General features: G+C 34.1%; 1 protein-coding gene across 1 annotated transcript; it reads right to left on the reverse strand.

Annotated features, from left to right (window-relative positions):
- Positions 1-6,943: 6,943 nt before the first annotated feature.
- On the reverse strand, positions 6,944-9,631 carry LOC149536024 (uncharacterized). Its single transcript, XM_089803491.1, has 2 exons — positions 8,761-9,631; positions 6,944-8,140 (listed from the first exon to the last, which is right to left on the reverse strand). Exons 1-2 carry the CDS (start codon positions 9,595-9,597, stop codon positions 7,157-7,159), a joined length of 1,821 nt encoding a protein of 606 aa, XP_089659617.1. The 5' UTR covers positions 9,598-9,631; the 3' UTR covers positions 6,944-7,156.
- Positions 9,632-72,089: the final 62,458 nt, after the last annotated feature.

The following is a 72,089-nucleotide window of genomic DNA, read 5'->3' on the forward strand; positions in this document are numbered from 1 at the left end:
TAATAAATTCTAAATAATAATATTAGTTAAATTAATAAATACTATATTAAAAATGTCTCATGATTAATTAAAGTGAGAAAGAAAATTAATTTAATAAAGATATTTTAGTTTAAATTGCATAAAGTTGTTGCATGAAAATTGTATATAGAAAATTCAATATTTAATTATATTTAATTAATTGAAAAATTAATTAAATAAAAAATTAAATTTAAAAGATTAAATTAAAGTTCTAATTTTAGCATATTTATATTTATTTAATTTAATAATTATTGTTTAAGAGTTTTATTTTAATAATAAACTCTAAATAATATTATTAGTTGAGTAATAGATTTTATTTGACTAAAAAGAAAATATGTGAATATTTGATTAATTAAAAACTAATTAAATTTATGCTTTAAATAGAAAGGTCTAAATTTAGAAAATTGGTTAAAGAAATATTAGAATACGATGTTATTTAATTAATTAGAAATTAATTAAATATGTACTTTAGTTTAAAATATTTATTTGAGTCTAATTTAAGAAGTTGAATAAAAATAGAATTAAAATATTAAAAGATTAAAGATTTAATATTATTTTATTAATTTAAATAATACACTATGCTTTAAAGAGTGCTTACATTATTTAATAAGTGGAGGAAAAGAAAATATAAAAGAATATATTAATTAAAAAGTTCTTTAAATGTGCATGAAAGAATTAATTTTAAAAGATTTGATTAAAGTTCTATTTTAGGCATATTTATATTTATTTAATTTAATAATATATTTAAGATTTTTTGTTTAATAAACTCTAAATAATATTATTAGTTAAATTAATAAATATTATATTAAAAATGTCGCATGATTTAATAAGGGAGAGAAAGCTTTAATTTAATAAAGTTTATTTTAATTAAATTGCATAAAGTGTGTGCATGGAAATTAAAATATAGTAATTAAAGAGATAGGGTTTTCACATGATTGCATGATCAAAGCCTTGATTTGGGGGAAAAACTCTTCATTAAGGAAATTAGAGCTCATTTCTAGATACATAGGTTTGGAGGAGCCAATTTTCAAAAAGAGGGTTTTCGAAGGAAAAGGAAGATTCTTGTGTGTTTGTGCATTCATTGTTTTAGCATCGGATCCATATAGGATCTTGTGGGTTTGTGTAGTAGTTGCTCATTCTTCGAATTCCTATCTTCTTCATGTCTGTTGTGTTTTTGTTTTTAGAAGTTCTCTGGGTTGAAACTCTTGTTTGAGAAAATTGATTTCCATTATAGAATTGTTTGTGATTTAACCTAAAAACCTTTAGTAAATATTGAACTTTACGGTTTTCAAAACCTAATGAATTATGAAATTCACTTTTGTATGTGCTTTATGTGACATGTGATTTACTGAATTTGGGGTTTTTGGGTTTGTCTTAGCTTTGGGCAGTCATGATGTTTATTAGAGGCTTGGGGGTTTCTTCAGTGATGTCATGATGATGTTTGTATATGATCTTTTATACTCAACCATGGTAATGTGTCTTGTATGCTCTATGAGGTGTTTTGATCTATTGATTGTTATTACTTTCTAGTGTTCCTATGTGAAATTGAGGTGAATGGTGTGACCCATATGATATAACCTTTGAGTCTTCCATCAATTGTTTTTGGATTGCTTTACAGTCGCTTGTATAGGATTTAGGTGTTGGTATGATCTGTCCTTGGTGATGTCATGTTATGACATGGATTGGTTTATGTATACTTGATTTTGGGATCAGTCCTGTTAAGATGATCATTTTGGTGGAATCTCTGATTATGATCAATGATTTTTAGTACTCGGCAGTTGCTTGTTTAAGAACTGATGTATGGTATGTGGTCTTTTGTGATCTTTTGATTTTACTAAGCTTATGGTAGGTTATCTATATGTAACGTCGGGAAGTGGCTTGCAATGGAGGTCAAGGCCCAAAGTAGTTACTAGGGTAACCCATTGTAAGTTGTTTTGTAAGTGAAAACACTATACTAAATGGGAATAAAATGAATCTAATAAGAATCTTTGTATGTTCTTACCCATGCCTTGAGTGCTAGTACAGACTAGGATGGGAGTAGAGAGAACACCTGGTTGCGACCATACATCATTAGTATGTCTTTTCAGTACGAAAGGATACTAGTGTCGCATATAGTCACTAGGGGTTGAGGTCAAGTTAGACTACCAGGGTAACTCTAGCATTGATTCTTGTGATGGCACTTGGCCACTTGCATAGTAGATTCCCTACATGTCTGTGTTTGCCTCTAGGTCTACATGCCAATTTAGCTTGGAACCTTTGAGTTAGATTACTTTTAGGGTTTCCTTGGCTTAGATATTACTTTGGATTTTGTGATTGATATCCTGATTGGGACTTGAAAGCATCTCCTCAACGTGATGGGAGTGGGCCATTTAGGTTCCACAAGGTTGGATGGTAGTGCTTTTTCTTATACCATTGAGATTTGACCATCAGATGTCGCTACTGGATGTGTTTGTGCAGATGTTCCTTTCTATTTTCTTTTGTATTTCTACCAGGGATGGTTATACTTAGTGTATTATATTTGATTTCATAAATGTTACAAGATGATGTAATTTATTTCATGATGTATATTATTTCAGCCTTTCATACCCTTTGACCTATATAGTGGATGATTGTACATTCTGTTTATTGCCAAGTGGCATCATAAATAATTGTATATTATTTAAATGGTTTCATACTGGTGTATTATTATTTGATGTAGATTTATTATATATTAGATTTAGTATTAATTAAACTTAAATGTGATTTAACGTCATGAGACCCTTAAGAATTGTAATCTGTTTTATGGTATGTGTTTATGTGAATGTTAATTGCTTCCTTTATGTTATAATTTTTTTTGTTAAGTTATTATCTTTAACTTTATAAAAAAAAAAAAATTGACAAACTTAGTAAAACTTTAGGTTAACTTCTTTTGGGTCACATGGCAAGGCGTTACAATCATACTAAATATGAAATTTACAAATTCTAATTGTTCTCTAAATAAAATTAAAAAAAGTCAACTAACTTTAGATAAATATAGCAATTATATTTTATATGAAACTAAATATATTATAAATGTGCGACTTTTAATTAGACTCCTAATATTATTAAAAATATTTCAATTAGAGCTATCACTTGTACTTTTTTCTTTGCTATCTCTTTCTCGAGTAGGGTTTTCCCATGTGGTTTTCCCTGTTTCTCCATTTCATAGATATTAGGTTGTGATTGGGTACCTCGTCAAGCCTTGTTTTCAAGACCCAAGTTTGCTTTCAGCATTGCATTGTGGTTTCCTTACTTTTTCTGCATTGTTGCTCATCATAAGGGGGGTGTTAGAGTTAAAGGTTAATTTAATTTAATTTAATTTATTAAATTATCTTTACTCCCTTCTTAAGATATTCCTTTATGCACTTGCATTTTTATTTAATTAGTAATTATTTAATGTCATTTACCTCTTACATTTTTCCTTTTAGGTTTTCAATCTCCTTCAGGATTGATCGATTGTAAGTTTATTCATCTTGTTTTACACAAGTAAACACAATCTTCTTGTTTATTGAGCAAACTCTTCTCTCTACCTTTATTACTTCCTTGTAACATGTTATTTGTATGTAGGATATCTAGGGATCTATAGATTTGTTCATCATCAAATTCTAGACATTCTTCCTAACGAATACTAGTTGTCCTTTTATATAATCACTATTAATGTGATATGTCAAATTGCAGTCTTATTAATAATCATTACTTAAGTTTAATAAAGATTGTTGCACTAATAATATTCATTGTCTGGAAAATTAATGTGATATTATTAATATATTATTGCACAATGATTGTTATTCAATCAAGAGTATGATTCTTTCTTTGGTCAATTCATTTGTATTATCTATAGCCAATATTTTTTGGAGTATGATGAAAGTCGATTAGAAATGTATCAATGTATAAATATTTAATATGATCAATATTATATTAACTAATTAATTGCATTAAGATTAATATTGATTTTATTGATTTCCTTAATTGAAAAAAAAATTATTCATTAAATAAGGAATAAATGATTAAACATCAGTTTATATGCATTGATCATACTTCAATATAGGGTTATGATATTGTCACATGTTCCTCACATTGTTATTGAAATGGTCACCTATTACAGATCCGTTAATGAGAAACTGAAAAGTGAAGATGAGAAGTTGGAGAGTGTTGAAGGGTTACCACAACATATGTAGGAGGGGGAGGTGATAGACTTGGAGTAATTGAAAGTTGAGCTGGGAGGTAACATGAAAAATATTGTATGGAAGATCAAAGAAGATGAGGATTTAGCCCTACAAGTTTAGATGATCATCAATATGATATACTCTTAGGAGGATATGATGAAGAGGTTGATCGTGACATGTGCAACTTACAAGGATCTCATTTATGTAGAGGCGCATTTGGGACAAGTTAATTGGTTCTTAAGGGATAATTAGATCTTAGTTTTCTTAGTGGTTTGATTAGTTTGATATTAGTTGTGTCATTATTTTTTGAAAAGGTGTGATTTTGGAGTATCTTCATACATATATGAAGACCTATTTATGTAATACAACAAAAAGACTCTTATTTTATTAAAAAATTATATTTTTTGTTTCCTGTAAATTATATTTCAACATGAAGACTTTTCACCATTCATATAAATTATTAAGTTCTTTCAATTTGCAATGGTGGATTTGATCATTTCTTTTTAATCAATCCTTTGATATTTTACTACTAATAAAATCAAGTTGTTTTAGTCCTTGTGTGTGGAACATATTTGAATTATTCTGCAATTTGATCATGAGATTTAATTAACACTATTATCTCTATCTTTTTTGCTTCATTAAGATTGGGATAAATTCAATAGGTCTGAGTACGAAATAGTAAATTAATCATAAGCATCAAGAGAAATTCATTGATAGGAATATTGATTCCCATCTCACATAAGTTGTACATAGGGTTAAGAAGAAATTGTCTCTAAAACTCAATTGAAGAAGGCACTGGTCTATCATCTATTAAATTCATCATTTGATAATCTATAATAAAAAAACAAGAATAGTTTTTTATTTCTACAAGCAATCAATTTATAAAACATCCTTTAATAATCTCATATATATGTTCAATAATTAATAAATAAGTTCAATCATTCGAAATTTTTTGGCAATTGAAGGATAAGTCAGTTGTTTATAAATTGTCAAATACACAATTTGATCTTACTCAAAACCTCATTGCTACCTTGAGAGGTCATCCATAATCTATAATATGATCATATCTTCTATAAAAATCCTTTAGCCAATAAATTAGGTGTACGAATAAGTACACCTATCTTGGTCTTGTGGACCTAAAGAGTAAGGGAAGATCATAATCGATCATTCTCATTTGTTCTTCAATTGGAAAGTCTAAGCATTGAGTTAAGCAATCTCATATGATTTCTAACCTATTGATTTGGGAACTAACAAAGACTTCATTGGAAAACATGCATATTTTTTTTTATCTTAGTTGAAAGAATAAGTAACTCTTCATGAAAGGGACGTTCTCCACTTTCTTAAATGGTCAAATTTGTCTATATTGAATTTTTTTTTTATTAACATTCATGGTTTTATCTTTTAGCAACATAGCTTTAGATACCCCTATAGTCAAAGTTACCTACATAGAAACATTGAAAAATATGATTCCTTTTTGAAGGTTTGGTAAGTGTCCTCTTTAAGCCTCTAAAACTTTTTAAGTCTCAGTTGAGAAACACAACTAACAAATAATATTCCTTATCCAAATTATATAGCGCAAGTAAATGTTTCTTTCCAAAAAATAAATTCTAAGTTACTCCAATTAATCAAACCATAAAAACACAGGATCCACATTTCCTTCACATTAACATTTTAAAAAGTTGTCTACACTTTGTCAAAAATCTCAATATTGAGAGAACTGATTTTATATAATTATGTCTACAACATGAATAGTCACTTAAAATAAACATATTTTGGTTCCAAAATCTTAGACTAAATACCTATAAAATTATTTTTCCATTGTTTATCTTCTATATTTACACTCACAAAATTGGCAATGAAATCAATAAGCAGTATTTAAAGTTTTATATGTCACTTTAACAAAGAGGAGTGCCATCAATCTATTTAAATTCTTTAAAACTATTACTATTTTATACAAAACTAAGCATGAATTAAAACTTTAAATAAAACATATCATAGTAAATAATAATAAATATGCAAATTCTAATTACTCTCCTAATAATATTAAAAATCAACCAACCAACTTTGAATCGATATATAAATTATATTAAATTAAATATATTATAAATGCATGGCTTTTAATTGGATTTTCAATATTATTAAAAATATGTCAATTAGAAACATTAGATTTTCACAATCCATCTTTTTTTTATTGGATTGTGTAAGTAAATTTAATCTATATTTTATATAAAATTATGTATACTTAACAAATATACTATAAAAATCTAAGCATGAACACATCTATTATTTAATTAAAACTTTAGATAAAATTTATCATACTAAATAACAAATTTACAAATTCTAATTGTTCTCTCAATAAAATAAAATAAAGCCAACTAACTTTAGATAAATATAGCAATTATATTTTATATGAAACTAAATAAATTTAATAAATATATTATAAATATGTGACTTTAAATTAGACTCCTAATATTATTATAAACGTTTCAATTAGAACTATTAGATTTCCACAATCTATCACTAAAATTATCTTATTTTTATAAGCCTAATAAATATATTTAAAATACATAACTTTAAATTTATCTAATATTATTAAAAATACTATTTATACAATCAAATTCAAAAACTTTTTAACGTAGATTGTAGAAACCTAATTAACTTTTTTTTAAGACTCGTTATAAATATATTATAAATATATTAGAACTTTTAATTGAACTAATATTAGAACAAATTCAAGTAGATTGTAGAAACGTGATAGTTTTTATTAAAAATATTTCAATCAAAAATATTTATTGTGTCTAGAAACATCTCGAGCACGACATTTTATTCTCAATATTAGAGTACGTCGTACCGCAATGGAATCCACAAGGAGGAAATTCCAGAGAAAATGCAAACACCTACTCTACTCAAATTAAGGGACTAAAGAGCGATCATTTGTAGAGGAATCGAGCGGCTCAGAAGGGCCAGGAAGTGCAGACCCTGCGATCTTGCACGGCATAAATGAAAGGATTATCACAGTCCGTATAAATCCCATGGTCCTCAGCCGTTGCCAGAAAACGGGAAAGCGTGTCTTCGCTCAAAGTCGCATTTCTCGACAAAATGAAGAGTTCCTTCACGGGAGGCCCATCTTTGGTCTCGACACAGGAATAAATCAAGGCAGCGTCGTAACGGGTACCGTTCACGTCGTCCGACGTGGCATCCGTTCCGTTATGAGCCTCCACGTCGAGGACCCAGTAAGGCACCTTTAGACCGCGTTCAGCCAGCACGAACTTGGCGGCGGCGTCGGGGTTCTGGACGGCGACGGCACGGCCCTCGGAAACGGGGTACTGGAGCGGGTTCCAATTGTAGGGCGGCGCCACGCGGTCGTAGGCACGTGCGGAGGTCGTAACGGCGGAGATCTGCGCAGTTATGTCGACGAGGTGTTGTTGAACCCTCTGGAGGCCGGCGTAGACCGTCAGGATGCCGTCTGCGAGGGCGACGGAGAGAGGGATGCTCTCGGGCCTCAGGAACTCCGCGTCGCGTAAAAGCTCCGTCTTCACGTTGGGCGCCACCTCGGATATGCGGAGGTTGAGGACGGAGATGTAGTCCTTGATGGAGCTCGAGAGCTCCATTAGGGAGTCCACGTTGACGTCTTGGTGGCCCAGGCCTTGGCTTATGTTGCCGTTTAGGTATGCCAGGCGTGTCATGTCTCGCGCTAGGCGGTTTGTCACGGCTGTGATGTTGCGGGCCAGGGACTTGAGGAGTCGATATGAGGACAGCAGGTTGGCTAGCTCGTGGCGTGATGACATCACGCTGTCGTTGCGGATTGTGTGTATTGTGGCTGATAGATTGCTGAGGGCGTATGTGAAGAAGTCGTGTGGAGCCACGATCTTGCATATGGCGTGGGCGTCCTTGCATACGCCTTGCGCCGCTATGGATAGTTTGGACACTGCGGCTGCCTGGAGGACATCATCATAAATTGAGTCAAATTCATTGATCTATGTTTCATGAGCAGTGAGTGTTTCATAAGAATTCGTCTATTGTAAGAATGAAAACTACAGGTATATTACTCATGCTAATACTAATCCAACTCAAATACACTTATTCATAGAGTTTAGTACAAGATCAAACTATGCAACTTTTAAACTAAATCAAAGTCTTCTAGGTCATCCATGCTAAATACTACTACAACTTAAAATACACTTCATCCTAGAATTTTTCTCCTATCAAGCTAATGTAGCTTGTATCCTAAATTAGAATCTTCTACATTACTCATCCCAATACTACTCCGCGCCAAATATACTTAATTGCATAATTTGCACTACTCAATAGAATTTATCCCACCCACTGTAATACTACTCCAACTCCAACATGCTTAACCCTGAAATTTGAATTGATTACATAATTTCTCTCACATGTTCTATATACTACTCCAACTCGAACATGCTCAATCGTATAATTTGAATTGATTACAGCATATATCTCAAACCCTTATTATACTGCTCGAACTCAAATGCACTCCAAAATTGAGCTTAACTATATAATTTCGACCTTAACTTTTAGGCTAAATTGAACTTACCTGAAGAGGTCTGAGCACGGGCTGGCCACGGTTGAGCAACGCAAATACCGCACCATAGTCGTCGTGGCTAGAAACGAGAAGATTATGAAGAACATGGTCACAGACGAGGCCCGCCTCGTACTGAAATTTGTACTGCGCTGTGGCTGCAATCTCATACCATCTTCCCATATAGCCCTCCACATCAAAATGCTCTCTGGTGTGAGGCACTGGGCAAGACTTTGAATGTACTGCCCGAGAACAAAAATTGTGGTGCCTCGAATGGTTCCTCGCAGGGACAGGGACAGGGACAGGGGCAACAGGGGCAGGGACGGCAGGAGGGGCAGCAGGGATGACAGGGGCAGGGGTAACAGGAGGGGCAGCAGGGATGACAGGAGCAGGGACAACAGGAGGGATGATAGGGGCGGGAACAACAGGAGGGGCAGCAGGGATGACAGGGGCAGGAACAACAGGAGGGATGACAGGGGTGGGAACGACAGGAGGGGCAGTAGGGACAACAGGAGTCACTGTAGGGGCAGAGGCAGGGGCAGGGGCAGGTTTGTGATGATGGTGATTGTGTTTTGGGGACGATTCAGGGCCAGGGATAGGGACAGGGACAGGAACAGGGAAGGGAAAAGGAATTGGGAAGGGGAGTTTAGGGTGATGGAAGTGATCGGAATGAAATGGATCAGTTTCAGGGGAAGGAGAAGGAGAAGGAACAGGGGCTTCCGCGGCCTCTTCCATTGCTTCTTCCCACTGAGATGGGAAATTCAAAGAAATATCTTCGCTGAGAGTGGCGGCCGCCTGCCCCACCAAAATTGCCAATGTGAGTAAGATCGCATACTTTGCAGAGAACTCCATTGCTGCTCGATTGATTGTTGATGGTTGCTGTGATGCTTGTGTTCTGCTGTGGAAGCATTTATAAATGAGTACGGGCCCATTTTTTTAATGGGGAGATTGGTGACCTAAAACCCCGCAACGCGAATTCTGCCTGCAAGTGCGAATTCATTAAACGCTCATTCAGTTTGTGTGAGGGATGGGTTTAATAACCACATGTTCATCAAACTTGTGATTGCTCCTTTTTAACTATATTTTGCGAGGAATGATCATCTGTCTCGCTCTAACGCTCTTGTTTAGATTTTTAGTAGTGGTGTAGATGTTATTAATATTCGGGCATCCTTTTCTTGTGAGGACGGGTTTGGCACAGGCCGCTAAATGTTAATGTTGTGACTAAAATTTTATATGTTAATATATTTTCTACTGGGGTCTTTTAGAAAAAGAAAAAGAAGATTTTGAAAAATTCTGTGGTTTGTCAATGGAATTTTTGGTTTAATGATAAAGTTGAAAGGTTCTTAATGAGCATATTAAGAATCAAGTCTTATTGAGTGCAAGGTTCTCACATCAAAATAAGGAATAGGGTCAAGGTCGTGTCTTAGTAGAATTTGGAAGAATGATTACTCGTCATTTCTTGGCTATTGGCACAAGAGGTTCAACCTATGGCTTGTGCTCCCATATCAAGTGGTGTGCATGAGTTTAATGGGTAGGTCATTAACACATGATGTTGTTTGTGTAAAGAGGTCTCTTTAGAGAAGTGATAACTTTGAAACGACTATGCATCCACTTAAATGAATTCAAACATGGTTGTAATAAAATCTCTAAATCATAAAGATAATTAGGTTTCATTACTACTTGGCTCATGTTATGTGCAATACAGAGAGAGGGAGAAAGAGCAAGACATACAAATAGAAAAGAGGGAGAGATGAAAGGAAAGAGTGAGAGAAAGTAGTGTAAGGAAATAGAGGTAGAGAGGAAAATTGAAAAAAAGATATAAGTGAAGATGGATATATGCACACAGAGAGAGAGAGAGAGAGAGAGAGAGAGAGAGATTGCTATCAAGATTTAACTATGTAGTTTTTGAGTTAACATGGGTCAACGAGTTTGACTCAAAAACTAGATAGTTAAATCCTAATAGCAATATCACAATTTCAGTACTTCTGGGAAAAATGTCTTTCTTATCCATTGAAAAGCTCAAGGGGCTTTCTAATGAATGGTTCATAAGGCACAACACTCGCTTGCAAATAGGGTTGTAAGAAAAGTGGGTTTAACCATGCGAGGAACTTCATTATTAAGTGCACTCAAGATAAAGTAGTATTGGGATGGGTGACCTCCCAAGAAGTCTCGGTGCTTCCCCTCTGTGAGCATCACCTAGGTCCAATGACTGCTAAGTGTTAGGGTCATTCCCATGAGAGATGGGTTCGTGTGAGCCACTACTCATGAAACATGTTGTAATGTTTATCATTTTAACTAGACTTAAAACAAGTACCTAATTCTAAGATTTATAACTTGAACAATTAAATGGAAGGAAATAAAGCAGTTAGAAAAATAACACATATTAACTATATTTCCAAAGTAAACATCTATTACAAACCAATTCATGTGATCATAATTGAATTAACTTTTTAATTGAAATAACTAACAAATCCGATGTCTACAACAACTAAAAAGGAAATAAAAAACACTTCAAATTATTCTATGACTATACATTAAGTAAAATAAATGTATTTGCAAGTAAGGATCCAAGACACATACGGAAACTAACTGAAAATATCTAAAGGTGTTGTTTAAGCATCAACATCTAGTAAGAGGAGAAGCATTAACATAGGCTTAACCTCCCAACTTTGGACCTTATAAATCCCCACACAATATTTTAACAAGAAAGGCCCTCCCTACCCCGAGTTAGGTTTGGGGTACTATAGTCGAGCCATTAGAGCATAACAATGTTTAGAATGTCTACTCAGTATTTAGTGAGTATTCTTGATTTATTGGCACCATCGACATCTTGTGATCAAATTAGGCAAGCATGCCTCTAATCAACCTTGGCCAAGGATTTAGATGGGTTTCTAATACCTAATCACCATCGCTCGACTTGACAATAGGGTACATATTGGACAATCATGAGCTGACTTGGATGTTTTTAGAAATCATCATAAAGTTTTCGAATGTTTATACATAGGAGTTTTAATTTTTTGTTACTTCTCCCTTGCAAGAATCATCTCCTCTCCACCCTCTTACATTGGCTTCACCAGCCAGGGTGAGTCCTTGGAGACTATAATTTCATACTGATATATTATCTCATGGTGAGCTTGGAATTTTATCCATTAGCAAATATACCGTGAGCACTATCATGTGCAATGATATATTCTATTTTGATTATCACGTCTGTATTACTAAACTCTCCTAAGAAAATACTCAAAATTCAGAGAAAAGAAGATGAACATGCAAAATTAAAATCAGGTCTCTCTACATATCGAGCCTCATAGATGGTCGATTAGAAAGGTTGTAGAAATGTCAACAAAAGAAGACCATAGTATAATCATAGTGAAATGGACTTAGAACATAACCTAGTCAAAATTTAATAATGCCAAAGAGGAGTTGATGTTGTCTAAGTTGTACGAATCTGATGGCTGATCTTTGAGAATGTAACAAGGCAAACCAAGAGGAAGAGAGAAATAGATTTATGTTTGATAAAAATCATGTATCGTTTGATGCAAGATGCTCAAATAAAAACATCATCTCTAGCCAAGCAAGCAGTAGGCCTTAAGCACTCATTTTGTTTTCAAGATGACAGTTTCAAAAAGATCTTCAGTTTCACAAGGTTGCCAAATCTAAAAGGTGGTGCCAAGTGTAGATGGCCGCCTCTTGTGAAAAGATTACATGTTATAAATTATTATTCAATTTTACATGATCATGAAAATTACAATCTCAACTATTCATTACAATGACTATAAAGTTATTTTAATTAGGTCAAATTTTTGGGATGTAACATGTGTCAAAAAGTTTGACTCAGAAACTACATTGTTATATCCTAATAACAATGCCATAATTTGACTTGTTATGGAGAATATCTCCTTATCAACATATTATAGATGTTGAAAGGGAGTGATATATAGATAGAGATATGAGGAGATATAGAAAGTGTGGGAAAGGAAAAGAGTGATAGATAGAGAGATAAATAGACAAAAGTGTATATATCACAACTACATGGTCCCAACAAATTCTCCTAAAAACCTAAGAACAAAAGACTTCCAATTATTGAGAGAGGAGTTATTAGATTGCATTGAGCCTATGAATATTCTATTTAGATCTATACTTGTATGTCAATTCTTCCATAATAATCAAATTATAAACTATCAACTCAAAATTATTTGACCACGTCAACATTGGATGCATTCTTGCTAAATTTGTCAATTCTATTTATCCTAATGCCTCTTTAATTGAAAGGTTATATATATATATATATATATATATATATATATATATATATATATATATATATATATATATATATATATATATATATATATATATATATATATATATATATATATATGTATAGGGTGTAGATTCATCCAAAGAAGATTATTACTATAGTGGAAGAGAATGACTACTTAGGTGGATTCATCCAAGTATAAGGTGTTACTTCCTATAAGATACTAGATTCTCCCAAGGATAACAAACTTATGATGGAAAAAGGATCAAAGGAAACAAAAAAGAAGACAAGATATAAGACAAATTAGACTAACTAGAGATAGATATTGGATGATCATATAAAGATGCATAAAATTTCTTGCATGCTTATGTTTGGTAACATGAGAGAGGAAATTAGTATAGACTTGTATCACAAGAACTAATGTCATCTACCAATAGTTGGATAGATGTAGGGCCCATTTACCATTGCACCAAAAGCCATGACTGTTAGTGAACATGGAACACCACATAATTAAAACACCTCTCAAAGAAGTGAATCCATGTAGTATCAAGGACATCCACAATACATAATCCAATATCCTGCAAAAACAACTCTCATAACAAGTCTCCAATAGTCTCCCAAATTCTCCACAACCAACAAAGGAAAGAGATAAATAAATAACCATGTCATCTCTCACATGACATACATGAGCACAAACTAGTGATCACAATCTCCAACCAATCTCAAATCCAATGTAGGCAAAACTGAACATCCTAGAAGATAACCAAGACCAGAGAAACCATGCAAATCATAACCTGTATCATGTCCTTCTACACACACCTCTAGATGTAAACTGTGCAAGTATGATCTCCTCCATAAAACCCCAACAAGAAGCCTCAACAACACCCAAACCATACCATATATCTAATCATGGATGTAAGCCTCTCACAAGAAGATCAAACTCAATAAACCCATTCCTAAACCAAGGAATAACCATTCCTAATCCAAGGAAAATGCCCAATATAAAACCATCTCCCAAACTCAACTAGCATAACAACATATGCACATGGAGATAACCAATGCTAAACCATCTCTCAAATGAACTCTCCAGAACTAACTCATGTACCATAGCTCAAGATCCATATCCATGAAAGACAAGCATAAATATAATGCAACTAAGAGAAAAAAATGGGCTATACCTCTCAAGTAGCAAATCGCCGAGTAGACCAAGAGTGGGGAATGAGAATGCTCATCAAGATACCCAAGTCTCCAACCAAGACTCATCTAAGAACAATCTCCTCTCAAGTCCATATCAGGTGACTGCCCCTCGGACTTCTTGCTGAAACCATCAATCGTCCCAACAAATACTTCTCTAATCCAAGAGAAATCAGCGTCACCACCGTCTCTAAGTATCCATGAGCACCTGTAACCAATCAATCCATGCCAACTCCAAATGCAACATAGCAATATCATGAAGTATCTAGCTTATGATCAGTGTACTCAATACCAAGAAACTAAACCAAGATCAATGTCAAAGTTCCAACCATGGCCTTAGGAACATAAACATGACAACATGATCTTACCATCTCAACTAAAGAGATAACATGCTCCACATGAACACACCAAAACTTGTCACAACTCTAAACGCGTATCAAGAGTATACCATGACATAATAATGAAACCATCCTTATACCAAGGATAACATGCCAAATAAAAGCATAAACTACACCTTTGCCAAGAACCCTGTGAGTCTTCAAGATGCAACCATCTCCACACACCATGAAGAAAACCATCTCCATATACCAGGAAGAACCATCTCCACACACCATGAAGATAACTAAGAACTCCATAAGTCCTCAAGATCTAACCAGCTTCACACACCATGAAGATAACAAGTGCACCATGCAAATGTCAAAGACGCTTCTGCAGCAACAGGATCTAAGACAAACCTCCAACATCTGCCAACACTCAATAAATATATCAATGCCAACAACTCCCACTCAACTGTGGTACCAAGTCACCTATGGCATCATAAAATCCATCTCCTACTTTAAGATCCAAACCAAACCAGGAACTAATCTTGCACTGTCACCCCATCACTGTCACAAGCTCCCACTGAACCATGTATCCAAGCTATCCATGACATCATGATGAAAACCCATCCTCTAACCATGAGAATCAACCAAGGCATCAAACTATCAAAGAACTCAAAGTGCACATCATGAGCTCCTCAAAATAAACCAAATAACCATGATCCTCAACCAAGAAGATATACCACCATAACCAAATCAGAAAATCCAAGCTAATGAACATTAAGGATGTACCTATATAACCACTCATGTCATGCCAAAATCCATGACACCATGATCACATCCATGAATTGAGCATCTGGCTCTCAATATGTCCAACCTATCAGCATAAAATAGTCAACCACAATCCTCCACCATGACTGTACCTGGTAACAACATCTCATCCCTTCTACATGAAGATAAAATTATGTGACTTAGGGCATAGACAACCCAAATCCAAGCCACCAATATGAATATGCATCAATAATGAAAGATCAATGGGCAAAGACAACCCATAACCAAGCTATAAATGCAGTCTGTAAGTATAGACCGCTTACAACACTGCACAACTTGTAGACCCAACAAGTCATCATGCATATCCAAACAAAACATTGATAACCATATCATCATGAGACTAATCTAAATATGAACTGAGTATACAATGACATCAAAATTTAAATCTCCAATGTCATAAACTCACAATGTTACCATAGTCAAAATATATCTATAAATTGTTCAGATCAATATTTCAACAAATAAATCATGCCAAACCTGCACCAAATCTGAACCAATGTGTAGAGCTCTCCAAGAGCTTGTCGTTGACTACTCGAAGTCCAAAATCCAACTCCGTATGCCCAAGTTATGCCCTAATCCGTGCTCAAAATAAAGAACATCTGACTTTAGGGCTCTTAAAACCTAAAAAAATTTCAAAACCATAGAACCAAACCTACACCATCTTGTAGTGCTCTGAATTAGCTTTCCAACGCCTATAAGAACTCTGAAATTCGATATTCTGAGAGAAAGTTATGGCCATTTTACTATAACAGTCTTTTTACCATTTTCAGTACGATTTTTTTTTTTTTTTTTTTCAGTGACGAAAATTCCGACGGGATTAAATTTGACGACCATCATGGGCTAAAACCAAAAAACTCTTTCATTTCCTCTGAACATGGCCAAACTAGGGCATATTATATATCAAATTTTATGGAAATGTCGACCCGGATCCAATGGTGAGGTCTGTTTTTACCCAGGAGGTAATTTCTGCATGCTACCCCCCAAAACCCTCATTTAAATGAAACATCTGAAAAAATCCTTTTTGTCCAACAATTTCACATGCCCAAATCTTTTAACATCCCATCATAATAGCAAACCCAAAACCCTCAAATCTGCAATAAATCATTCATATATCTTGCCCTTTTCTTTTATCCTCTCATGCATTCCCATGGATTCAATCTAGGATTACAAAGAATAAAACCATAGCTTTGATACCACTTGTAGGGCCCATTTACCGTTGCACCAAAAGCCATGACTGTTAGTGAACATGGAACACCACATAATTAACCACCTATGGGCAGGGGAGCGTGTCGCATCACCCAACAATAGATACAGACCACAACCCACAAGGGTGAGAGACCTCACATAGATGGTAAACAAATGGTGATGCTTTGATAAGCTCCATCTTAGCACACAAATATACATCATGAGTAACTTTTCTTGAAACAATACACATCTCATGCATCATACTCATTCACAATAGAAAAGCTCCAATGCTAGGATGTACAAATAATTAGATTAGTCCTCTAAATACCACAAGGTTACACTAGGAACATTTATGAACACTATATTATCACAACTATGGGTTGGGAAAAGTAGTCAAAACAACCCCACACCCTTAATTTGGTATCACCCAAACATCATATATGTTGTGCGACATGATATGTCTAGATTTGGGTACAACTTGTTCTCTCCCCCTTTGTATTCCTGCACTCGTATTGTAAACATAACAAGACCCCAAAAAATGTAAGGGAAGAGAATATATTAATAGATGTTACCAAACACAACATAAAAGTTATCAATTCTTTAGAAATCAAATGTGTCACTTCTTGTTTGGAATAAATATTTTCTTTGATTGTGAACCTATAGAAGATAGTGTTAGTAATTTATGATATTTTTCTTTGATAACCTATTTCAAGTTTTAAAATAAATGGAACACATGCCTATATGGTGAGTATTAACCTAGAGGAATTGGATCACCTACTCTAATAATAGAGGGTGTAAGGATACATCTTCAACACTTTGTGGGATGATGTCGAGGGAAAAGTCTTTAGTATTTTTTTATATATATAAGCAAGAAGATAAAGGAATTTTTTAAGAAACTTCATTTATAATAGATTAATTATGTACCTCACACAATCATTGATTTATGTAATGAATTTTCCTTGAAATATAAAATATCCAGCTCTCTAAAATATGGATTCACCTAATTTCTGACAATACACATTTGTCTAAGCACAAAGGATATTCACCTCTATTGTTGTCACTTTTCCCAATCTTGTCAACATATTTTCATTTAGCATATTCATCTAAAAAAGGTTGGATTCACCTATGTTATTCTCACCTTTTTGGAACATATTTCCCCAAGTTCAAGGCATTTATCCAAGGTTGAGTGCATTCACCTTTATTTTGCATTTTCTCCCTCCTATAACAAATTTGATTGAGTATTCTCATAGTTTACCTTCTATAGATTTGGTTATTTAGATTATGATAATTTTTGTTGAAATTTTTCCTTAATATTAATTGTATCATCCTAAAAATTTCATAATTGGATTCTCTATTATGTCCCATTTTGAATATTTTGAGATTCAATGTTCGATATGCTTGATCTTGGCAACCATGTTACTCTTTTCCCATATATTTTCCATCATCCCAACATGCAATTTAAATTTGTATTGCATCTCTTAGGGACATGAGATTTATGTACAATGTTTCCTATATATTAGATACAAGAGATGAAGAGTGTGTGCAAGAGTTGTATAGCTATTTAGTTACCTCCAAATATTTAGTTGGTGATTCTATTGATAGAATTTTGCTCTACAATTATGTTGCAATTATAAGGAAGTTAAGCAGTGAAAGAACTTCCTATAGTAATCTTTAAGAGAAGGTAATGTAAAAATATTTTTGAAATATTTAAAATAGTTATATAAAGCTAACATAAATAATATTTAAAAGAATGCATACCACAACACGATGATTTACATGGCGAAAACCCTTTTAGAAGAAAAATCCCTACTCTTGAAAAGTCACCAAATATATTATTCATGAATCAATAATAAACTTGCAATAAACTTGCAAACAAAGTTTCTCTCAAGAGTATCACCAACAAGGATATTCAAGTAACTAAATAGCCATAAGACTCTTACACACACACACACACACAAACTCCATCTCATACATCTAATATATATGATATAATTTTCAAGAAACCACCAAATATTATTACAAAACCATGGGCTAAAACACTTTTAAAGAACTTCCTACCTTAGCTTTGATCAAATGTTCTATGTGTTGGAATACGAACACCACTAAGAAGGGGATGAATTGATGATTACTTAAAACAATTCTTCCCAAAAATTTACAATTATAACATATAGTTATGAATTATCTATAAGATACATAAAAAGAACAAATTATGCTATGTTTACAGTGGAAAACTCCTTAGATTAAAAATTATTTGTATCTGAGACTTTATTAGTCTCTTGGGAAAATCTTTTAGAGCTACAACTCTAGGAAGCATCAACGTCCTATTTTATAAACACTGATTTCAAGGAACACCAATCTCTTCTATCTAAAGCACCAACTACTAAAAATTAAGAAGTGTTGAATTTTATCATGAAAAAAATAAATTACGTGTTAGAGGATCATCTCTATTACAATGCAAACCAAGAAACAAAAATTTAACTCCAAGTTGAAGACACTTTGCGAAATAGACTTTCTCTTCTTATTTACAACTTAATTTTTTTTGTATCAACAAATATAAATGTTCAAGACATCCTTTACCTCCTTTACCTATGATCTTTATCAAAACAAGAAACTCATAATCTGATCTAAAATCTTCAATTCAATAGTATGATCATGAACTTTAAATAGTAGAAGTTAACCAACATATGTCTGAAAAATAGACAACGAATTTCCTCAATAACAAAAAGTATCCAATGTGTATCCAATGCTTTATCTAAGGTACTTAAGTATCCAACTATTGTATTGTTCAAAATCTAATTAGAAGTATATGAAATTCTCCTCATATACTTTTGATTATATCCTATAATTATCAACCATTCACATATTCAAATTTGAAATGAAAGCAAATGCAAGTGTATACCTCCTTGTCTCGTCGACAACCTGCAATTTCTTTGGTCTACAACGAATATCACAAATCTTTTGCACATTTCGTCGAAACCGCCTGTACAAAGTTCAATATGGATGCGTCCCCTTCTTATTAAAAAAGGTGGTAACTATTTAAGATAGGCGAAAAGCTTCTGGATGAGAGCAGGTAAACATCTGTAGAAATAATCACAATCCTTATTATTTCATTCCACTTTTGCCTAGGTTTGCAAAGGAACTCTCTGGTATGAGGAGTTCGAGCAACTAAGTGGAACATGCCAATAAAGGACACTAGTTCTTTAAATTTATAATTTAGTATTTGATAATATGTAATGAATTCGTGAGTGTGTAATAATCGTAATTGGTTTAATTCCGGAATGAAGCCAGACAGTTATGAACACCAAGTGAAGTGATGGTATTTTTTCTTATGTAGATTAAGTTTGTACAAAATAATATATAATATCTATTTGAGTGTGCAATAATGGATAATGGTGATCGGTTTAATTTGTAAATGAAGTAAATTGGTCATTAACATGAAGTGAAAGTGTTCTTTTATATTGTGGACATAGATTTTAATATGTAGTCTAATGAATATAATGATTAATAAAATGATATAATAAGAAAATGAATGGTACCTCATGAATGAAGGTTAATAAGTGCAAATAAAAAATGAAAGCAGTCCGATGAAATGTAAAATGTTAGTGACAAATGGGGACTCTTCTAAATGAATGACATGTAATGAAAGACAATGCAACTTAATGTCAAATGAATTATAGTAACTATATACAAGATTAAATGAAAATGCAACTTTACAATGAGATTCTAAATGAATTGTATCAAACTATAGCTTGTAGGAACAAATAACTAACATATGATATTGTGATATTTAGTTGTGTTCATATAGGAGAGCACATCTTAGTTTGATATTGCAAAAGGAGTTATGTATCATGTGTTATAAGAGCACAAATGGAAAAGTTCCTTTGCATGGACTGGAATCTCAAACACAATAGATACTTTAGGAACATAGATGTATATTTCGTAGCCATCATGAAACAAATGACGCATACACACTAGAGAGGTATGAGCACACTCAAATTCTTTTTACGGGTCTTGGTGGAAAGTGTGCTAACTCATTGCCCTTGGTGAGCAATGCATAACCATAACTCCAAAACTAACATAGATGGACTAAAGAATTAGGAAAGAAGATCATACCACAAATAATACATGTATTCAATTTGAACCATTCAAGTGATACCAAGATATCGAATATCAACGCAAACTTGAGGAGGTGGGCACTGACATGCAAAGATAAAATCAACAAAAAGAACTTCTAAAAAAGTAGTCATTCAGTCCACAATTATTGCCATGAACTTTATTTTGATCTAGTGAAATTTGTTATGTAATCAAAGGAAGGAGTCATCCTATAGGGCACAGTTTTGCAAGTACTGAATTGTGTGTCTAGTGTTAATGTTCACTAGCAATTACTGTGAAAAGAACAAGGTTCTTGAATCATTTAGTCTCAGTCTCAGTTTTTTAAGGTTCTATTAAATTCATTGTTTAAGAAAAGATCAGTCTAATAGGACTCTTGCACAAACAATGGATGAATGGATTAATCTGTGGAAGTGAGGTAAGTCTGAGAGATAATGGATTTAGTTTAGTGTACATGGTGCCTAAAATGGGTTTTCACCATGGTACTTTTCTAGAGCACTTGAATTACCAATTTTTCACTACTAGATGAATTATTTATCTAACTCTTTTTGTCTTTTTTTTTCTCTTTTTGAATGTTTTTTATATCATTGATGTGCTTATTTACCAAGCTTTCACCATAGTAATAATTTTTTAAGGATTTTTTGCGCTTTTTAGTTTTTTCTTTAGGATCTTTTTACAATTTTTTTGGATTTTTTTTAATCTTTTTGCTATTTTTGGATTTTGTGGAACTAATTTACACTATATAGAAACTGTCGAACTCAAGCATAGAATCACTTGGGATGCTGAATATTTACAGGCATAGGGAGTGGATCTCCCTCTAGAGTTACAATTTGATATGCCCCATAAACAAACTTTTTCCTGATGAGAAATGGTCCAAGCCAATCAAGTTCAAACTTTCCTTTCTTTTCTTAGTTCTAGAGATTTACTATGTTATGTTGCAACACTAGGTCACCAACCTCAAACTCCTGTGGTTTGACCTTCTTATGGAACTATAATCGAAGATGATGTTGATACAAATGGATATGGTTTAAGACATTGAGGCATCTCTCAATAAGGAGTTGCAACTCTTACAAGTAAGCAACTTGATATTCTTTTTCAGGCATCAGATTCTTGAGAGATATTTTGAGGGAAGGGAGCTCAATTTCAATGGGTAAAATGACCTCTGAACCATAAAAAGGGAGAAAAGGAGTGGCTCCTATGGGAGTGCAAATAGAGTTATGGTAGGCCCAAAGGGCAAGAGAAATTTTGAGGTGTCAATCATGACCAACTACATCAACTATCTTTTTGAGGATTTTCATAATGATTTTACTTGTAGGTTCAACTAACCATTTCCCTAGGGGAAGTACTTAGTGGGGAAATGTTGGGTGATTCTAAATTTCTTACCCACTTTCACAACCTCTCAATTCTTGAAAGGAGTCTCATTACCAAATATCATGGGGTCAGTGCAAGAAGTTGGGTCTCACTTTTGGCCAAAAAGTGGAAGTGTTTTTCCTGTTTTTGAAATATTTTGTCAATTGATGCCAAAATTTGAGCCATTTAGAGATTAAATATAAAAAAACTTCAGCAATAAAAATTGTAGTGCCTGAAATATTCTTTTTGAATATGTAATTTATTTGTATACCCATATGATAGATTTTTTTTTGGTATGGATCTTTAAAAATCACTTTTTCAAAATGCCTGTTTCAGGACCATACCACGCTCATGTACGGACACCATAATTTGACACAAATGAATGAATTTTTGTGAATCCTTTGAAATGGAGTTACCTGACACACCAAATATTGATGAGAATATTTTTCTTGAATTTTTTAATGAATATATTTTTTTAATTAATTTTTAATTGGCTATAAAAGAAAATTTTAAAACCTCTCGTGTACGGACACCATAATTTGATCAAAATTTCACTTTTTTCAATTTTTTTTTTTAACTTCAAAAGAATTGAATGTAGATTGATGACATATAAATTAATTTAAGAAAAAATATAAAATAAAAAAGTTATTAAAGTTTTAGTGAACGTTGCTATTATACATTTAGGTACCACCTTTGATTAAAAAATAATAATAATATAGTAAATAAAAACATAACTCTATAAAATTTATATTTTTGAAATCAGGACAAAGAGAACTCTAATGGGTTTTTATTTCGTAAAAAAATTTGATCGAGAAGACCCTCTAAAAATTATGGCAAGGCATGAATTTGTCAGTTCAATGCCTTAGCCAAATCTTAAGAGGCCAAGGCATAGGCTTGGTCTCACCAAGCCTATCCAAACCAAAATCTGAGGCAGGAAAAAAAAAATCCTGCCTCATGTTGTAAGAAACGGGCACCCGTTATTTGAATTTCAAAAAACGGGTACCCGTTTTGAAAAGCTAAAAGTGGCATGTAAAATCCGTCAAAAACTTAAAAAATTGAATTTTTAAGAAACGGGTACCCGTTTTTTACTTTTAAAAAATGGGTACCCGATTTTTTAAAAACGAGTACCCATTTTTTATTTTTTTTAAATGGGTGCCCGTTTCTTAAAAAAATTTATTTTTATTTTTTTGAGAAATGGGTACCCATTTTTTGAAAATAAAAAATGGGTACCCGATTTTAAAAAATAACGAGTGCCCGTTTTTTAAATTTAGGATCGGGCACCCGAACAAAAAACGGTTGCCCGTTTTTAAAAATCGAGTACCCGTTTCTAAGAAGTTTCATTTTGTGGATTTGACTTCCGCAGAATTGCAACCCAACTTTGTGCATTCATAGCATGTCCTTGACAATCTTGAGGTGATAGATATATAATATAGTTCAAGATGAACTTCAAAACTTATTTTTTCTATAGTGTAGGTTAATGGAGTATCCTCAACCCACTTTGTGAAGTACTCAATGGTAGTAAGAATGTACTAATGGTCAGTTGAGGGATTGAGATATATTTTTCCAACAAGATCGAAACCCCAGTGGGAGAAGGGTCATGGTGTGGTGGTGGGTTGAAGGTCTTGGGTGGGAGGATGTATTAAATCTCCAATTTGCTGACAAGGAAAGCAACATTTCACAAAATGATATGCACTAGCTTCCATAGTAGGCTTATAATAACCTATTTTGAGATGCTTCTTTGCCAACATAATTCTACTAGAATAGGCTTTACAAATTCCTTGATGTACCTCTTCAATGTCATTTTGGCTGCATCTGAATTAAGACATCAAAGAAGGGTTCCATCAAAGTATTTTCAAAAAAGTGTGTTACCTAACATAGTATATCGAGCAATGCAACAAATGAAAATTTTTCTTTGGTTCATGGAAAGGGCTATATTTTTTTTTGTGATGGAGGTATCAAAAATGTTAGAGTACCATGGAGAGTTAGGACCAACAATTTCACACAATAGCTCTAATTTGGGTTTCTCATAAGCAGGAAGAAAAAAATTCTCAACAAGAAACTTGCACTTGGGACTATACTTTGGCATGTCAATCATGGAGGCAATAATAGCCATGGAATATGCAGCTTTGTTAATTTTCTATGGTATCTACTAGAGTATTATCTCAGTGAAATGCTACTTAAGATCCTCTATAATCCTGTGATAAGGTAGTATATTTTCATCCTTCGTTTGATATTCATTTGTGACATGTCTGATGACCAATTAGGAGTCACCAAAGGCAAGTAAGATCTTCATATTCTAGTTAATATCTTGATGAAGTACTATTACCAATCATTCATACTTGGCTATATTATTTGTGCATGGTAATGAAATTTTGTAAGACTGCAAAATGAGCTCTCTTTGCAGTATGACAACCATAAATCCTACCACCAATCCTTTATGTATGACAGAGACATAAAAATAGAGCTTCTATTGTGTACTAGGGGTAATAGTCATAATCATTTCATCTCGAAAATTAGATACGATAGGAAGGTATCCTTGAAGAAGAGCTTTTGCAAGTTGGTCAAAAATTACATACCCTTTGATAGCCTTGCAGCCTATGTAGACAATGTCAAATTCACTAAGAATCAAGAGCCATTTTGTAGTGAAAGCAATGAGTGGAGATTTTTATAGAAGATATTCAAGAGAATCCACCATGGAAATGAGTTGTATAGTATGATTAAGCATGTAATGGTGTAACATTTGTGTGCAAAATACCATGACCAAGCAAGCTCTCTCAATGACAATGTAGTTTGAAACTCATAACCAACTAATGTTTGACTAAATTAGTAAATAGCTTGTCCATTTATATTGTCATCTAGATGTGCTAAAAGAGCACCCAATGAAGCTGTAGCAGCTAATATGTAAAGAATTAAAGGCCATCCTATGATGTGGGGGGGGGAAGGGGTGACTAGCACTAGTGTATTAGCTAGGTATAGTTTTACTTGTTAGAATGCTTTCTAATAAAGGAAATCCCATCTTAACTTTGTATCCTTTGTAATAAAATGTGTGAGAGGATGGACTTTATCTACCAACTGGGACACAAAACTTCTGATAGACTATAGCCAGACTTAAAAACTATGGAGTTATTTCAATATAGTGGGCGAAGGCATTTCCATGATTACTTTTACTTTTGCAGGATCTAGATCGATTCCTCTTCTTAACACAATGTAACCCAATAGCTTTCATGATTTGTACACTGAGGACACACTTCTTTAGATTAAGTCATACTTTGTACTTTGTACTTCTCTAATTGTTCAAATATTGTGGTAAGCACATCAATGTGTGATTCTTGTGTCTTTGATTTACCTAGGATATCATCAACATAGTCCTCCATAATCACATGTAGAGGATCATGGAAAATAGTAGTCATCATGCGTGGAGCATCAACATTCTTCATGCCAAAAGACATGACCTAATAATAAAATATTCCCCATGGAGTATTAAATGTCATTTTGTGTTGATCTTTGTCTAAAATTTTGATTTGACTATTACCTAAGAAACCGTCCATTAGAGATAGCATTTTATGTCCTGCAATCAAGTCCATTATAATTGAAGGATTTGATGAGAACAAATCCACAGATCCAATAGAACACCTGCATGCAAGAACCTGTCACAAAGAAGAAAAAGACAAGAGAAGGCAAGGGTTTGGCTCTGAAAATATACAAGAATATATGTTAGAGTAATAAAGTTTTTTTCTTATTAATTAAATCATATTGATTTTATTATTAAGTCATTTGTTATCTCTAGTTTACTTAAGCTAAACTTTGGACATATAATAATTAATTCTTTTATTAATTATTATTGTGCAATCTAAGTTAGTTACCTATTAGGGCTTTGATCTCCTTTATAAGGATAGTCTCTCTTTATTATTATAATATTGATTCACTTTTGATTATAGCAATTTCTTTTTTGCACATCAAGAATGTCTCATCTATGGATTTGGGAATTCCAAACTCCATAGCTTTTGCTTCTCTCTTTCTATAATAGGTGTTTGCATGCATGTGATTCTTGGGAGTTTTGGGGTTGATCTTTTATCAACTTTAACATGGTATTAGAGCTCTAGATCTTCATGCCCCTGTTCTATTCTTGGGGGTTTTGGCATGGTTTTCAGATCTGAGCTTTTAGAGGTTTTTTGTATTGGATCTAGGGGGCATTTTTTTGGTGCAATTAGAGCCAAATCAAACATCATTGTTGAGCTCAGAGTGCCCAAAACCCCTATTTCCATATAAAATTTGTATAGTTTGGACGTTGTTGAAATATGAGGCAAATTTTTTTGTACCTTGGCCATTTTGACCTAGGCACACAATTCAAGGCAGAAGAAATATTTTTGTATGAAAATTGTAATGATCCCATCTTTTCGCTGTTGACCAAGTGTGTGCGCGTTAGCCTTGTTCTACATGGTCCCGAGGGCTAACGAAGGGTTTAATGGGATCCTGGAGTGTTTTGGCCTAGTCATTTCCAGTTTGGGCCAAAACGAAGTTGATTTACTCAGTTTCAGGCATACTTACTATTTTTAGTAAGTCGGAAGGACACAGTGCAAGTCCATTTTGGTGATTGGGTTCGATAATCCTCGGTGAGAGCTTTCCGATGAGCTATCACTCGCATTATTCGGAGTCCGATTGCTAATACATTTTAATGCCTGAAGTTTTATTAAAGTAACGTCTAATTTAATTAGAAAATATTAAAGTGTTACTTTAATATTTATTTTATGGTGATGTGTACCCAAGGGAGACATAAGGGGTATTTTAATATATGTTTTATATATTACTCATCTGTTATCCCACATTTTCCATATGAGTTGAGCGGACCCTTGGAAATAGAATAAAAGGAAGCATTTGTGGCTTCATTAGGCAGGTTGAATATGAGAAGAAATTGGTGTGTGAGTTGCAGCTCCGTTCTTGGCATTTGAGGACGTCTATCCTCTCTTGTAACATTGTAGACGTCATTCCCTTGGGGTTTGGCCTTTGGAATTCTTTCTTATTGGCTTCATTATCAAGCAGTTTAGTTACATTTCCGGCTACAGGCAGATTTGATATTTTGCTCATATCTTCTTCACTACTTGTCCGACGCTTATGCCGCTTGGAGGGAATGGTATTATGAAGGTAGTGGACTGATTGGAGGACAAAGTATTGTAGCAGCAAGTTCGTAAGCATGGGCTGGAGTATTATGACAATATTGCTGAAGTAATTAGTGAGTTGATAAATCTGCCATGTATTTGGTTTTATGAATTCTGAAAATAACATTTTATTAGCAGCAGTTCATTTCCACTTTGCATATTATTGTAGTTTCTTTCTTGTTTATGTTGTATGATACCAATTCCATGCACGAAACACAACAAACAAATAAACGTTTGATTTCCAAAGTTATAAGGGGTTTTAAGAAGTTGAATGCAAACTGTTTGACATAATTCCTTTCAGCAATTTGGTTTAGTTTTATGGGACATCCAGGGGTGTCCATTACAGTGGTATCAGAGCTATAAGTCCTGCCAGCCTGTGGAGATCATATTGATAGCTAGATAAAGATGTATATTAGTCCAGATCAAGATGTGATGTTCAAACAGTTATTGGGTACATTAGAGAAGGGGCAACATATGCAACAGGAGCAGAATAGGCGAATGGATATGATGTTGCAGCTTATGGCTAGACAGATGGGTATCAAAATTGATGATTTGTATGTTGCTCCAGAGCAGAAGGTAGTCAATTTCTCAGGTGGGATCGAGACACATATAGAGCCAGCCAGCTATGATGTTAGTGATGTGGGCATTACGGCAGAGTCAGTAGAGACATGCGTGCGAAGTCAGGAGACCACATATGAAGCCTTGTCGGGGGATGATGACGTAGCAATAGTGGAATTAGGAGAATGCAAGGATACTATCATATCAGCAACCACTTCTATGTCACTTGAAGCATCCAATGAGGAGTTTAATGGTATAAATGCAGTGGTCGATGTATTTTCTAATGAAGCCACACATGTTAATGATTATGAGTTTTCATCAACTACAAATTCAATTCATTTTTCTGTTGCAGTAGTTAATGTTGTTCCTATGTCCATATATTTCGATGCGGCAACACCTATTGTTGATATAGTTAGCATGAGTACATATGGTTCACCTACAACTACATCTTTTTCAATGCATGATGGTGATAATATGCATTCCATTCCAATATATATTATGTGGATGGATAAAGGTAAGAAGACGTTTCATAGATCTTCTATGGAGTTGCCTTATGGTGACATTCTGACTTCATCAGCACAAGTTTTGAATGCTAGGCTACAGGGGTTGGTCCTGATGATGCGGATTTGCAGTTGGTTTAACTTCCATATGGATATCACACATTACTTCAATTGGGATCCAGGTGGAGGTTGGAGTTCATTATGTTACTTAATTGCTTGAGGACAAGCAATTTCAAGGAGGGCGGATTTATAATGATCCCATCTTTTCGCTGTTGACCAAGTGTGTGCGCGTTAGCCTTGTTCTACATGGTCCCGAGGGCTAACGAAGGGTTTAATGGGATCCTGGAGTGTTTTGGCCTAGTCATTTCCAGTTTGGGCCAAAACGAAGTTGATTTACTCAGTTTCAGGCATACTTACTATTTTTAGTAAGTCGGCAGGACACAGTGCAAGTCCATTTTGGTGATTGGGTTCGATAATCCTCGGTGAGAGCTTTCCGATGAGCTATCACTCGCATTATTCGGAGTCCGATTGCTAATACATTTTAATGCCTGAAGTTTTATTAAAGTAACGTCTAATTTAATTAGAAAATATTAAAGTGTTACTTTAATATTTATTTTATGGTGATGTGTACCCAAGGGAGACATAAGGGGTATTTTAATATATGTTTTATATATTACTCATCTTTTATCCCACATTTTCCATATGAGTTGAGCGGACCCTTGGAAATAGAATAAAAGGAAGCATTTGTGGCTTCATTAGGCAGGTGGAATATGAGAAGAAATGGTATGTGAGTTGCAGCTCAGTTCTTGGCATTTGAGGACGTTTATCCTCTCTTGTAACATTCTAGACGTCATTCCCTTGGGGTTTGGCCTTTGGAATTCTTTGTTTTTGGCTTCATTATCAGGCAGTTTAGTTGCATTTCCGGCTACAGGCAGATTTGGTATTTTGCTCATATTTTCTTCACTACTTGTCCGACGCTTATGCCGCTTGGAGGGAATGGTATTATGAAGGTAGTGGACTGATTGGAGGACAAAGTATTGTAGCAGCAAGTTCGTAAGCATGGGCTGGAGTATTATGACAATATTGCTGAAGTAATTAGTGAGTTGATAAATCTGCCATGTATTTGGTTTTATGATATCTGAAAATAACATTTTATTAGCAGCAGTTCATTTCCACTTTGCATATTATTGTAGTTTCTTTCTTGTTTATGTTGTATGATACCAATTCCATGCACGAAACACAACAAACAAATAAACGTTTGATTTCCAAAGTTATAAGGGGTTTTAAGAAGTTGAATGCAAACTGTTTGACATAATTCCTTTCAGCAATTTGGTTTAGTTTTTTGGGACATCCAAGGGTGACCATTACAAAAATAATCAAACATTAGATTTTTTTTAAGTCCTTGTCCTCATTTTTGAGGTGAGTGCATATTTGAATGCACATGCAATTTGCAAATGCTTCTTTCATGGTTGAAGCGGACCCCAAGAGTGCATGATGGTGGGATTATTTTTGGGTGTGATTTTTTGTTTGACACTCTTCCATACAATCAACTTTGGTGGCACTCTATTTGATGCTCAACCTACAATCACAAGGCCCTCCTTTTTCAAATACCCTCGAATCACGAGTTGCACTGCATCATTGGCACTATATTTTTGGTGTCCCCACATGCATGCCATCACCAACCTCCAAGCCTGACTTGGAGTCTCAGATCTTGTGCTCAGTCAACAACCCTCATCAACAACCCCACTCCTTTATTCATGGATGCATATTTTGGAGTGGATTTGGATAGTGTGTTGGGTGGAGCAATTTTTAGTGGCTCTACCAATTTTGAAGACATACAAATTATGATGGTTTCAACTGATTTGACAACATTTTTGGCAATTTGGTGAGTTTGGAGAAGGCTTTCAATGCGATTGTCATGCACTTTGGGCTTTCAAACTGTCAATGTGCCCTTGTGTGACCTTCTATGCACTTTTCTTGGTATGATGATTCCCACATGCCTTAGGCCTATCTTGGGCCTTATGCACATGCATGGACATTCAGGTGCCTGGCCTTAGAGTCTTAGCCCAATAGTTTAAAAGCAGTTTGGAGGCATCGTGTTTGGTTTTTCCAACAAGAAATTTTTCTTATTCACTTGGAAGTTTGGGATTTGTGTCTGTTTGAGTGGGCCCTCTCTCAACTTCGAAGTAATGCAAGTTTTTGAATGAGTATGCATTTTTAATTAGGCATGATTGGTGGAGCCTTGTTCCATTCTCCTTGATCTATATGCCTTTGCATGCCACCCCATGCCCTTCATTCGTGGGTGCAAATTTTTGGTGATGATCAATGAAAATTTTGGCAGTTTGGTGCACTCTTCAAGGCAATTTATCTGGAGCAATATTTTGCAAAATATGGAACAGGTATTGATCTTCTCATACTCATCAGTGGTCAACTCCCACTTTGGCCTATGTGTAATATTTAATTGGTGATTATGTCTACAAGAAGTGCTTTGAAAAAGACCATGCACCAATTTTTTGGGGTTAATTTTTTGAAAGACCCCACCTTGGGCCTCGCAATGCTCTATCTTTGGGCTCCACTAGTGACTGTATCTAGGTGTTGGTAAGCACTTTGGCTTTTAGTGGTTGGCATGACTGGTGGTTTGGAGCTTTTTTTTTCACATAAACCTTTTGGCCATTGGATTTTTCTTCTGGCACCAACCCTTCATTTTCCAAGCAAACTATCTTTTCTTGGCATACTGGATGTTCTTTTCCCGGCATCATGGGTCATTTTTTAGGCTTTTTTTTTGCCTTGATGGTCATTTGACCATCAAAATTATGCTTGTCACTTGCTAACGTCAACATTGCATTAGCACTCATGTCACCCCTTTAGGCTCTATTTGGACCTACTTTCACTTTTTTGCTCATATCTCGGGCATATGGACTGGACCATTTTTTGCAAACTATCAGAGCCTGAGTTTCAACATTGGGAACTCTGGGCATTATGTACGCCATCACTTGAGCAATTAGTAAACTTGCAACTTATGTAAATGACAAACTTATATTGACATCAAACTTGAAACCAAACTGTTGAACAACAAACTCTGAAATGATACAAATTCTAAACATGGAACTAGAAAACTTATAAAACTTTTCGAATTATTGCTTTATGTTGGTAAGTTATGACCCTATGGTTATGATGGATTCTTAGATGTCATTTTTGTGTTTGGGTGTTGTAGGAGAGATGACTTATGGTTCTAGATCCATTGCTAGGGGTCGTAGCTCAGGACATGGTAGAAGTCATGGGAGAGTTAGTCACCGTATTCCTTCCTTGGTCCATTCGGGGAACCCTATTCAGGAAGAGGCTAGAGAGGATGATAGTGTTAAGCAAGATGCTGAGACAGAAGGACCGATCACTAGAGACTTGGTCAAGGAGATCCTAGCACGCCTACCCTTGCAGGATAGAGCTCATCATTTAGAGCATGGAGATAGAGATAGGTCCATGAGTCCTAGAGGGAGGATCCTAGAGAGCAACAGGCGGTCTAGCCAGTCCATCCAGATGAAGGACCTATTACGGGTCAAGATCAAACCTTTTAATGGAGAAGGTACTGGATATGATGCTAAGAATTGGTTGATTGCTCTAGATAGATGTTTTTCCATGCAAGACTTTGACTCCAATGTCAAAGCAAGATATGCCATCACCCACTTAGAGCTCTTCGCAGCGAATTGGTGGAATATAGAGGAGAAGAAACTTGGGATAAATATGCAGACTATTACATGGGAGTTGTTCCTTGAACACTTCCATGAGCGATTTCTATCAGAGCAATGGAAACTGCAGAGGGCAGATGAGTTTCATGATTTGAGACAGGGTACCAAGACTGTGGTGGAGTATGAGCGTAAGTTCTTCGAGCTTATGTCTTATGCAGGAGTTAGTGATAGTTCACCATTGATGGTCCAACATTTCATTAGAGGACTTAATGCTAACATCATTGGGGGTGTTAAGGTTTTCCAAGCTAAAACCCTTAAGGATGCAATATTGCGAGCTACTTTGGTTGAGGTGAGTGTGACTTCGGGTCAAGGTGGCCTACCAAGTGTTCAGGCTAGAGGGGCACTTTATTCAAGAGCATTGAGGGATAACCAATCTCAAGGGGCCGGAAGTTCTAGAAATTCTCCTAACTTCTCTAAGGGTAATCAGGAGAAGCTGGGAAGAAAGTTCTTCCATGGTAACAGTGGTGGTTCACAGTCAGGGAACTATCGCAACTGGAAGCGTAGTATGCGCAATAGGTTGGATCGAGTTCCTCAAGCTCTCAGTGAGGATGCTAGTGTTAGTAGTTGTGATCAGTCGCGTGCACCTAGAGCTCAGGGAGGCTTTAGTGGAGATTGCTACTTTTGTGGACAATATGGTCATAGAGCGATCAATTGCCCCGATCGTGGACCTTAGTTTTGTGTTGATTCATGTTTCTTTGTAATGGGCTTCCAGGAGTAAGCCTAATTCTAGGGGGGGTGGATGTAGTGCCTGCCCCTAGATCGCATTTCTGTTATCATTGTCAAATTCTTTTAGGTTGATTTTATGCTTTGATTAGCTTTAGAGATACTAGATTTGTAATATTATGATATTATTTCATGACTTTGATTACAAATGTATCAGTTATTGTTGTTTAGTTGATTTCATTCATGTGTCGTTAATGATGTCTTAATGATTCCTAATTAGTAAATGTGGTTTCTTTTGTAACAATGTTAACGTGATATCTTTAATGATGATTATGTTGTATTGATAGAGATGCATTATTACATGTGTGCATTTGATATTAGACTTGTGATTTTTACGATACTTACCCCATACTTGCATGTGTATGGTGCGCGTGTTTATTTTATCTTTCTGTCTGAAGTGTTTGATGTGGTTAAGGGAGGGAGTCATAGTCACCTGCTAGTCGGGATCTACACGATGAACCACTCCCCGCCATTGTCTGTTTAGTTTAGATATATTATATACATGTACATGCTCGTATTTTATGCAGGATGTAGGTACCGGGCATCGACTTCCCTGAATTGCCAGGATGAGCATGCCCTATTACAAATACTCAAATGGTGAGAATGGGAAGATAATGATCAGGTCCAATCCTAGCCTTAAGCCTATAATACTTGTCCTGCAAGGAGGACTCGTAACAGACTGTCTACCCTTTTTAAACCCATGAGTATTTTGTATGTATGTTGTTTTGTGAGTCTTTGATGAATTTCTATTAATTAAGTCTAATTAATAGATTAAATTAATAATTTAATTTAATGGAGAATTATTATGATATCATGAATATTTAATTATATTTAATTAATTGAGAAATTAATTAAATATAAAGAATTAAATTGAAGATAAAAGTTTTAAGATTAAATTTAGAACATGATAATATTTATTTAATTTAATAATAATATATTTAGAGTTCATTTTTAAATAAATGCTAAATATTATTTTTATTTAAGTTAATAAATATTTATCAAATTAAACATGCTAAATATATTAAAAAGTTAAATAAAGTTTAAATTTAGAACGTGATTATATTTATTTAATTTAATAATAATATATTTAGAGTGCATTTTTAAATAAATGCTAAATATTATTGTTATTTAAGTTAATAAATATTTTATCAATTAAGTTTCTAAAAAATGAAATTAAAAGTGAAAAGATATTTAATTATCATAAAGATTATAGTTCGCATGATTTATGCATGAGTTGAAAATAAAAGAAATTAATTTAAAAGATAAAATATGTGAACTTGATTAAGATATTTTATTAGTGCACATGAGATTAAAGTTAATAAATTAACTTAAAATGAAGTCAAGTGGCTAGTTAAATAAAGTAATTTAACAGTTCACTTAAAGTGCATGAAGGAAAAATAAAATAATATTTTAATTAAAAGCGAATTAATTGTGCATGAAGAATTAATTAAATAAAATAATTATTATTTTAGAGTTGTGGAGACAGAAACCCTAAAGGTAATTAAATTCTATATTAGAGGGTTTTTGGGGTCATTTTTGGGGGAGTTTTTCATACACAGATTTGAGGACACACACAGGTTTGAAGAGAAAATCAGAGGGTTTGGAAAAGAAGGGAAGTTTTTCATAATTTGAAGGGTTTCACTTGCAGTAGGAATCTTTATCTAGCTACCATTTTTTAGCATCAGATCCAGGTAGGATCTTGTGGTGTAATTTTATAGTAGTTTTGCTCTTCAAATTTCTGTTTGCTCCGTGTCTTTTGCATGTGTTGTTTTTCTGTATGCAATATTGTTCTTGATTGAGAAATATCTCTACATGACTTAGATGGATACTTCATTGGGTTTATTTTAGAGAATTGTATTTGAATAAGAAATTAATTAAATACGTGAATCTTTTGGACATTGAAATCAAACTTGAGATTTAAAAGATAAACGTCCTCTTTCAATAAATTTTAAGAACGAAAATTAATTTGGGAAAAAGTTTGAAATGCAAAGAAAATTTTGAATTAGGATATTGAATGGTTAAATTTGGTTTTCCTATCAGAGTATTAATGTACATGTTATTAAAAAAAAGAAAAAAAAAGAAAAAAATAAAATAAATTTTTTTTTAAAAAAAAAAAAAATATATATATATATATATATATACACACATATAAATAAATAAAATATATATATATATATTTATATATAAAATTAATTTTATTAAACTTTATATAAATTAAAATTTATGAAACATAATTATAAAATTTAAAAAAATATATATATATTATAAATATGTTTCGTTTATATTAAAATAAAAATAAAACATTAAAAAAAAATTAAATTAAATTTTTTTTGGGGGTTTGTTTCCCCCCCCGTACCTGCTGCCTGCATTAAAGGCCACGGCAGCTGGTACCGCTGCTGCGTGCAGCAGGGTACCCTGCAGCCGCAGAGCAGTGTAGGCCGACGGGCCTTAAAACACGTAGGCTTTTTTTATTATTATTTTATTTTGTTAAAAATTTATTATTAAAGTTATTAATATTTATTAATATTTAATAATAATTTTTACATAAACTTTGTTATTATTTATTAATGAATTTTAATATGCTAATTTTATTAATATTTAATAATATTTTATTAACAAGTTTTATAATGTAAATTATAGGATTATTTAGTAATTTGGTCTAATGAATTTTATTATGAATTTATTAACATTTATTATTTTTATAAATGAGTAAGATTATTTTAATTTTATATTATTAATTAGTTTAATTAAATGAAATTTAATTAAAATTAATTAATATAAGAGAATACTTAGTGGAATTCAGAATTATTTTAATATTAATGATATTGGCTTTAATGAAATGGAAATAATTAATTTTTATTGGAAGAACAATCATTATTATTTTAATAATTAATTGATATTATATAAATGGGGGTAATTTTATAGTTTATCCAAATTAATTAATGAGTTGACTTGTAGAATAAATCGAGAATCTTTTATACTTAAAACGTACATTAAAACATAAAGTGAAACTTTACTTGTAATCAAATTATGTATTCTCAAACCAAAACTCAGACTATGAAACTGTGTTGTTTTTCTTGTATGGCTTATACTTGTGGATTCTCGAGTTGTTTAGATGTTGACTAGTCTAGGATGTACACCAGAGGTTTTGTGAAATTTCTTTGATACTATTTTGTGGTTGGATGTCATGATGTGCTTTGTGATTCAAATTGGGATTATACCTTGTGGAACTTTTATGTGTACTTGGATGGGGGGAGATCCATCTTATTTTAGGTTGCCTGTTAAGGAACCGAGTTTGATCATTATGGGTGTTGTGGTATGGGACACAACTGTGTTTTTATGTGCTTAGGAGAGGTTGTCTAGGTACGTGACTTGGGAGTGGCTTGCATAGGGGTCCGGGACCCAAAGTGGTCAGTGCCAGGGTAACCTAATGCAAGTTATGTAATAAGTGATAATCTAGTAATTAAAATTTATGGGGGGGAAACACACTAAAAAGATAAGTTAGAGATATTTGATCTACCCATGCCTTTAGTGCTTGTATAGACTAAGGATGAGAACGAGATGAGTGCCTCGTCTTCTTGAGAGGGCTTTCTAGGTTTCCATGTGTGATGTTGAGGGTCCGAGGTTTAGAGTAACCAGTCTAGGGTAACTCAACGCTTGAGGGTCCGAGGTCTTTTAAGAGATTAGTCCAGGGTAACTCAAGCAGCCATGTGATGACACTCCCTAGTATGTAGCCCGAGCCTCTGTAGATCTTTGTGGATTTTGTGTACCTCTGGTGCTGTAATTATTGTTGGATGTGGTGTACTTATTATTGCCGGATGTGTTTATTATGGATATTTACTTTCATTGAGGATGATTGGTGATTCATGGATGTTGTACTTTTGACATGTGGCTTTTGACTTGAGGAGGATTATCTTTTGTTGACTTTATCTTGTGATCTTGGTATTTGGTTTATACTTGGTTCGTCTATGATGTTTGGTTATGTGGTGTCGGTATTAGATTGAGTGTTCTTACTTTTGGATTATTTTATCTTCTTGAGTAGCATGTGTTACCTTTGAGGTAGTTTTGGCTATTTAAGGGTACCTTGCCTAGGAATGTTTTATGCTTGATAGCTGTATGTGGATCGTTCATTATCTTCCCTGCACGGTGGGAGTGGAAGCCTGACTAGGTAACCACGTGGTCGGGAGGTAGTGTCTTCTTACCATTTGGGTTCCCCCTTCACATTGCCAGCTGTTGGATGTTCGTTGCAGAAGATGTATCTTTATCATTCTTATTTCTTATCTTACAGACTTCTTTTCAGATGATGTATATATGCTATCATGTATTCTATTGTACAATATCTATTTTCACATACCCTGCGACATGTGCAGTGGATGTACTTTCATTGTATTGTTTATACTTATGCATTTGCTTATGCGATTATGTATCTGTTATTCCTTTATGATCTTGAGACATTGTACTTGGAACTTAAACTAATTAATTTAAAAACATTAAATGTGACTCAACGTAAAGGAACTCTTGAGGAATTGAAACTATATTTGTAATTGCAAATGTGTATTTGTTGTGTATGTTCATATTGCTTCCGCATTAATGTTATCTTGATGTTGTTTAAACTTTTTTAAAAAAATAGTTCAGTAAACATTGTAACATGTTAGGTTTAATTCTCTTGGGTTCCCGAGCGGGGCGTTACACAAACAAGAAATTATTAGAAAACTAGTTCCAAGCCCATCAAAGTGGTATAGGTAATTTTTGGTTTTGATTCCTTTTTATGGATTTTTTAAATCTCGGATTGGTTTTGACAAAGTAGTGACAAAACACTTAATCATTATTCAACAAAGTAAAGTGCATGTCAAGCATTATTGTTTATATAGCACGTGTCGAGTATTATGATAATTAGCATCGAGCACTAGTAGGTACTGAATAGTTAATGTGTGTTGAGCCAAAGGAGGAAGCCAAGTAAATAGTATGTGCTAAGTGATTTTGGTGTCGAACTACAACATTAAGAGCACAGTGAAGGCTGAGCATCAGAGCCTTTGGATGTCAAGTGAATAGTTTATGACATCGATGTTTGTAATGGCACAAACTTCTATGTAAATAATTTTTGGGCCAACATAATCATAGTTTTGATTATAAGAGATAAGTATGGAGTCATATTATGAATCCCTATACAATAGATGCAACCAATTAGATTGAGGGAAGCATTAGGCAGCAATAAGGATCAACCTTAGCCATTGATTGTTACCTAATCCACCACCACCAATGTTTATTTAAGAAACACAAACCCTAAAAGGTTATGAATGTGCGAGGAGATAAATGCTAAGAGTTTAGAGGGAATTTATGGTGGTTTAGATGGCTATAACAGAATTATCCATTGCAAAATCAGTTTGAGGAGAACAAAGTAAAGAAGTGAAAGGACAAAGGAGACATATCTGATCAAGAGGATCAAGGTTTAAATAGTAAGGAGAAGATCTGACATCAAGAAACAAGGTGCTAGTTGAATGATGACAGTGTTGAATCATTCTAACAGGTGATAAACAGAAAATATCTTAACTGAGTAGTCCTAACAAGTTATGTAAATCTCTTAACCAAGTGCTTACTTTATTGTAAGTTTAAATCCTCTAACAAGGTGAGACCTAACAATCTTTGTAAGCCTTTAAAAGGTTAGACCTTTCATAGGGTAGATCATATATTATGATCAAACACATTGTAGCCATAATTGGCCACACTTTACAACTGCAGTAGTGAAGATTTGTGGGTGTCATCCCCACCCCAGTTTTACTTCTCATTGGAGGGTTTCTGGGTAACCAAACTGTTGAAAACAGATTGATACAAGTATATGTGTGTGTGTGTGTGTGTGTGTGTGTGTGTGTGTGTGTTTCAATCATTGTTTTGTCACTGGTGTCAAACCTGCTACTTGTTGGTAAGATAATTACTTATATGATTTGAGTACTATCATATGTTTGATTAATGAAGAGGATTTGATCAAATAAGGTAACAATAGCACCTAGAGGAAAGGTTGAGTTATGATATGGAAAAGGAGTACAAGGATTAGTTAAGACAATGATATTATAGTACATAGATAATCTACTTAAGGTTGCAAAAGATGGTTACACTAATTAAGTTCAAAAGAACAAGTTAAATGAATTTATGTCTTCCAAGCTTAACATTCTGCATAGTAGGTGCTGAGGAAAGTTAGTGTAAGCCAAGTAGAAAACCTGTTGGAGTCAAGAAAAGTCAATTTTAGTGTAAGTCAATTAATATAGTGTAAGCCAAGTAAAGTTTAGTTGATACTGAGCACCAATAAACTTTAGTTTGTGCTGAATGTTTTTGATAGTGGATGTCGAGCAACACAATTTGTGTTGAGCACTAGAAACCAGTTAATGTTGAGTGTCTATTGAGAAAGATCGAGAATTTGATGAATTTGAGCCAACAAGTTTGATTTCTTGAATAGTGTAAACCATGTAGAAGATAAGTTTGATGAGCTGGTGGCATAAAATTCATGGTGAATCATTTTGAGGTGAATTCAAAGAGAATTGAAGGAGACGTTTCTAGAAGGGAATGAAATGAAATATTGGGTAGATTCATTGAATCTTAACTAATCTAACCTAACCCTAAAATGGACAATGGAGTATGAATGAAAAAGATTTTAATTCTTTATTTATAAAGATGGTTGGTTAGAAGCAAAGGTTGTCATGTGTGAGAACCTGAGGAAGACAAGGAGTCTAGGGTATTGCTTCATTCAGTGACCTAAAAGAAGAGATTGATTTGGCAAGAAAAGCAAGAAGGCTTAAGGATATGGATGCTTGAAGGGTGAACAAGCTGTCAAACCGGAAGTGTTGTGAAAGCCAAGAAAAATGGAGGATTGAAATAAATATATGTAATCTGCAAGTGTGTTGTAAGTTTTTATTAGATCAAGCCTTATTATTATTTTCTAATCATTGTACCAGTCTAGGGTAAATACTTTGGGTTAAGGTTGACCTAACATTCATTTATAAATCCTTTAACCAGGTGACATTCCAAGTGAATGGTCTAAATTCCTCTAACAAGGCTCACTCCTAACAAGGTGATTGTAATCCTTTAACCAAGTCACATTTAATAGTGTGCATTGTAACCTTTAACAGGGTTGGCCTTTCATAGGACATCACTTCAAAAGAGTGAGAATGAGTCGCATGTTAATGGTGGTTGAGTTTCCACGTTAAATCATTGTGTCAAATGTGTTATTGAATCTGTTATGTTTCATGTTTACATTTTTGCAAAGTTGATTTGATAGTAACCTACAAGTTTAAGTGATTTCATAATGTAATGGATCCATGCATGATGAAAATGTTTTATGGATATGGGTTAACTAAATTGTGAAAAAATTTAATTATACATCTGGACCTTGGATAACTAATTCACCCCCCCCACCTAGTTATTCTTGTAGGATTTGAGCAAAAGCGTGTAACAAATCCACGAAGCCCAAGAAAACCTGTCACGGAGAAGAAAAAGACAAGAAGAGGCAAGGGTTTGATCTGAAAAACTCAAACGAAGAATCAAAATATTATTCAACGGATTCAATGAAATTACAAAGAGATCAATCCTTATAAAGGAGACTAAAACCCAAAAAGGGTAACTTAAAGCCTAAGAAAAGCTAGGGTTGCACATTATAATTAATAAAATATTAATTATATGTACCTACTGTTAGAATCTGATAAGATTAATAACCCAAAAAACTAATGCAAAGAGTAAATATCTAAACTATGAATGCAAATGATACAAAATCAAAATAGCATCATAGAGTTAGTCTCCAAGAGAGTAATGCAAATGCTGGAAGAAAAATAGCATTAAGAGGATGCAAAAACAAGAGATACAAATACAAGCCAGGTAGCATGCTTATATAGGCTAGGAAGAGGGAGGAGGTGGCAACACCAACCAATGAGGAGCAACCATCTATTGGACTAAAGATAGCAAAGTATCTTCCCAAGATAGCTAATGGATACTCACATGTAGGAAGATGACACCTCACAACCATTCACCTAATAAGACATGCTTTATTAACCTAAGCGAGATTATTAAAAGTGTAGGAAAAACCTAGCAAAATAGGAAAAATAAAAAACTACACTAACTCCCCCCCATAAGCGAAGCTTAGGTGGATGCTAACCTAGCAAAGCTATGAAAGAAGGAAAATGGGTCCTGGCAACAAGGCCTGATCAGGTACCCAATACAAGAAAAAGAACTAGATGAAGGAAACTAAGCCTCCAATCTAGGAAATGTCCCAAAGAGAGGAACAAAAAAGAGCATGAAGCATATCTGAAGCATAAAGCTACAAACTCTATCAAAATGCTGATCTATAGAACCTACATGGAAATAGAAGGCACGAACCATCAACCAAAGAAGCATAGAACAACAAGTGAACCCCCCCATAATGCTGAACAGGGAGAGGGGTGACAGGAATACTGAAATGCAATGCCAAAAACATCTGCAAGAAGAAGAATCAGGAACACCAATAGTGCAATAAAAGTACAAGCATAGGATAAAGGATGGTGTCACTGACACACTACATGGGCTAATGTCGTGAAAGAAAAATTCACTTGACAAAGGTGGATGAGCACAAAATGGAAAAACATCATGACCCCCCATGGCAATTTATAACTGAGTGCGAGTACAAACAAACACAAGGTGTAAAAGATCCCAGATATGCAAAAGCAGACACTTTATCTCAGTGCATTTACAAAAAAAGGAATGCAACAGAATAGAAGCATACTATGCTCAGAATTCAAAAAGAAGAGTGAGCCAAAAGAACAGAAGAAGAGATTCCAAGACCTGTAGAATCCAAGTAATTCGCCAGAGTGCGAAAGTGAAAAACTCGAAGGAGAAAGAACCTGGAGTAGAATTTGGATAAAAGACCTCTGCAACTGAATAACTCATAGAACCATTTTTCCAACGATATCTGGCGAGCCCAAAAAAGAGTTTGAATGAGCGAGATATGGCTCCCGAAAGGCAAAATAGAACATCTGGCTTTGACTACCAAAATAGGCAACCAGACTATAGAAAAAATTAAAAAAACCTGTACCATCATCTCTGTCTCAGAACCATCTTTCCGACACATTTTTTGGATTGAAAAAATACGTCCATATGCTCAAGTTACGGAAGAACAACAGACAGGGCCTCCTCATGAAGAGCATATGCTAAAAGTGAAACTTGGGCACAATAATCAAAGAAAAAAATAGCACCACTGCGATCTACTTGAAAAATCATGCACTTTCAAAAAAAGAATTGCCTCGATACGAGGTCGTATGAGAAAGTTATGTCCTCCGAAGTTTCCAAAACGAGAACTGTGCACAGTCACTGATGAGAATCTGCAATTTCTGAAGAATTCATGCATGAAAATCAAAAAACAACTCCACTAGTGGATAGAGCACAAAAAAATAGCCAAGTTCATAACAAGAATCATCAAAATCGGAGTTCGTATGAGTAAGAACGAGACATTTGAAAACTGCATTCAAATCTGCGGCTACCAATGGAGAGGGGTATGGCTGTAGCTTTGCATCCTTGATTCTGAAAAATATACAGCTTGCATGCAAAATCTAAAAGATACCCAAATGGTTTTTCGGGGCTGCGAACAAAACCCAAAAAGCGTTTTTCTTGCTGATGTACAGAAGATGTTGCTATAGTGTAAATCAGACGCCTTTAACTGTAAAAAATGGCTCCAAAAATTTAAAAACGACCCCAGCAACCAAAATATGACATGCAAATGCTGGATCAGCTTCTTAAGTCCATCAATGGCATGCTGGAACCTGCAAAACTGATTGAAAACTCCAAATCTGCAAGTTGGTTGTCAAATTTGAGATTGAAACTCCAGAGAAAAATTGTTTTTGTCAAAACTTTTCTAATTCTCAGGATCATCCAAAGATGCAAGAGAAGAGCATACTTCATTTTTCAAAAAACTACAATAACGTTTATTTGCCCCCCCGCCCCCCCACCCCCCGAATCTCTCAAATAAGGAAACTAAAATCTACTCTTGCACATAGAAAAGCTCTGATACCATGTTAGAATCTGATAAGATTAATAACCCAGAAAACTAGTGCAAAGAGTAAATATCTAAACTATGAATGCAAATGATACAAAATCAAAATAGCATCATAGAGTTAGTCTCCAAGAGAGTAATGCAAATGCTGGAAGCAAAATAACATTAAGAGGATGCAAAAACAAGAGATACAAATACAAGCCAGGTAGCATGCTTATATAGGCTAGGAAGAGGGAGGAGGTGGCAACACTAACCAATGAAGAGCAACCATCTATTGGACTAAAGATAGCAAAGTATCTTCCCAAGATAGCTAATGGATACTCACATGTAGGAAGGTGACACCTCACAACCATTCACCTAATAAGACATGCTTTATTAACCTAAGTGAGATTATTAAAAGTGTAGGAAAAACCTAGCAAAATAGGAAAAATAAAAAACTACACTAACACCTACAAGATAGCTTAAGAAAACTAGAGTAATAGGAAACTTAATTAATTAAATCAAAGTGATTTAATTAATAAGTGAAAACAACTAATTACTCTAACCCCCCCCCACCCTTAAGTGAAGCTCGGGAGGAAAGCTAACCTAGTAGAAGTATGAAAGCAGAAAAGTGGGTCCTGGCAACAAGGCCTAATCAGGTACCCAATACAAGGAAATCTCTATAAACTGGAGAAATAGAGAAAACCACATGGGAAAAACCCTACTCCAAAAAGAGATAGCAAAGAATGTTTCAGAAGATAGGAACAAGGAGAGATCATGAAGAGAACTACTGAAGCATGAAAAGCCACAAAACTCTATCAAAAGGTACTGATATGTAGAACCTCCACAAAAATAGAAGGCACTAACTGAGTGTTTCTATATGGTAGATGATCCATCTCACCGAAATGCATAAGTAGCCAACCACTGCAATCGCCTAGTATGTAGGATCAGGTACTAGATACATAGCTCACACTAACGGACCATCAAACCAAGGAAGCATTAGAACCAACAATATAACCCCCCCTTAATGCAGATGGGGTGAGGTGATAGGCAATTGAAAAGATGGGCCAAAAATCTCCTACAACACAGGAACCAAACACATCAAGAGTGAGGTATAGACACCTATAAAGGCACGTGTCATCGACACATCATGGGGCTAATGTCGTGGAAGGGACACTCACTTGACAAAGGAAGAGGGCCTAAATGGCAATCAACTATCCCCCCATGGCACTTTATAAAATAGTCTAAGTACAACAAATCACAATGATGAAAAGGATCTCGAAACGCAAGAAGTGGCACTTTATCTTAGTGTGTTTTCATAAAGATGCTTACAATGAATATTAAAAATGATCAAAAAAAGCATAAGACTGATACAACAGAAGGTATAGCCCAAAACAAAGCATTTGAAGCAACAAAATCGATCCCCGGACCTGAAACAACCTGGATATCCACCATAATGCAAAAATGCATAAGACTAAATAAAAAGTTCCTATAGTAGAATCTGGAACAACAACTAGCATCACTAGAAAGAGCATGGAAATAGCTTTCCAACGATATAAAGATGTCCAAAATCGGAGATCAGATGCTCAAGATATGCCTCCCGAAGTGCAATATAGAACATCTAGCTTTAAATGCCAAAACAAGCAACCAAACTGCATCAAAACCCAAAAACACTTATACTGACATCTCCGTCTTGGAACCAGTTTTCTAGCACATTTTTTGGATTGAAAAAATACATCCGTATGCTTGAATTACGAAAAAAAACTCCAGGGCCTCTGTAAATGCATTAAAAAAAATGTATTTTTTTTAATAATAATAAAAACTTTCAAAAAAAGGTGCTACCACTACAACGGTGGCGGAGTAGCACTGGGCAGCTGAGTTGTAGCTGCGGTGGTAGGTGGGAGGAGGTCTGCTTCAACAAAAGCATGGCCAGAGCTACTAGCAGTGGCTGCTAAGCGGGCTGCCAACAATGATCATTGCGGTAACTGTAGCCATTAGCTAACCGTGAAAGGCTCAAAACACTAAAAATTAAAAAAACCTTTTTTTTTAGCAAATCTATGTCTTGGAGTGTGTGCAAAGGTTGTATAGCCTTGCCTGACAAAAAAATTTTCCTCCCAGATCAACATTGTTCAAATCAGACAAATTTTATATTGAAATGAGGGTTTTGATGCCTTCTAAATCCATCTGTGATGTCCGTTTAGCCTCAAACTACTTCAAAAATCAATGACCTCCCTATTTTCTCAAAAAAACACTAGATCTGATCCACCAAACCTTTGTTCTCCCTTTTTTTGAAACACTGAACAAGCTACAGTAGATCTTGCTTTGATACCATGTAGGATTTGAGCAAAAGTGCATAACAAATCCATGAAGCCCAAGAAAACTTGCATGTAGAAAACTTGTCACAGAGAAGAAAAAGACAAGAAGAGGCAAGGGTTTGATCTGAAAAAATTAGATGAAGAAGAAAAATATTATTCAACAGATTCAATGAAATTACAAAGAGATCAATCCTTCTAAAGGGGGTCAAAACCCGAAAAGGGTAACCTAAAGCCTAAAAAAAGCTAGGGTTGCACATTATAATTAATAAAATATTAATTATATGTACCTACAAGATAGCTTAAACAAACTAGAGTAATAGGCAACTTAATTAATTAAATCAGAGTGATTTAATTAATAAGTGAAAACAACTAGTTACTCTAACAATTCTAAAGAATTCCTAAAATTGGTATTAGAGCCATCTGCTTAAGAGGACTAGTTTGAAGGTACTAGAAAAAAAAAAGATCAAGATGTCAAAGAGAGAGGTATCCAAGCTTAATAGAGATAACTTTTCTACATGGAAAAGTCTAATGAAGCTACACCTAGGAGGACTTGGAGATCATGCACAATCTACCATTGTTGTTGAGCATGTTGATCCTGTTGGAGTTGCAAGTACTAAATATCTTAAAATGAAGAAAGAACACAACCATGCAATGTTGGAGATTGCCTTTGCCCTAAGTTATGAAAAGTTTGATGATATCAAGGGTTGTGATACTATAAAGAAAATGTGGGATTCCCTACACACTATCTATGGAGGTGACAAAATTGTTCTAAGAGCCAAATCTGAAAGTTTTAGAGGTAAGTTCAATGATATGAGAATGCAAGAAGGTGAGAATATTGCTCAATATGCTCTAGGAAAAAAGATGTTGTTAATGCAATAAGAGGAGCTTCTGGTAAAATAGATGATGAGACTATACTAAGAAAAGTTTTGAGAACACTATTGTCCATTTATGCTATTAGAGTTTCTACAATACAAGAACTAAGATGTATACTAGAGAATGATCTGACTCATGAAGATCTAGCAGTTAGGCTCACTACTTGTGAGCTATCTAATTTTGATAATTACAAATTAAAAAATATTGAATCTACTTTCAAAGATAAGCTATCATTGAAGGAGCCTAATGACAAGAAGAAGAAAAAGGCAAAATATGTGTCCAGTGATAGTGGTATAGATAAGGAAGATGTAAATCAACTTGAAGCACTACTAGCAAGAAGATTTCACAAAGGTAAATGAAAGTTCAAAGGTAAGTTACCTATCATGTGTTTCAATTGCAATGAGGTTGGTCATATTGTTGCTAGATGTCCAAAGAAGAAGAATTATAGAGGTGGAGAAAAGTACAAAAGTAGAAGAGATAAAGACAAGAAAGATTACAAAAACAAAGGCAAGAAGTCTTGCTACATTACTGAAGAGGAAACAAAAGATGGATCTAATGATCCTAATGATGAAGTGGTGTATGTTGCAATGATGGATTAATCTAATGAGGATGAGACAACTTCACTAGTGTCTTGTGTGAAAAAGAATGAAAAATGGATCATTGATAGTGGGTGTTCACATCACATGATTGGAGATAAAAATAATTTCATTACCTTGAATTATTATGATGAAAATAGCATAAGGTTGGGTAATGATGCACCTTGTCTAATAAAAGGAAAAGGTTCCATCAAACTCATAGAAAAATTTTTATGTGACAATGCTTATTATGTTGAAGGACTTAACTATAACTTGTTGAGTGTGTCACAACTAAATAATTCAGGATATAAGGTTGAGTTTGAAAACAAGAATGCTAACATATAGGATACTAATGGAAAACTAATTGGAAAAGGTGATCAAACTAGAAGTAATCTATTATACCTTGATATAGAGGATGATACTTGTTTAATTGTAGAATTTGATGATGTGTGGCTATGGCACAAAGGATTATGTCATGTTAATTTTGATAACTTGGTTAGTATCAATAACATGAGAAGAGTCAGAGGTTTTCCTAAGTTAAGAAGCTTGACAATATAAATTACAAACAATGTCAGTTAGAGAAAATGAAAAAGTCAAGTTTTAAGAGTAAGACTCATACCTCCAAAAGAATACTAGAGATTGTTCATACTGACTTTTGTGGACCAATTGATGTGCAAAGCTACAAAGGAGATAAGTACATTATGCTATTTATTGATGATTATTCTAAAATGGTGATAGTTATGTTTCTGAAATAGAAATTTGATGCTTTCCAAATGTTTAAGTGGTACTTAGTAAGAGTTGAGAAGGAAACAGGTAAAAGCTTAAAATGTTTGAGATTTGATAGAGGAGGAGAATTTACATTAAATGAGTTTGAGATGTTTTGTAATGAAAAAGGAATCAAAAGAAAAAATCTACTCCTAGGACCCCTCCACAAAAATGGAATTATTGAAAGTGGGAATGGATCTATAATCGACTATGCTAGGACACTCATGATGGAGAAAAATGTTGCTTTGAAATACTTGAGAGAAGCTATAAGTATAGTTATCTATACTGTCATGTCCCCTTTTCAAATAATAAAAAAATAATAATCTTTACTAAGGCAGGCAGGCCCAAGAAAGTGAAGTTTCAGAAAAAGGGGGTTAATCTTTGGAAACCGTTGAACTAATAAATGAAATTATTATTAAAATATGTTTCATTAACCTCTCTTGGATGTGAGTTACAGTTATGGCCTCTTTTAAGGGGTTTGGAGGCATTTTGGGCACATTACAGAACTTGATTTTTGCTCATTCTTTGTTATTCTTCAGAGGCTGCCAAACCTGTGGAGAAGGAGACCCAAGAACGGGAGTTTGCAGGTTTCCAGGGAAACCCAAGAATGGGAGTTTTCAAGTTTCTAGGAAGGCTAAGGATGGGAGTTTGAATCCATTCCATGTGCATGCTCATACAGAGTTTGCCTTTGTGCTGAACAGTGTAGATTTGTGGATTTTTTGGTGTGTTTTTTGCATGAGTTTGGTGTTTTCAGTTGAGCATTTCATATCAGTTTTGGTTGCTGCTGTATTTAAAACTTTAAGCTGTTAAAGTAGAGTTGAATATATGTATTGGGACATGATTAAACTTCTGAGAGATTTTATTAGTGTTTTTGTGGTGTTTCCGGGCATTTTTGTGTTAATTTCGGGAGCCCGATGAGCATAGTTTTTGTCCTACATTTGTGAGCTGTTGTGTAAAGGCTATATAGATCTGGAAATGTCATTTTGTAGGCTATTATGCTACTTAAATTTCTGTAAAAATTTCCATTTTCAGATTTATTAATAATAGGTGAAGCTGTGAAGCTTTTGGCACCATTTCTGGCATACCCGATTTGGGGTTTCTTGAGAAATTTGGAGGATCTTTGTGATATTAGTTGTTTGATCTTAAAGATCTGATTAAAGGTTGGAAATATAATATAAAAATAAGAAAAGGGACATTTCAGTGGTATCAGAGCCATGATCTTGCCAGCCTGAGGGTTTGTAAAAGTTTGCAGGTCAGTTTTGACAACTACCCAGATCTTGCATTTCAGTTTTGAGAACTACCCAAATCTTGCATGTCATAATTTATGATTGCATGTTGCTTCTAATCAGATGCATGTCAAAATTTATGGTTGCATGCTACTTCTAATCATTTTCATGTTAGTTCTTGGTGAATTTGGTGGTTGTAGAAGTTTGCATTTCAATTTTGACAACTACCCAGATCTTGCATGTCATAATTTGGTGGTTGCATGTTGCTTCTAATTAGTTGCATGTCCAAATCTATGGTTTCATGCTACTTCTAATCATTTGCATGTTAGTTCTTGGTGAATTTGGTGGTTGTAGAAGTTTGCATGTCAGTTTTGACAACTACCCAGATCTTGCATGTCATAATTTGGTGGTTGCATGTTGCTTCTAATCAATTGCATGTCCAAATCTATGGTTGCATGCTACTTCTAATCATTTGCATGTTAGTTCTTGGTGTTTGAAGAAGCTATATCCTATTGGGGTTACACTCTACTTTATCCAGAATGGACAGGTATAGTACAGAGTCTCAGAGGGAACGATCTTGGACAATTGATAGCCAGAGTCAAAATAGTAGAAAGGATGGTTATTTAGACATTCGAGATAAACTTATGAAAATAAGCCATGACATGTCTAAACAGTTGGTTGAGCACCACCGTATAATGAATGACATGTTATCTGACCCAACTAAGGTGGATAAGTTGACTGGATTTCCATTTGGCAGATTTTCTCACAAGACAGATGACACAATTCCCAAGAACTTGCATGAGGAGTTTGAGAAACTAGTTGATAGCCAGGTAGAGGTCTCAGATTCTACTCTGCCACAGGAGGTGGTGGGAAAGGATATTACATAGATTGATAGTAATGGTCAACTTGATACTCAAATTGAGACAATTGTTTACAGGTTGTCAAAGGGTGATGCCACAGGTATTCAGGATGGTATAGTTACAAAAGGCAGTGACTACAGTGTAGTGGGTTCAGATGATGATTATGAGGATGTTGTTGTGTAGGATGGTGAGATACCTAGTAGAGATGAGCAAACATTGAGCATTCATGACTTTGCTGAGAAAGAGTACCAGGCATAGTTAGATGCTTCATCACATGAGGTTGAGGCAGGTAGTACTTCACATGATTTATCCCGCCAGCTGAAGGTGAGTGAAGATAGTATTTTGACTTCATTATCTCATCATGATAGGAATGTGGAGTTAGTTGGTATTGGTCATATTACTCAAGTGAGGATTTTGCTTGAGTTACCAGCTGATTCTAGTTTACAGATATGGACTCAAGATTGTTATATTGGCATTTGGGATTCATTTGACAGGAGATCTTTAACACTTTTTGGTAGCAGTGTTTGTTTGGGTGCTATCATGGATTTGATTAGCAGATTGCACGGTGTTGTCTTTTCTTGTGCTAGCAGCTTGTCCAATGTTGGTATTAGTTTTTATACACCGATGTTGGGCTTTGTTCATATATCCAGTCGACCATACTTTCTAGAACATGTTGATGATATTTCATATTTGGCAGTGTGTATAGATGAGTCCCAGGATCATATTGGCATTGATGACATCTAGGAGGATGCAGTGGGCAATTTTGAAGACTTAGTTTCCTTGGGTATAGAGGAGTTGGACAGCAATGCTAATGTTTTTGATACTCCGTATGTTGATATGAGTTTTAGATTTGATTCACAGGATATGGATGGTAATACTCTAGAGACTAGTAATTTTGAGGATACTCCTTTAGACAGTGCATCAGAGGAGGTTTTTAGGAGACAGTCAAGCCAGTGCCATCATGTGTCTAATCAGTTGAGAGTTAGTGACCAAGACATTGCTATCACTTGCCAGCATTTCAATGCTGCTCGTCAGTTGTTAGCAGTTTATGGATGGGGTTCTCCTACTAGTGATGAACAAGGAGGCAGTTATCTTTCCTTGACAGAGTTCCACTCTTTATGGGAGGCTATTCAGATTTTGAGACAGAATTATATGCAGTTGGTAGCCGACAGAGATTATCTTATGGAGTGGGGCAGTACAGCATATGATGCATTGTTGGCCAAGGAAGATGAGGTGAGTGAGCTTACTGAGAAACTTGAGGTGACTTCTGAGATTCTTGAGAGCACACAGTTGGCTTTCAAGGAGTCACAGTTTCATTTGGCTAAGGTGACCATGGAGTTAAAGCGACTACAGTCTTTACCTGATTCTATACAGTCACAAGCTATGGTGTTTGGTGATCCGAGGATGTCCATGGCCGAGATTGTTAGAGACAGTGGAGATGGGGATGCATCCATCCTTGATATTAACATTGGCATATCAGGTTCATTCCCACTAGAGTCAGGTTTTGTTGAGTTGGGTGTTGTAGCAGATTGTTGTATGCCTGACAGGGTGGTGGCCTCTAGTATTGATGGCACAGAGACTAGAGATTTATCAAAGATCATGTGTGATGTTGGTGAGTCGGCAGTTGGCATGGTTCCTACTAGTAACACTACTCCCTTGGTGATATCTTCGGAGGTAGTAGTTAGTTCCAACATGGTTAATGATCAATTGCAGTTAGTTTCATCTGGATTATAGTCTAAGCCACTGACTGAGATTGGTGCATTCTATCGGCATTACACTGTGAGGTATGCTCATCAATTTACCTTTGATGACCATGTTGATGAGATAATGATACAGAGATGTACTTTGGTTCCTAGTGCTTATCATCAGTTATGGGACAATTTGATGCCTCAAGATGAGAGTTGTGATGGGCATGACATGGCGATAGGTTCTATAGTTGACAGCTTGATAATACATGACTTAGAGCAGGAGTTTCAGAGTGATGCTTCAGCGGGTGTTGTTATTGATTCTACTCCTTTGGCTATGACATCTCCTAACTTAGCTGGTGATCAGTCACAGTGGGTTGTATCACTTGTTCATGGTGAGTTGTTGACTAAGGTTGGCTTTTTTTATCAACATTATATTGCAAGGTATGTACATCAGTTAGCATTTGATCCTTGTGTTGAGGAGTTGATGGCAGGAAGATTTGGTTTGGGTTCCAATTCTTGCTATTTATCTTGTGATGACTTTTCACCATCAGGGGTGCATGGTAGTTATGGTTATGATATAGTGGCCGGTGATTTGCAAAGTTGTGTTGACTGCAGGATTTGTACAGTGTGTTGATTCTCCATACTTGGTACAGTTTCATTCGAGAGCATTCACCATTGTTGCAGAGTTGGATTGTGCATTCCGTATAGGCCAGTGGGATGCGTTGATGGTATTTACTGTGTTGGTAGTTGGATTTGTCCACTTTGCTTGGGTTCTGATGTTCTAAGAGTTTGTGCCTCATGGGTTTTTGATTGTGGTAGTGGTGATTTTGGAGTTTGGTTGAGCTATAATTGTTAGTTTGATTATGGATTCCTCTTGGTCATATTGCAGAGGATATGGCAGGAGCCTATGTTAATTGGTAGTAGTATAGTTCAGGACTACATTTGGGATCCAGGTGGATTGATTGGTTTATTGTTCAGCCATTGCTTGAGGACAAGCAATGTTTGGGAGGGGAGGACTTGTCATGTCCCCTTTTCAAATAATAAAAAAATAATAATCTTTACTAAGGCAGGCAGGCCCAAGAAAGTGAAGTTTCAGAAAAAGGGGGTTAATCTTTGGAAACCGTTGGACTAATAAATGAAATTATTATTAAAATATGTTTCATTAACCTCTCTTGGATGTGAGCTATAGTTATGGCCTCTTTTAAGGGGTTTGGAGGCATTTTGGGCACATTACAGAACTTGATTTTTGCTCATTCTTTGTTATTCTTCAGAGGCTGCCAAACTTGTGGAGAAGGAGACCCAAGAACGGGAGTTTGCAGGTTTCCAGGGAAACCCAAGAATGGGAGTTTGCAAGTTTCTAGGAAGGCTAAGGACAGGAGTTTGAAGCCATTCCATGTGCATGCTCATACAGAGTTTGCCTTTGTGCTGAACAATGTAGATTTGTGGGTTTTTTGGTGTGTTTTTTGCATGAGTTTGGTGTTTTCAGTTGAGCATTTCATATCAGTTTTGGTTGCTGCTGTATTTCAGACTTTAATCTGTTAAAGTATAGCTGAATATATGTATTGGGACGTGATTAAACTTTTGAGAGATTTTATTAGTGTTTTTGTGGTGTTTCCGGGCATTTTTGTGTTAATTTTGGGAGCCCGATGAGCATAGTTTTTGTCCTACATTTGTGAGCTGTTGTGTAAAGGCTATATAGATCTGGAAATGTCATTTTGTAGGCTGTTATGCTGCTGAAATTTCTGTAAAAATGTCCATTTTCAGATTTATTAATAATAGGTGAAGCTGTGAAGCTTTTGGCACCATTTCTGGCATACCCGATTTGGGGTTTCTTGAGAAATTTGGAGGATCTTTGTGATATTAGTTGTTTGATCTTAAAGATCTGATTAAAGGTTGAAAATATCATATAAAAATAAGAAAAGGGACATTTCATATACCTTGAACCATGTGCAAGTCAAGAAAGGTACTCATTCAACACCTTTTGAACTATGGTATGGATACTCACCCAATGTAAAATATTTTAAGGTGTTTGGAAGTAAGTGTTATATTCTCAAAGATGTCAAGAATGGTAAACTAGACGAAAAAAGTGAAGAAGCTATATTCTTTGGTTATTCCACAAGAAGTAAAGCTTATAAGTGTTTAAATACTGACACTAACAGAGTTGTGGAAAGTGCAAATGTGAAATTTGATTAATATACAGAAGTATATGAGGCTGAACCTATGAAGGAACCAAAAGAATACAAATCATTTGTATACTTTTATGAAGGTAGGCCTACTGATGAAGATGTTGTAAATCAAATTGCAAATCAACAACAAGTGTTAGTGATTGTCGAGTTATGTATTATGCATGTTGAGTTGCATTCAAGAACCAAGCTACATTCAAGTGCCGAGTTACAGAATAGAGTTGAGGTACATTATGATTTTTAGATTAGTGTACATGAAAGAAATATCGAACTACCTAACAAAGACGCACTTAGTGATTCATAAGTTGAGAGACCAAATGAGAAAAATAGAGCAGAACCAAGATTGTCTAAGTATGTCAAGAGGCATCACCTTGCTACACAAATCATTGGAGATAAAGATGTTAGATCAATGACAAGGAACAATTTGAGAAATGATGCATGTTTGTTGAGCATGCAAGAACCTAAAACAATCAAAGATGCATTAGAATATGTGGAGTAGAGTAAAATCATAAAAGAAGAGATTGAACAAATTAAGAAAAATAAGACATGGACTCTAATTCCTAGACTAGAAGATAAAAATGTGATTGGTACCAAGTGGGTATATAAAAAAAAGTTAGATGAAAATGGTGAAGTCACAAGGAATGAGGAAAGATTAGTTTATAAAAGATATGCATAAGAAGTAGGGATAGACTATGGAGAAACATTCACTCATGTTGCAAGATTGGAAGGAGTAAGAACTCTACTTGCTTACTCTGCATACAGAGGCTTCAAGGTTTATCAAATGGATATTAAGTCTGCATTTCTAAATGGCATACTAGAGGAAGAGGTTTATATAGAACAACCAGAAGGATTTTTTTATGCTAACAAAAAAAACATGGTATGAAGACTACAAAAAGCTTTACATGGTTTGAAGCAAGCACCAAGAGTATGGTATGAAAGGCTTCATAATTATCTTGTGAAGATTGGATTTGAGAGGACTGATGATAACAACAATCTATACTTGAAGACAAAGAAAGGAAAAGGTATTTTACTATCTAAAATTTTTGTTTATGATATCATATTTAGAGGTCAAGATACTTTATGTAAGGCTTTTGCAAATGAAATGAAGAAAAAATTTGAAATGTCTATGTTTGGAGAGATCAAGTTCTTAAGTTGTAATTGGAAGATTCAAAGCTAGAAAGAAAACCTATGGTAACAAGACATAAATTATCAAACAATGATGATTCAGTTGAGGTGAATCAAACATTATATAGGTTGATGATTGGAAAATTACAATATGTAGTACATAGCAGACCTGATATTGCAATATCTTGTAGGGTTAGTTACAAGATTCTCCACTAATTCTAGGGAGAATCATTTGATGGTTGTTGAGAGAATATTGAGATATCTAAAAGGAACATAAGAATGTGGTCTATACTACAAGGAAAATGAGAAATTTGAATTGAGAGCCTACACTAACGTTGATTGGGCTGGAAATATTGATGACAGAAAGAGCACCAATGGAGGAGCATTTTTCTTAGGCAAAAGGTTGGTTACATGAACTAGTAAGAAACAAAATTGCATCTCTCAATCTACTACTGAAGTTGAATATGTTGTTGTTGTAGTAAATTGTACAAACATTGTATGGATCAAACAACTACTCAAAGGTATGAAAGAGAATTACTGAACCTGCAATACTTTATTGTGATAATACAAGTGCAATAAATATATCAAAGAACCTTGTGATGCACACAAAGACTAAGCACATTACAATCAAGTTTCATTACTTAAGAGAATTAGTTCAAGATAAAGAGGTGAAGATGGAATATGTTAACAAAGAAGAGAAAATAGATGATATATTCATAAAAGCATTACCTAAGGATGCTCATGATATCTAAGAGGTAAACTAGTGGTGGCACCCCTATCAAAGGCTCTGTAAGAAGCATGAGGAGTACCCTAAATCAAACAAGTTGATTGATAGATGTTACACATTGATGCAGTGGATCTTACTTTAGGAGCTGCCTAAAGTAATCAAAGAGTTGGAACTACGAATTGGTCACAAGCTAGGTGACCAAGGGAGAAATTGAAAATGTTCATATCTGCATATTAAGATGACAAGTCTTTGGAATTTTTGTCAAAGAGGGATAAATCATTAAGGGAGAAACAAAGATAAAAAAATCTGGAGAAAGAGAAATCCTGCTTCTGTTGAGGGAGACATCTTGTTGAGGGAGAAATCTTGTTGATGGAGAAATCCTAATTGTAGAGGGAGATGCAAGAAAACATAGAAGAAACATGGAATGCCTAGTAAGAGGGAGTTAATGTCAAAGGAGATATAAGATGTTATCCAAAGGGAGTCATAAGGATGAGTTGATTGATTGTCTATTGATCATAACAAAATGAATTCTTGTAACCTATTAAGAAGATGAAAGTTGTTGATAGAGGGAGATATTTCAATACAAAGAATTATTTTCTTTTTGGTATTTTTTTGGTTGTACTGATTAAGTTTAATTAGTTTGATTTTCCATCAATGCCAAAGACGGAGGTTGTTGAAAACAGATTGATACAAGTATGAATATGTGTTTTAATCATTATTTTGTCACTGATGTTAAACCTACTACTTGTTGGTAAGACAATTTCTTATATGATTTAAGTACTATCATTTATTTGATTGGTGAAGAGGATTTGATCAAATGAGGTAACAATAGCACCTAGAGGAAAGGTTGAGTTATTATATAGAAAAGGAGTACAAGGATTTGTTAAGAAAATTATATTATAGTGCATTGATAATCTGCTTAAGGTTGCAAAGGATGGTTACACTAATTAAGTTTAGAAGAATAGGTTAAATGAATTAATGTCTATCAAGCTTAACATTATGGACAATAGGTGCCAAGAAAAGATAGTGTAAGTTGAGCAAAAAATCAATTGGAGTTGAGAAAAGTCAATTTTGGTGTAAGCCGAGTAATGTAGTTTAAACTGAGTAAAGTTTAGTTGATGTCGAGCACTAGTAAACTTTAGTTCATGCTAAGTATTTTGACAGTGGATGTTGAGCAATGTAGTATGTGTCGAGCACTAGAAGCTAGTTAAAGTTGAGTGTCAACATTATGAGAAATATCGAGAATTCAATTAATCTGAGCCATCAAGTATGATTTCTTGAATTGTGTGAGCTATGTGGAAGATAAGTTTGATGAGCTGGTGGCATAGAATTCATGGTGAACCATTTTGAGGTGAATTCAAAGAGAATTGAAGGAGAAGTTTCTTGAAGGGAATGAAATGAAATAATGGGTAGATTCATTGAATCCTACCTAATCTAACCTAACCCTAAAATGGAAGATGGAGGATGAACGATAAAAGATTTTAATTCTTTATTTATAAAGATGGTTGGTCAGAAGCAAAGGTTGTCATGTGCAAGAACCTAATGAAGACAAGGAGTCTAGGGCATTGCTTCATTTAGTGACCTAAGAGAAGAGACTGCATGGGCAAGCAAAGAAAAAAGGCTTAAGAGTATGGATACTTGAAGGGTGAACAAGTTGTTAGAGCTGAAGTGTGTGAAATCCAAGTAGAATGGAGGACTGAAATAGAGATCTATAATCTAAAAATCTATTGTAAGTTGTTATCAGATCAAGCCTTAATATTACTTTCTAATCATTGTACCAGTCTAGGGTAAATCCTTTGGATTAAGGTTGACCTAATAGTAATTTGTATATCCTTTAACTAGGTGACATTCCAAGTGAATGATCTGAAGTCCTCTAACAAGACTCACTCCTAATAGAGTGATTGAAATCCTTTAACCAGGTCACACTTAATAGTGTGCATTGTAACCTTTAACAGGTTTGGCCTTTCATAGGGCATTACTTCAAAAGAGTGAGAATGAGTAGCATGTTACTAGTGGTTTTTTCCAAATTGGGTTTCCATGTTAAATCATTGTGTCAAATGTGTTATTGAATCTATTATGTTTCATGTTTACATTTCTAAAAAGTTGATTTGACAGTAACCTACAAGTTTAAGTGATTGCATAATCTAATAGATGCATGCATGATAAAAATGTTTTATGGATATGGGTTCATTAAATTGTGAGAAAATATAATTGTGCATCTAGACCTTGGATAAATGATTCACCCCCCTCCCCCCAACTCCTAGTTATTCTAAAGAATTTGAACACAAATTTATTGTGTTATGTGTTATTTACTTTATGGTATGGATGCGATGCATGTTAAGTTATTTCAATTTATATGTTAAAATATGAGATGGATGTTGGTGATATGTTTGAAGAAACAAAAGTTTTAAGTGTTGATTCACCCCCCCCCCCCCACCATAAAAAATGTTCTCATTGTTATTTCCAATAGATTTTTCTTCTGTCAAAGTTAGTAGTTATATTTTGCACTCTAGGAGACATATCTTAAGCATCTGACATCTGATTGACGAATTCTTTATAGCATTGGAAAGGTCTTTCATAGCTCTTTCTAGTGATGTTGGTTGTTTTTCCAAATTATGCTCTAGTAATTTTTTTTCATCTTTTTCATTTTTGCATTCCAATGGATATCTTGGTTATTTCAAGTCCAAAGATTAATTTTCTTGCTTCAGATGATTCATCATGGGTTGTACTATCTATTGTATCAGCCTTATATCTATTCTAGTCTATTTAGACATCATTTGTATTCATTCCTACAAATGCACTAAAATAAAGTGTCATATTTCATCTATATTTTCATTTTAGTTATTTTGTCTCGTTTTGTCTTCTTATTCGAGCAGTATCATCTAAAGACACTCATAAAAATTATTATATTCTTTGGATTCACCATATCTTGTGCCTTATTGTACATGTACTACTCTGATTAAAGTGACATGGGGGTTGATGTTTTGCCTTTGTTTGTCATCCTCCTTTTTCTAGTGAGTTTCACTTCTATGACATTAACCTCATGATGTGTTTGAGATTGATCACCTCAATACACACATGTATTCATTTACGCATCCTAATCATGGTTCCTTGACATGTAGTTCTTTTGGCCCACTTTTCTAGTTATCTGTCACGTCACCCTTGTCTGCATTAGGAGGGTTCTTCTATTTTTTCTTATGCTTCCTTGGTTCAATGAAGTGAGCTATCTAGGTGGATGCAATGTTTAGGTACCTATGTATTTTGATGAGATGGATCATATACCATATAGACACTCTTCTTTTCACTCCTACTTTGGATACAAACTTTGATTGATCAACTCTTCAGGCTTTAGTGTTTCATGCCATTTGTATCTTTGAGTTTAGTTGTTTTCCTTTGTGTGCCTCCTGATTCAATGCAAATTATAGTCTTCTCTAGCTAGTTAGGTTCTATTTCTGTAGAGTTTCTTCATATCAACAATTATGTTTGACAGAGCTTTGCAACTTCTACATGCTTCAATGGTGTTCTTCATGAGCATCCTTTTTTCCTATCTTCTAGGGCACTCCCTAGTTTGGAGGCTTCCTTAGTCCCTCACTAGTTTATTTCAGCATGTTTTCCATATCTTTTTGGACTAGGGTTTTTCCCATGTGGTTTACTTTATTTCTCCTCTTTTCAAAGATTTGGTTGTGCTTGGGTACCTCATCAAACTTTGCTTACAAGACCAAAATTTACTTTCAGTAGTAGTTTCTAGGTTTTTAGCTACTCCCTAAGTTTATCTTAAGGGAGGTGTTAGAGTAATAAAGTTTTTTCTTATTAATTAAATCACATTGATTTAATTATTAAGACACTTATCATCTCTAGTTTACTTAAGATAAACTTTGGGCATATAATAGTTAATTTTATTATTAATTATTATCATGCAACTTAGGTTAGTTACATATTAGGGTCTTGATCTCCTTTATAAGGACAATCTCTCTTTGTAATTATAACATTGATTCACTTTTGATTATAGCAATTTCTTTTTTGCACATCAAGAATATCTCATTTGTGGATCTAAGAATTCTAACCTCCATAGTTTTTTTTACTCTCTTTCTGTAACAATTATTTGCATGCAGGTGATTATTGGGAGTTGTGAGGTTGATCTTTCATTAACTTCAACAATATATTATCAAACCAAAAAGGATAAATTAAAAATACAATGGATCAATCCTCATAAAAGAGATCATAAAATCCTAATAGCGAAACCCTAAGAAATAAATGACATTAAAAAATTTATATTTAATTATTCAAAAAAATGCATGTGCATAAAGTGAAATCTTAAGTAGCGAGTAAAGGTAATTTAATAAATTAAATTAAATTAATCATTTACTCTAACACTCCCCCGCCCCACCCCCCCCCTTAAGATAAGCAACAATGAAGCTACAAAAAATGTAGAAAAAGCAAAGAAACTACAATGCTAATAGCATAAATGTGTTGAAGTTGATGAAAGATCAACCCCAAAGCTCCCAAGAATCACTTACATGCAAAAACTTGTCAACAAAGAGAGAAGCAAAAAGCTATGGAGGTTGAAATTGCCATATCCATAGATGAGACATTCTTGATGAGGAAAAACATGAATTGTTATTATCAAAATGAATTGGTTAATAATTACAAAGAGAGATCATCCTTATAAAGGAGATTGAAACCCTAAAAAGCTCTAACCTAGGTTGCATCATGATAATTAATAAAACAATTAATTACTAGATGCTTGAAGTTTAGCTTAAGTAGACTAGAGTTAATTAGGAAATATCTAATTACTCTAACACCCCTCCCTTTAAGATAAACTTAGGAAGTAGCTAAAAACCTAGAAAATACTATTGAAACTAGATTCAAGTCTCGAAAAACAAGGCTTGATAAGGTACCCAAGCACAACCAAATCTATGAAAAGATGAGAAATAGAGAAAACCACATAGGAAAAAACCTACTCCAAAAAGACATGGAAAACATGTTGAAAGAAACTAGTGAATGAATGAAGAAGCCTCCAAACTAGGGAATGTCCCAGAAGATAGCAACAAAATATGTTTAATGTGCCTCTAAAATAAGATTTAATAATGAAGAGTAAATAAATAATGAATATATAATGATGATGATAAATCTATTATTATTATTATTATCATCATATTTTACTATTATAATGTTAATGTACAAATATATAATTTAATAATTCATAATTACATGATTTTAGTAATAAATATAACTACATATTATAATTGAAATTTAAATATATACTAATCAAATATTTTTAATGTAAATGAATATGCTAAATATTAAATTATGTATAGCCACGACATTCAACCTGTACTCATATATTAGAATGGAAGAATGTCGACAAGAAGGGATATCAAGAAGGATTTTGGACTCATTTAAGGAACGTATGAAGACTTATTGATTGTTATCAAAGACATGCACAGATTATACAAAGATTATCGAGGAAACAGAAATAAAGGGACATTGTAATAAACATATTATAGTTACTACCAATAGAGTAATATTTCATATAAAGCAAAGGGATAGATCAGATTATTTAAAGATAGTATCATATATTAACATCAATCCAAATAATTATGATTGAAAAACATACAAAAAAGTCTAATTATAGTGGGCACAATAAAATAACTAAACTATAATAACAATAATAATAGTTGATGATCACACATGACCAAACATAGTCGCAACCTTCCATCTCCAGACCTGATGCATATAAGCCGTGACAACCATGGATAGTAAATCAAGGAAGGAGACAACAGGGATAAGATACTCAATGCATAGGAATAGAACAATACATTCTATTTCTTTCCATTATTAAAATAAATTCAGAAATCATAGATTAAAGTGCATATTAGTGTTGATATATGATTGAAAAGATCATTTGAGTGGAAAGATTGTTGAAGAAGACTATGTGTTTCAATCATTGTTTTGTCACTAATGTCAAACCTGCTACATGTTGGTAAGACGATTGCTTATAAGTTTCAAGCAGTATCACTTAGTTGATTGATGAGGAGATTTTGATCAACAAGATGTAACAAAAGTACCTAGAGGAAAGGTTGAGTTATGATTATGTATTGAAGTGCAAGAATCAATTAAGACAATGATAACATAATGTATTGATGATCTACTTGAGGTTACAAAATGACTAGCCACACTTAGAAAGATTAGAAGAACAAAGTTAAACAAAGTTCATTTGCCAAGCTTGACCAAGTGGATAGTAGGTGTCAAGCAAAGTTAGTGCAAGGTGAGCAAAAAGTCAGTTGGAGTCGAGTGAAAGAAAATTCTAGTGGATGCCAAGTAAGCTAGTAGATGCTGAGCAAGTTAGTTAGTGCTGAGTAATTTTCAATTGATTTCAAGCACCAGTAAAATCTAGTTAATGCCGAGTGATTTTATAGTAGATGTCGAGTAACACAGTATGTGCTGAGCATCAGAAGATTGATAATGTCAAGCTGCTACATTATGCCAAAGATTGAAGATTCATCAAATAAAAGCCAACAAGTTTATTTTCTTGAAACTTGTGAATTAGGAGGATGATAAGTTTGATGAGCTGGTGGCACAAAATCTTGTGTAAAGTGTTTTGGAGGCAAATTCAAATGGATTCTAGGAGAATTTTCTAGAGAAGACAAGATATGGGGTAGATAAATAGTATCCTACCTAATCCATCAAAAACCCTAATTTTGGTGATGGATAATGAGCAAGAAAATTGTTCTAATTTCCTATATGTAGGGATGTTTGGTCATGAAGAAAAGAGGTTAGAGAGTTTTGATGTTAAAATCTAACAAGAAGAAGGAAAGAGGTTTACTTCATCAAGTGACCCAAATGAAGAAGTCTACAATGACATACCAAGAAAGAAAGCTTAAAGAGGATGAATGCTTGAAGGATGAACAAGCTGTCAGAGCTACAAAGATTGGAAGCCAAGTAGAGTTGAGGACTACATAGTGATCTGTAATTTGCAAGTAAGGTTGTAAGTTGTATCAGATCAAAGCTCCACTATTACTTTCTAACAATTATATCAACCTAGGGTAAATCCTTTGGAGTAAGCTTGAGGAAATAGTCATTGAGAAATCCTTTAGTAGGGTGGCATTCCAAGTGAATGGTCTAAACTCCTCTAACAAGGCTCACTTTTAATAGGGTGATTGAAATCCCTTAACCGAGTCATGTGTAACAGTGTGTGTTGTAACCTTTAAAAGGGTTGGCCTTTACCAGAGCATCACTTCAAAAGAGTGAAAAAGGAGTAGCATGTTACTAGTGGTTTTTCCCAAATTGGGTTTCCACATTAAATCATTATGTCAAATCTGCTAATGGATATGTTGTGTTTGATGCTTTATATTTTTGCAAGTTGATTTGGTAGTAACATATCAGTTTTAATTAACACACAATGAATGCAACCATGGTTAAGAATTTTTTATGGGTTCACTGAATTGTAAAAAAAATTATTTTTACATCTAGACAATGAATAACTGATTTACCCCCCCTCTTAGTTATTCTAAAAAAATTCCAACAATTTGTATCAGAGTCATCTACTTAAGAGGATTAATTTTAAGGTACTAAAAGCACAAAGATCAAGATGTCAAAAAGAGAGGTACCCAAGCTCAACAGAGATAACTTTCCTACATGGCAAAGTTTGATGAAGCTACACCTTGGAGGACTTGGAGACTATGCACAATCTTGCATTTTAGTAGAACATGTTGATCCAACAGGAGCCCTAACTACTAAAGATTTGAAGAAAAAGAAAGAACACAATTAGGCAATGTTGGAGATTGCCTCTACCCTAAGCTATGCTAAATTTGATGATATAAAAGGCCTTAAAAATGCAAAGTAAATGTCAGATGCCCTAGAAACCATCTATGGAGGAGAAAAAAATGTTCAAAGAGCCAAGTCAAAGAGCCTCAAAGGTAATTTTGATGACATGAGAATGGAAGAAAGTAAGAATATTGCTCAATATGTTGCTAGAATAAAAGAAGTTATTAGTGCAATAAAAGGTGCTACTGGTAAAATAGATGAATGAGTACTGTGCTAAGTAAATTCTTGAGAACATTATTGCCTGTGTATGCTATTAGAGTATTTGCAGTCCAAGAGTTAATATGCACACCAGAAAATGATCTAACCCTTGAAGGTCTAGTAGGAAGATGCGCTGCTTTTGAGCTATCTAATTTTGACAACTATAGACGAGAGAGTATTGAATCAGCTTTCAAAGAAAAGTTGTTACTGAAGGATTCTAAGGAGGTAAAGAAGAAGAAGAAGAAGAAAAGAAAGATAAAGTATGCATTCAGTGACAGTAGCACAAATGAGGAAGACATTGAAAAATTGGAAGCATTGCTGGAAAGAAGATTCCATAGAGGAAAAGGTAAATTCAAAGGTAAGTTGCCTAACATTTGTTTCAATTGCAATGAAGTTGGTCATATTGCAGCAAGATGTACACAAAAAAAGAACTTTAGAGAAGGAACAAAGCACAAAAATAGAAGAGAAGATGATGGAAGAGACTACAGAGACAAAGGTAAGAAGTCATGCTATATTGCTGATGAACATGACTCTGATGAAAATGACGATGAAGTGGTATATGTTGCAATGAAGGAAAAATTTGATGAGGATGAGGCAATTGCACTCATGACTTGTGTAAACAAGAATGACAAATGGATAATTAAAAGTAGATGCTCACATCACATGACTGGAGACAAAAGTAAGTTCATTACCTTGACCTATTATGATGGAAATACTGTAAGATTTGGTAATGACGCACCATGCTTGATAAAAGGAAAAGGATCTATCAAACTCACAGACAAGATTTCATGTGACGATGCTTATTATGTTGAAGGATTGAATTATAACTTGTTAAGTGTGTCATGATTGAATAATTTGGGATACAAAGTTGAGTTTAAAAATAAAACAGCCACGATATATGATACAAATGGAAACCTGATTAGAAAAGGTGATCAAACTAGAAGTAATCTATTCTATTTGGATATAGAAGATGCTACTTGTCTTATTACAAAATTTGATGATGTATGGCTTTGGCACAAGAGACTATGTCATGTTAATTTTGATAATCTAATTAGTATTAGTAACATGAAAAGAGTTAGAGGTTTGCCTAAATTGAAGAAACCAAAAAACATAATGTGCAAACAATGTCAGCTAGGCAAGATGACAAAGTCAATCTTTAAAAGTAAAGCTTATACCTCTAAGGAAATACTTGAAATTGTTCATACTGACTTGAGTGGAACTATTGAAGCGCAAAGCTACAAAGGAGATAAGTATATGATGATGTTTTTTGATGATTGCTCTAGGATTATGATAGTCATTTTCCTAAAACAAAAATTAGATGCTTTTCAAATGTTCAAATGGTACTTGGCAAGAGTGGAAAAAGAAATAGGTAAGAGTCTAAAATGCTTGAGATCAAATAGAGGAGGAGAATTCACTTCAAATGAGTTTGAGATGTTCTGTAATGACAGAGGAATCAAAAGATGGACATCTGCTCCTAGGACCCCTCCACAAAATGGAATTGTTGAAAGAAGAAATAGGTCTATAATGGACCGTGTCAGAACACTCATGATGGAGAAAAATGTTGCTCTAAAATACTAGAGAGAAGCTATATGTATTGTTGTATACACCTTGAACTATGTGCAAGTCAAGAAAGGTACTCATTCAACACCTTTTGAACTATGGTATGGTCATCCACCTAATGTGAAATACTTTAAGGTATTTGGAAGAAAATGCTATATTCTTAAAGATGTTAGGAGTTGAAATTTTGATGCAAAAAGTGAAGAAGGTATATTCCTTGGTTACTCCATAAGAAGTAAAGCTTACAAGTGTTCAAATACTAACACTAACAAAATTGTGGAAAGTGCAAATGTGAATTTTGATGACTTTATAGAAGTACATGAGGCTGAATCTACAAAAGAACTAGAAGCATACAAATAATTTGTATACTATTATGAAGGAATGCCTATTGAAGAAGATGCTACAAATCATGTAGAAAGCCAACAACAAGTCTCAACAACTATCGAGTCACAACTGGTGAATGTCAAGTTGCATTCAGATGCCAAGTTGCAAAATGAGGAAAATACACAATCTGACTCTGAGACTAGCACATATGAAAGAGATGTTGAAACACCTGACAAAGATGTACATAGTGATATTGAAGCTGAGAGACAAAATGCAGCTACAAGAAATGAGCCTAGACTATCCAAATATTCAAAAGACACCACCCTACAGATCAAATCATTGGAGACAAAGATATAAGGCCAATGACAAGAAATAGATTGAGAAGTGAATCATGTTTGTTAAGCATGAAGGAACCTAAGATAGTGAGAGATGCATTGGAAGATGATGACTAGTACAAGGCTATGGAAGAAGAAATTCAACAGATAGAAAAGAACAAGACTTGGAGTCTAGTTCCTAGACTAGAAGACAAGAATGTGATTGGCACAAAATGGGTATTTAGAAACAAGTTAGATGAGAATGGTGAAATTACAAGAAATAAAGCAAGACTAGTCTACAAAGAGTATGCACAAGAAGAAGGAATTGACTATGGTGAAACATTTTTCCCTATTGCAAGAATGGAAGGAGTGAGAATTCTGCTTGCTTATGTTGCATACAAAGGTTTCAAAGTTTATTAGATGGATGTCAAGTCTGCATTTTTAAATGGCATATTAGAAGAAGAAATCTACATAGAACAACTAGAAGGTTTTGTTGATAAAAATAATAAGAACATGGTATGTAGACTACACAAAGCCCTATATGGATTGAAACAAGCAGCAAGAGCATGGTATGAGAGACTTCATACTTATCTTGTTAAAATTGGATTTGAAAGGACAAATGATAACAACAATTTGTACATGAAGATAGATAAAGAAAAAGATATACTATTATTTGAAATATTTGCTAATGACATCATAGTTGGAGGACAAGATGCTTTGTGTAAAGATTTTGCAAATCAGATGAAACAAGAGTTTGAAATGTCAATGTTTGGTGAGATCAAATTCTTTGTGGGATTACGAGTTTACCAAATGAAATATGGTGTATATATCACTCAGTCAAAATATGTCAAAGAGATATTGAAGACATTTGGACTAGAGGATTCAAAACCAGTAAGTACACCTATGTTGATAGTACTCAAGCTATCAAATAATGATGATTCAGTTGAGGTAAATCAAACATTATACAAATCCATGATTGGAAAATTGCAATATGTAGTACACATTAGACTTGATATTGCATTAGCTGTGGGGATAGTTTCAAGATTATCTACTAACCCTAGAGCGAATTACTTGATGGCTATGAAAAGGATAATGAGATACTTAAAAAGACCAAAAGAGTATGGTTCATACTATAAGAAGAATGAAAAGTTTGAACTGAAAGCCTACACTAATGCTGGTTGGGCTAGAAATATCAATGATAGAAAGAGCACCAGTGGAGGAGCATTCTTCTTGGGCAGGAGACTTGTTACATGGACTAGCAAGAAGTAGAGTTGTACTTTTCAATCTACTGCTGAAACAGAGTAAGTTGCTACTACTATTAATTGCATAAACATTGTATGAATCAAACAACTGCTTAAGGGAATGAAGGAAGAAATCACAAAATTAGTGACACTTTATTGTGATAATACAAGTTCTATCAATATATCAAAGAACCCTGTAATGCATACCAAGACAAAGCACATTGCAATAAAGTATTGTTATGTAAGGGAATTGGTTCAAGATAAAGAGGTGAAGATGGAATATGTTAACACAAAAGAGAAAATTGTTGATATCTTCACAAAAGCATTACCTAAGTATGCATATGAGTATTTGAGAAGTAAACTAGGGGTGATACTCCTATCAAAGGCTATGTAAAAGATAGAGGGAGTACCTTGCATCAAATAAGTTGACATTCATTTCATAAAAATTGATGCAATTGATCTTACTTTAGGAATTGCCTAAAGTAATCACAAAACTAGAATTATAAATCAGTCACAATCAAGGTGACAGAGGGAGAAAATTGAAGAACCTGCTAAAGTATATATTTACATATATCAAAGATGCCAAGTGTTGAGTGTATGTATTTGGCATTATTGTCAAAAAGGGAGAAAGTACATTAAACTGATCAAGGGAGAAAGCACTATTGATCAAGGAAGAAAGTACATTAAACTAATCAAGTAAAAGAGGAACAATGGAGAGAGTACATCATCAAAAGATTAGAAAATTAAAAGAAAGAAAGAGGGAGAAAGCATAAAAGCAATCAGAGGAAGGATCAGAACAAAAAGAGGGAGATATTCTGCTAATCCATGAAAGAAGAAGAAGAGATATATTTTGTAACCTAATCAGAAGAGGGAGCTGCTAATAGAGGGAGAAGTTTCAATCAAAAACTTTCTTTTTGGTATTGCCTTACTATTTTAACCTAGTTAGTTTAATGGAACAAGATGTTCATCATTTGTTTGACTGGTTGATTAGTTTAATTTGCCATCAATGCTAAAGAGGGAGATTGTTGATATATGATTGAAAAGATCATTTGAGTGGAAAGATTGTTGAAGAAGACTGTGTGTTTCAATCATTGTTTTTTCACTGATGTCAAACCTGCTACATGCTGGTAAGACAATTGCTTATAAGTTTTAAGAATTATCACTTAGTTGATTGATGAGGAGGTTTTGATCAACAAGATGTAACAAAAGTACCTAGAGGAAAGGTTGAGTTCTGATTATGTATTGAAGTGCAAGAATCAGTTAATATAGTGATAACATAATGTATTGATGATCTACTTGAGATTACAAAATGATTGGCTACACTTAGAAAGATCAGAAGAACAAAGTTAAACAAAGTTCATTTGTCAAGCTTGACCAAGTGGATAGTAGGTGTCGAGCAAACTTAATGCAAGCTAAGAAAAAATTCAGTTGGAGCTAAGTGAAAGAAAATTCTAGTCAATGCCGAGTAAACTAGTAGATGTCGAGCAAGTTAGTTGGTGCTAAATAATTTTTAGTTGATGTCGAGCACCAGTAAAATCTAGTTAATGTTGAGTGATTTTATAGTAGATGTCAAGTAACAAAGTATGTATTGAGCATCAGAAGATTGATAATGCCAAGTTGCTGCATTATGAAAAAGATCAAAGATTCACCAAATAAAGTTGACAAGTTTATTTTCTTGGAACTTGTGAATCACGAGGATGATAAAATTGATGAGCTAGTGGCACAGAATCTTGTGTAAACTATTTTGGAGGTGAATTCAAATAGATTCTAGGAGAAGTTTATAGAGAAGACAAAATATGGTGTGGACACATTGTATCCTACCTAATCCATCTAAAATTCTAATTTTGGTGATGGATAATGAGTAGGAAAAGTGTTCTAATTTCCTATATGTAGGGATGTCTGGTCATGAAGCAAAAAGATTAGAGAGTTTTGATGCAAAAATTTGACAAGGAGAAGGAAAGGGGTTTGCTTCATCAAGTGACCCAAGTGAAGAAGTCTGCAATGGTGTACTAAGTAACAAGGCTTAAAGAGGATGGATGCTTGAAGGTTGAACAAGCTATCAAAGCTACAAAGATTGGAAGCCAAGTAGAGTTGAGGACTACATAGTGATATGTAATCTGCAAGTAAGGTTGTAAGTTGTATCAGATCAAATCTCTACTATTACTTTCTAACAATTGTATCAGCCTAGGGTAAATCCTTTGGAGTAAGGTTGACTTAACAATCATTGAGAAATCCTTTAATAGGGTGGCATTCCAAGTGAATGGCCTAAATTCCTCTAACAAGGCTCACTTTTTACAAGGTGATTGAAATCTCTTAACCAGGTCACATTTAATAGTGTGTGTTGTAACCTTTAACAGGGCATCACTTTAGAAGAGTCAAAAGAGAGTAGCATGTTACTAGTGGTTTTTCCCAAATTGGGTTTCCACATTAAATCATTGTGTCAAATGTGTTGATGGATATGTTGTGTTTGATGCTTTATATTTTTGCAAGTTGATTTGTTAGTAACATATCAGTTTTAGTTAACACACAATGAATGGATGCATGGTTAAGAATGTTTTATGGGTTCACTGAATTGTGAAAAGTTTTATTTGTACATCTGGACCTTAAATAACTTATTCACCTCCCATCTTAGTCATTCTAAAAGAATTCCAACAATTAGAGGATTACTTGTAGACAAGAAGAGGATTAGGGAATCGAATTGGAAACTATAGCTTCCAATAATATCAGAAAATCATTCCACACAGAGTAGGTAATAGAAATTTGGAAGGAAGCATTGCATATAGGTCAAGTACTCATAGTTTTGATGGCAATAGAAGACCACTGACAACTCTAGCTTGGAACTGAAGATCATGATACAAGTATAATATTACACATTTATGAGTCCAAATCTAATAGCAAGAATAATCATCCAATAGCAGAAATTACATTGCAAACATACTACAAGACACCTAACATATACACCTTTTATCAAAACAATATAACCAATGCCCATATCTTATTAAATACAATAGATTATAAGTAATTATTCATAACAAGAGTAGAGGATTCAAAATAATTGTCTCATATTTCTAAGTAACTCTAGTTAGGGACATTAGAGTGGTATCAGAGCATGGTCTTGCCATCCTGTGGAAACAGAATAGGGATCGCAAATCTATAATGGAGAAAATATAATCTAAATGATAAACTAAATATTTACAAGAACAAGATATGACGAGAGATGTAAGATAGCTATGGAAAAGCATAAGCATATTATTTTAATTTAATGATTATTACAAAAGAATATATTATATTTGCAAATGTAAGGGAAGATGGTGCCAGTTCAAATGAGAAGTATAAAGAGGATAACAACAAACATATAAAGAATAACACCTTGGAAGATATTGATGAATCATGTAAGAGAGCACCATAGTCTACAAAAGGAAGCACCAAAATGTGTGAATGCTAATGACAATTGTATGGCATGAAAGTAGAAAAATAGACTTCAGGAGAATTGTAGGACACTAAGTCACTATGAGACTTGGGAAGAGATAAAGTCTCTCCCAAATATTATAGAGATGGATAATAATAAAGGGATATCCATAGAGGCCTTAGGATGAGATAAATTCTCTCCTAAAGGATTACAAGAGGGATAATCCTAAAGGGATATCTATACATGCCTTAGGGAGAGATAAAGTCTCTCCCAAGGATTATAGAGATGGATAATCCTAAAGGGATACCCATAGAGGCCTTAGGATGAGATAAAGTCTCTCCTAAGGATTAAATAGAGAGGTATAATTCTAAAGGAATATCCCTAGTGACCTTGAATGAGATAAAGTCTCTCCTGGGGATCATAGAGATGAGTAAGTCCTAAAAGGGTCACTCATAGAGGCCTTAGGGTGAGATAAAGTCTCTCCTAAGGATTGTAGAGATGGATAAATCCCAAAGAGATATCCATAGAAGCCTAGGGTGGGATAAAGTCTCCCCTACAAGTTTAAAAATGCATAGTAAAAGAGGGTATCCATAATATTTGGGAAGAGATAAAGACTCTACCAAAACGTATAAGGGTTACTCATCAAGACTTGCCATGGACCAAAGGAAGAGCAGGAAGTACCTAATACATCAAAGATAAGTTGTTATTTTTTAAATTATTATTAGTACTTTTACAACATTAATTTTTTATCTAAATTGACAGATTTATGTGTCATTCTAACCTCTGAGTTAAAATTCTTGTTTCAAGGTCATCAAAGTGGATATCAACATAACACACAATCACTCATAGGGGAGATTTGAATTGCTTAAGGACAAGCAATTTTGGGATAGGTGGACTGTAATGTCCCTCTAAAATAATATTTAATAATTAAGGGTAAATAAATAATGAGATAAAAAAATAATGAATATATAATAATGATGATAAATCTATTATTATTATTATCATATTTTATTATTATAGTATTAATGTAAGAATATATAATATAATAATTCATAATTACATACCTTTAGTAATAAATCTAACTACATATTATATTTGAAATCTAAATATATACTAATCAAATATTTTTAATGTAAATGAATATGCTAAATATTAAATTATGAATATCCATGACATTCAACCTATACACATATATTAGAATGGAAGAATGTTGACAATAAGGGATATCAAGAAGGATTTTGGACTCAATTAAGGAACATATGAAGACTTATTGATTGTTTTCAAAGACATGCACAAATTATCCAGAGATTACTGAGCAAACAAAAATAAAGGGACATTGTAATGAACATATTATGGTTACTACCGATAGAGTAATATTTCATATAAAGTAAAGGCACAGATTATATTATTTAAGGACAGTACCAAATTTTAACATCAATCCAAATAATAATGATTGACAAACATACGAACAAGTCTAATTATAGTGGGCACAATAAAATAACTAAACTATAATAATAGTAGTAGTTGATGATCATACGTGACCAATCATAGTCACAACCTTCCATCTCTAGACCTGATGCATATAAGCCATGACAACTATGGATAGTAAGTCGGGAAGGAGATAATAGGGATAAGACACTCAATGTACAGGAATAGAACAATATTTTCTATTTCTTTCCATTATTAAAATAGATTCAAAAATTAAAGATTAAAGTGCATATCAGAGGATTACTAGTAGACAAGAGGAGGATAAGGGAATCAAATTGGCAACTATAGCTTCCAATAATATCATAAATTTATTCCACATAGAGCACGTAATAGAAATTTGGAAGGAAGCATTACATATAGGTTAGGTGCTCATAGTTTTGATGCTAGTAGAAGACCACTGACAACTCCAGCTTGGAACTGAAGATTGTGATATAAGTATAATATTACACATTTATCAATCCAGATCTAATAGCAAGAATAATCATCTAATAGTAGAAATTACATTGCAAATATACTACAAGACACCTAACATATACACCTCATTATCAAAACAATTTATCCAATGCCCATATCTTATTAAATACAATAGATTATAAGTAATTATTCATAACAAGAGTAGAGAATCTAAAATAATTGTCTCAAATTTCTAAGTAACTCTAGTTAGGGAGATCACAATATGTTCATGAAGAACACCACTAAAGCATGTAGAAGCTACAAAGTTCTATAAAAAATAATT

The sequence above is a fragment of the Cupressus sempervirens genome, chromosome 10, assembly GCF_028749045.1.
Source record: "Cupressus sempervirens isolate cs-2001-9-10 chromosome 10, ASM2874904v1, whole genome shotgun sequence".
NCBI lineage: Eukaryota > Viridiplantae > Streptophyta > Pinopsida > Cupressales > Cupressaceae > Cupressus > Cupressus sempervirens.

Coding starts and splice junctions, on each gene's coding strand:
- LOC149536024 (XM_089803491.1), bottom strand. CDS start 9,597: ATGGAGTTCTCTGCAAAGTATGCGATCTTACTCACATTGGCAATTTTG. Junction 8,141..8,760: donor CCGTGCTCAGACCTCTTCAG/GTAAGTTCAATT, acceptor GATGTCCTCCAG/GCAGCCGCAGTGTCCAAACT.